General features: G+C 38.3%; 4 protein-coding genes and 2 non-coding genes across 6 annotated transcripts; 5 read left to right on the top strand and 1 right to left on the bottom strand.

The window, feature by feature from the left end:
- The first annotated feature begins 4,516 nt into the window (after positions 1 to 4,516).
- Positions 4,517 to 6,031, top strand: LOC145138181 (uncharacterized). Its single transcript, XM_079072307.1, has 3 exons — positions 4,517 to 4,813; positions 5,388 to 5,468; positions 5,585 to 6,031. Exons 1-3 carry the CDS (start codon positions 4,655 to 4,657, stop codon positions 5,894 to 5,896), a joined length of 552 nt encoding a protein of 183 aa, XP_078928433.1. The 5' UTR covers positions 4,517 to 4,654; the 3' UTR covers positions 5,897 to 6,031.
- A 2,513-nt stretch (positions 6,032 to 8,544) lies between these two features.
- Positions 8,545 to 10,423, top strand: LOC145140942 (uncharacterized). Its single transcript, XM_079074318.1, has 3 exons — positions 8,545 to 8,701; positions 8,934 to 9,872; positions 10,036 to 10,423. Exons 2-3 carry the CDS (start codon positions 9,406 to 9,408, stop codon positions 10,100 to 10,102), a joined length of 534 nt encoding a protein of 177 aa, XP_078930444.1. The 5' UTR covers positions 8,545 to 8,701; positions 8,934 to 9,405; the 3' UTR covers positions 10,103 to 10,423.
- An 862-nt stretch (positions 10,424 to 11,285) lies between these two features.
- Positions 11,286 to 12,312, top strand: LOC145135829 (light-harvesting complex-like protein OHP2, chloroplastic). The gene is made up of 2 exons (XM_079070039.1): positions 11,286 to 11,787; positions 12,094 to 12,312. Exons 1-2 carry the CDS (start codon positions 11,405 to 11,407, stop codon positions 12,206 to 12,208), a joined length of 498 nt encoding a protein of 165 aa, XP_078926165.1. The 5' UTR covers positions 11,286 to 11,404; the 3' UTR covers positions 12,209 to 12,312.
- Positions 12,313 to 22,498: 10,186 nt separating this feature from the next.
- LOC145137651 (amino acid permease 4-like) lies at positions 22,499 to 24,400 on the top strand. Its single transcript, XM_079071778.1, has 5 exons — positions 22,499 to 22,871; positions 22,965 to 23,058; positions 23,149 to 23,363; positions 23,459 to 23,598; positions 23,747 to 24,400. Exons 1-5 carry the CDS (start codon positions 22,520 to 22,522, stop codon positions 24,398 to 24,400), a joined length of 1,455 nt encoding a protein of 484 aa, XP_078927904.1. The 5' UTR covers positions 22,499 to 22,519.
- A 5,936-nt stretch (positions 24,401 to 30,336) lies between these two features.
- On the top strand, positions 30,337 to 30,533 carry LOC145141519 (U2 spliceosomal RNA). The gene has a single exon (XR_013722717.1). It is a non-coding gene; the product is annotated as a U2 spliceosomal RNA (small nuclear RNA).
- A 21,756-nt stretch (positions 30,534 to 52,289) lies between these two features.
- LOC145141609 (small nucleolar RNA R71) lies at positions 52,290 to 52,396 on the bottom strand. Its single transcript, XR_013722803.1, has one exon. It is a non-coding gene; the product is annotated as a small nucleolar RNA R71 (small nucleolar RNA).
- Positions 52,397 to 72,089: the final 19,693 nt, after the last annotated feature.

The raw sequence follows: 72,089 nt of genomic DNA on the forward strand, positions 1-72,089 counted from the left end.
ATCGATTTCAATCCAAAACAGAAAAAAGAAAAAGAAATTCGTTGTTCTTCTCTTCTTCTTCTTCTTCTTCGATTTTTGTTAAAATCAAACAAAAAAAACGGAAAGCAGCCCAAATGATTTTTGACCTGTTTCCGTTCATTTTCACTTGATCAGACGAGGATCGAACATTACCCAATCGATTATGCCTCCCGATCCCTGCTCCGTTCGTGAATCCTTCTCTTCCGATCAACAACAATACGGAGATCCTATTCCAAAAACAGAAAAGAGAAAAAGAAATCCATTGTTCTTCTCTTCTTCTTTGATTTTTGTTAAAATCAAACAAAAAAAACGGAGAACAACCCAAATGATTTCTGACCTGTTTCCGTTCATTGTCACTCAATCAGACGAGGATCGAACATTCCCCAGTCGATTATGCCTCCCGATCCCTGCTCCGTTCGTGAATCCTTCTCTTCCGATCAACAGCAATTCGGAGATCCTATTTCCCTTTCCTTTTTTTTGGATTCATCGATTCCAATCAGCCCCACCATTCTTTTCCCTTTTGGTGGTGGATCAATGATGTAGGGTGGAGGTGTACCTAGGTTTACAGAGATAGATTGAAACATCCCGAAAATACGGTCCAAAATTTTCGTTTTAAAAATCATTATTTAAACCATACAACATCCATCATCATAATAAAACAAAAACCATGTATCTCAAAAACATCAAGTCAAATATTGTATCAAATCATAGAAGTAATCATCAGAGTCTAAAACAATCCCAGGTTGAAACTGTGGTGTGTGTCATGCGATCATCCCGAGCCCTTCCCTTTGTTAGCTGAAGTACCTGAAACCAAAACTGAAAACTGTAAGCACGAAGCTTAGTGAGTTCCCCCAAGCTACCACATACCATACACATAATCACATATTGGGCCTAACCCACTGCATCGGGCTACGCCCCGCATCGGACCGAGGTCCGGCATAACTTGGGCCCCGCCCGACATCAGACCGAAGTCCGGTATACATATCATATCAACAAGTATATCATGAACACAAAAATAAACATAACATAAAAACTAACATTCCTCGGGCTTGCCCCGGCATCGGACCAAGGTCCGGAACACATAATTTATTCCATGAAAAATAAAACACAAACATAAAACATTATAGAAAACGAGACACACAAGTAGCAAACATTACATAAGACATTTCACATATAAGAGCCTTCTACATGAAATATTTTTTATTTTTAACTAAAGTCCATGCATCCTCATACTCGAAGTCACTTCCCTCGTGCTCCAAAATGTAATGATCTTTAACCATTTCTAAAAGATCTTCGTCGTTGTTTGGATAACAATACCTATTTTTAAGATGATGATACCATCGATTGAACCATGTGATTTTTTCCTTTAAATCCATCCACTTACCAACAATGTCTTCTTGTGTTCGGTGTTTTCCTTCTCCCAACGAGAGGTTAAACATAGCTGTTATGCGGGTCCATTCATCACCTTTAAAGCAATCAGGGTTAACCATGGTTGTTACATCCTCGTAAATGTTCATCCAACATCGTGTTACTACCATTACCTCTCTTATCGTCCATGGATGTGGAGTATTGGACGGAGCAGCTGCATAGGAAGAAGTTGTTTGATTGGAGGCTATTTTATAAATTTGTTTGTTAGTTTGTTTTAATTTTATAGGAGTACTTAAATAAGAAAAAAGACTGACAAACAATTAGGTAGATTCCCATAAGTACTGTTTGAAACTACATTATGCAGACTACAAAGCAGTAGTCAAAGTCTATAAAACCGTAGTCAAATAATTGTCAAAGAGTAGTCCAATTGCCAGATACCTTACACGGAGATACTGTTTGAAACGACAAATATACTATTGGAATAACAAAACCCGATAGTGTATACAAAACCCGATAGTGTATACACATAAGGTTAAAGTCTATAAATATTTTTTTTAATTAATTAAATATACCTTCAAAGGAATAACAAAACCCGATAGTGTATACACATAAGGTTTTGTTGGATGTTTGGACATATGATCCTCAAATTTTTTAAACATACCCGACAATTTAGGGTATGTTTTACTCCATAGATAACTCCCCCAACGATTCCTATATTTAGAAACAAAAATATTAGTTAAACGTATAAAAAATAGTATTTTATTAAAAATATTAAATTGACAAATACCTATTCCATCCATCCAGGTTCTCCACCACCCACAAAAATTCATTGGTGACTTCATAATTAGGCCCTTTTCCCAAAAAACCTTGATTCAGAATATATAACAAAATGGCACGGACACCGTCGTGAGCCAATATTTCATTGAACCGTTGATTCAAGATAAGGAGCTCTAAATCTTCTACAAGTAAACTAGTGTCCGTACGATATGGGAAGACTCTGGACCGAAATGTATTTTCACCGTATCCGTGTTTTTACATTGTTGAAAATTCGATCCTTGATCTAGGACACCGACCCATGTAAAGTCTGGACACAATATAAAACTCCTCGGGGCCAAATTATAATGTACATCTAGAATACCTAAAATGTAGACGCTCTGATGCGTCCGTTTCAACAGTAGGACGCAACATATGCAGTAACAACCCATGAATAAGAAGTTCGTCTCCAGACTGAGCTGGAAGCTCCAACAAGTAACCGAAGCTAGTTGTTGAAAAAATATCTCGCACTTGTCCGTTCAAGCCACTCAAAACTTCATGCAACTTATGACATGAAGCTTTGACAGATATGTTACACATCATCCTTTTGTTTGGAAGCTACAAAATTAAATAAACATTAAAGTTAAATAAGGTTTTATAAAATAAAACAATGTTAAAGAAGTAGACAAATCACACAATATAACACTTAATCATTCCTTTCATATATTATATTTACTTTGTATAAAATACCAAAGGAAATTAATTGACAACATTTTTTGTATTTTCTATACTAATAATATACCAAATATAGCATTGTACTTTGAAAATGGTGTGACAATAACATATTTTATAACAAACCTGAAACTCCCAAAACACAATGTTATTTTATCAATACATTATACTTCAAAGTATCTACACATTATAAACATATAAACTTCTTCAAATAGATAGTACATTGCTATTGTATGCTATAATCGAGACATAGAAAATAACATACTTTTTCACAAAATGCAAACATGGAATCATAACATATATACAATCGTTAAAATTCCGTAGGAACAATTTTTTTTTTGAAGAAAAATGAAAAAAAAAATATAAAACCGTAGGTTTTATGAAACCTACAGTTTCTTTCTTTTTTTTTTCAAAAAAAAAAATCACAGAATCGACAATATATACAAATGTTTATTGGTTAAATTTTTTTTTAATAAAAAACCGAAAAAAATAAAACCTACGGTTTCACAATTTTTTTAGTTTTATAAAAAATAAATCATGAAATAATACTATATATACAATTCCGATCATGTTGGATCAAATTATAAAAAAAAACCAAAAAAAATCCGTACGGTTCATACGAAACCGTAGGTGTACAAGCCGACACTGCACAATCTGTGCATTGGGCACTTGTACACCGTAGGTTTCGTATGAAACCTAAGGTTTTATTTTTTTTTTTTTCGATTTTTTTTCAAAAAAAACTTAACCCCATATACAAAACCTCATCCTAATCACGAACACGGTGAAATTTTGATGAAAAGTAGACAAACTTGGTTGTTCTTCGGGTGCTCCATTGAGAGAAAAAAGTAGGCAAACCAACAAACCAATAGTGAAAAATGACATAATATGAAAAATTAAACATTATATACTTTGGGTTAATGGGCCACGAAAAAGTAAAACGGACTGTGAAATAGTAGTCTATTACCACGAAAGAGTAGATTTCAAGTAAAACAGTAGTCAACGCCGGTTGAGCGTAGTCAACTGTATGTTGACTACTCTTTTGTGGGTTATTTTTGGCTAAGATGTATTTTTTGATAAGTAATTAACCATTATGGCTAGATTAGTAATTTCCCCAATTAAAATGAATTTAAATAACCATAAACTTTAGTAACCTAGTTGTACATGATCCTAATTAAGTGCTTGAAAAAATTCAAAAAATGCATTAACAACTAATAACATTTTGAATAAAACTAAATGATTAAAAACTTTAAAAAACAAAATTCACAATAGTGACACATAATTTCATATTCTTTAAAAAATGTCCACAGTTTAAAAACTTTAAAAAGCAAAATTCACAATAGTGACTACATAGTTACACATAATTTCATATTCTTTAAAAAATGTCCTCATGAAACATGGAAAAAATATGTTGCCAAGCTAGAACCAACTTGCACCGCCCTAATTTTTTCTGGGTCCTTCTACAATTTTCATTTTACCCCTTCACTTTTCGATATTTTCAAATTCACCCTTTCTTCCCCACCAGTTCCCAAACAAAGAACGCGTGAGACACACAAACAGGATACGTATAGATAGGTTAAGAAGGCCTGTCATCTATCTTCTCTTTCATCACCGATTCATAATTTATTCACAAGATACACAAAATCCATACGAAACGTCCATATTTCCGCTCTTGCACGATTGCTTCTCGTCGGAATCAGATTCGCTGAAATATACACGAAAGACTTGAACTAGGGTTTTGACAGGGAGGGAATTCGAAGGATTATTTTGGTTTTGAATAGTAATTATGGCAAAGAAGAGAAAATCTCTTGCGACGAGTCTAGACGAAGTCGATCGGACGATGTACTCGACGTTTTGCAGTGCCGCTAACTCTCTTTCTCAGCTTTACTCTCAGGCCCTTAGCCACCAGAAGCTTTCTTTCCTATCTGGCGAACGTCATGGATTGGTATATAATCTACGAATTCATTTCCAATTGTATGATGATATGTGCTTTGATCTTATTAAGTGACTTATTAAACCCTAGTTTTTCATTTCTCACTATGTGTTTTTGATGTGCTTTCTGATGCTTATACCAATCTATGTACATGTCCTGGATCTTCTCTTGAATGTGGTGAACAAATTGATTAGGGCAGGGCTGTTGTGGGGCGACCTTTTGCTAGGAAAAGTTTAAGTTCCTCTTTCTTCAATTTAATACTGTGTATTTAGTGAAGAAATGCACTGGGTATACCAAGTATTGTGTTGAAATAACCTAAGATTAGTACCCAAGAAGTTGTAAGAGAAAGCATAGGTATAACAGATCACAATACAAATGTGGTAACATAAAACCATAGGTGCCTATGGTTTTCACATTGTTCAACGCCTATGAAAGTTAAGCATAAATGTGCTCACATTTCTTGTTGATGTTTATTCAAGCAGATTCATTTTTCTATTTGAGTTTTTCCACTTGTTGTTATCAACTTATTATTAGGTTTTTCATTTACAAATTTGAAATATCTGTTTTTAATGGCTTGTTTGTGCAGGAAAAGCTGTATCAATGGATTTCCAAGCAACATGGGGAAGGATTGAGAGTGACCTCTGATGACATACTAGCCTATATCCAGGTTTCCATTTCATATTTAATACTAATACTATTCGTTCCATAACACTAAGTATATACAAGATTCTTATTAAATCTTTTTTCGTGCTAAGTCTAATGTATGTTGATGTTAATTTGCAGGCTGAGCTGGAATCATATGTGGAAGAACCATCAATGACTCCAAGAACCCTACAAACACAACAACAACAACAACAACAACACACACAATCTCCTTCTGCAAACCCATTTACAAATTCAAATTCTGGGTCATCTAGTGAGCAGCAACAACAACAACCAAGAAGCTACATATTCTCAAATGCTCTCTCAAGCCCTGTTCGTCGTAGCCTTCAAAACTATCACATATCTCAGGAAGGATATGCTAAGAATACCAACAATGAACATCACAATCCATCTTCTTCAATGGACATGCATCCAGACTCTTCTACTCAATAATACTAATAATAATAATAATATGTTTCCCCATTCTCCATTCTCCAAATCCCAAATTCAATTCAAAATGGAAGAGACTGGAGGGGAGGGAATTGCACAAGCCCAAATAGTGAGCAAGCTTGGGTTGGATTTCAGTTGCTGCATCAAGGTAAAGGTAAGGTAGGTCTACTATTATTATCATTACTATTACTATTACTATTACTATTACTATTACTATTACTATTACTTTTACTATTACTATTATGGTTATGGTGGGATTTCAAAGGAATATATTTATAGCATTGTCATGTTGCTAGTTGTGCACTGCGGATCATCTTTTCATGTTTTATGTAAAAAAGTGAACCATCAAATTCAAATGTTGCTTTTTTTTTAATTTCATTTTTTCCTAGTATGTAACTGTATCCTTAAATCTGTTTAATAGTCATGGGGTCCAAATCCAAGGCTTTTTTGAATGGTTTAGAAAACTAGAAGCATTGATTGAGTGGTTGAGATTGAAAGAAAATCAACAGAGAATGCTAGGTTTGACTTTTAAAAGTTTTCGTTGAAATTGGGTCTTAGGTTTTGAAAAATACATGAAGGATATGTTGTAAACAAGCGGGTAAAAAATGTGTCAAAACAAAGTTGTAGAAAAAATGTGTGAAAATTTTGTTTAAACAAAGTTGTGTGAAAATTTTGTTGAAACAAGTTGGAGGATTTGAAAAAGCCAAAATGGTTGGGGTAACATGAAAAACTTATAGCAGGTCAAGCTAAAAAAATAAATATAATCCTTATCATTACTAAGATTGTTTTACATATATAATATGGGTACGATGGTATCAAGCTTTTTAGATTTTCAAAGAGCCTATGGTGCCAAAGATCGATTTCAAGCTCAATGACTACGAAAATGGCTGATAGAGAGTCAATCCAATCTTCAAATATGTAGAAATATCTTACTATAATTTGAAAGAAATCAAAACTTTACAATATCTCTCAACTACAGAACACAACATGCCAAAATTGTTCGGCACACCATAACTTAACAAAATATAACATGATATCATAAAAATTTCAAGTAACAGAAGTCGGAAAACCTATAAACCATATATTTTCAAGAGTACTATGAAATGTACTTGATGGAGAGAGTTCATTGATAGTTTCAACGTGAGGATTATTGTCGTTCAATTGGCCTCGTGATTCTAGGGCAGTTGCCACTTATGACTAAGATCACCAACAACAATGCATGATTTACTAAAATAGTTGAATGGAGTTGAATGTTAGTGGACACTTAATGGATTAAATCCAAACATACTGGGATGATAACTGATAAGTTGTCATTTAGTTGATTTGAGGTTTAGTGACTATGAAACCTTTTAATGGGAAAAACAACTTTTTTAAAGATTCTATTGAAATTTGTAAAATTCAATGCACTACAGGAATTAATAGTAAAATAGTAAGATTGTATGAAAAATAATAGTAGAATAGTAAAATTGTATATATCAATTAAATAAAATTCAACTTACTAAAATTCAATTTAATAAAATTCAACTTAGTAAAATAGTAAAATTGTATATATGGTATAATAAAATTTAACTTAATAAAATTCAACTTAATAGTAAAATAGTAAAATTGTATGAAAAATAAAATACTAATGTATCAATTTATTAAACTTAATAAAGTTAACTGTCTTTTAGATGCTATTTATGATTAGCAGACAAACATAAAATTCATCTTTTTGATTAACATTCTAAGGGTTTGGCATGTATTGCCACATGCTTATTGTAAACGTTTTAAAAAAAGTTATGCATCTAAATATTAAAATTCCCATGCACATTTATTTAATTATATAAGAAATAAATACAAAAATTGTTGATGTCGACTACTATCACATTATATATATATATATATATATATATATATATATATATATATATATATATATATATATATATATAAGATTTGAGTTTTTTATAAGTAATAAATGGTATATTTTAGAAAAATAAAAAAAACCAATAAACTTGTTGAAATGTTAATTTGAAATAACTTTTAAAAAAGTTAGTTTATAAACCGACTTTACGAGCACAAAAATCATTGCAGCTGGTTATTGTTATATTTAATTATATTGTTAGTCAAATATATAATGTATCCATTTTGAGAACTCTATTTCTATATTAAGTTTCTTTGAAGAAAACAAAGATGTCTATTTGAAATTTTTATACTATTTTAAAGCCTATTATTTTTATTGTTTAATTTGTTGTGAAACTTTGATAGGTAAATGGGTTTGACCGATTATAAATATTGCCATTTCACATTTGTTGGCATATTTTTCTATTAATTTATTTTATTTTTAATATGTTATAGATTGATTATAAGTTTATAATTAAATAATATACCGCTTACTCAAAATATAATTTGACTAGTTGAATATTAACTTTGAAAGAATGTTTCTTTTACAAGTGTCTCCTAATCATTAACCGTAATTGATTATTTATTACAACATTTAGTTAAAGTTAAGGAGGAGGATACCCTTAAATAATAATTATTTTAATTTCTCTTAATTTAAATGTATGATACTTTTTTTTGTTAATATATCCCTTTTATGTATTATGACAAAAATTTACGTTTATTATTCAGTCAGTAAAAATTCACTGATCGACAGCTCTTCGTCCGTACATATATATACAGACACGAAAGAGGAGTGAATACAATAGCGCAGTTTTCTTTGTTTCAGAGGATTCTCCGGCAATCGGAGGCAAATGGAATATTATCCCCGACGAGAAGGCGCCGACATATGAGCTGAGTAAAATTTACTCCATTGCTACTCTCGGATCCGTGAGTCCTAATCTTCCGTCCACCCTATCTATAAATTCGTTTTCAGTTTTCCAAATCACGAGTTTCGTTGTACTTTTTCACTTTAAATCAATTAGGATCTTCGGTCTTCCTACGAATTAATGTATCTGATTTGAATTGTTCCTTTTGTTGATTACTTCTGTTGATCTGATTCCATGTTTTAGATCGCAATTTCATCGAATCTTCAGGATTTAATTTTTGATTTTTTCTCCAGAGGTTCATAACTTCATATCACGGAATTTGATCTTACTGCCATTTCGATTTCGAAGATCAAAAACCTCCTAATCTGCTTTTCACCATAGATTCATTGCTTTGACTGGTATTGACCTTTTGTAAAGCATTTCAAACAGCTTTGAAAAGAAACACCAACAATCATTCAGTTGAAAATTTTCAATCGAATCTGCTGTGTTGCCGGAGTTTTTTGACTTAACTTTCACAAGGATATAAGGATCTCGAAATTCGAATTTGATAAAGTTCAGTTTTCCTTTTCCGCTTCAAAACTTTGTTGACTTTCATCAAGTGGTTTGAGTTCTTTCATACTGGTATATAGAAACAGAAGTTCACATGATGAGGACAACTACTGATGCTACTGATAGTGAGTTGTTCTTCATTCTTTCAACTATAGTAATGGTTTGAACCTTCTTCTACAATTGATCTGGAAAGAGAAGAGGAAGAAGAAGAAGCTCATGAGAGTTTCCCCATTGAATCACTACCAGTTGGTGGACATAAAACCAGACCCTGACCTCCAACTGGCTTCAACAAAGAGCCATCTTGTCCATGGCTGCACCTCCTTTATTTGCTTTGGTCGTGCAGCCACAGGACCTGAGAGTAGTCCATCTCACCTGAAACTAGACCCTTCCCTCCACCCACAACCACAACCACAACCACAACCACAGGATGATCTTAAACATTCTCCTGAGTCTGAAAAGGTCACCAAAACTTGTACCACTGATCTTGATCTTGATAATTTTGAAAACAAAAATGGAGATGCTTTAAAGAGCAGCTTGAAGAGACCAAAAACGAGTGTTATTGCTTCTGTTGATGTTAATGGGGGTGAATGTAAGAACGAGTGTGGTGATACAGAAACAAGAAAAGTGCAATGGACAGATGTGTTTGGGGGAGAGCTATTTGAAATTCGTGAATTTGAGCCAAGGTACACAAATTTAGATTTTTATGTATATGTAAAATTCAAGTAATTACATTGTAGCAACAAATATGTGATCTTATGAGTGAATATTTTATGTTATAATTGCTTGATCTTCATATTGTTTTCTTTAATGTTCTTCTTTGATTCACATTTCTGCTCATTATTGTAGTGAACACGATGGCTCAGATGATGAATCTAACTGGAATGAAGGAACATGTACGTGCATGATAATGTAATTTGTACTCCACCACCACCACCACCACCACAATCAACAGCATCACCGCCAATACTGCCGCCACTCACATATCTACATCTGTCTATATATCATTACTTATGGAGTTCAGTTTTGTTTATTTAAGGGCTTTCCCTTTTGTTTATGTTCTTGTAGGCAGTTGTGTTCTTTGTTTGTTTCAAAATAATGTGCTGTTTGATTTCCATATTTTATTTTATTTTTGTGTTAATTTGAGAGTAGGTTTTTGTTTTCTATTAGTTTTTATGTAATGGGAATTTTGAGAAAGTTTAAATTTATGTAGCAGTTATGATGTTGTTGGTTACAAGTTCTGTTCCTAACATGTGTATGTTTGGTTTTGTGAGCTTTTAAATTTTAAGAAAAAACTCAGATTAAAGAAGAAGTAAAGTTCGGGGGTATGATGAGTTTAAAATTTTTATTCTAAACAAAAATCTAATAATCCAAAAGTTTCTTAAAAAATCTTTTGAAAGCTTTTAGATTTTAGATTTTATGTTATTTTATACATTTCCAAAAGCTTAAATGTATTTTATATTTTATGTTATTTTATAGCTTTCATCTTCTAGGTGCGAGCTAGTTTTGCCAAAAATACTCAATGTTTTAGTTTTCAAGACTTCAATTTGGTTTATTTATCGAACAAGTTTTTGGTTATTTATGATAAAAAGATATTGGTGGTCGAAAGTTAAAAATACTATTATATTTTATGTAAGACACCGAAAATACATTATCAAAATGACAAAAAATGATACATGCTCCTATTATGCATAGAAACCAAAAAGAATACGTTGTTATTATATGCATTTAATGTTTAGTTGAAGTTGCGATAAACACAGAAAAATGCTAACAAAAATTAACAAAACACAATGTTTTATGTGTTTCATACGATTAGAGTAATTGTGCTCATACACGAGTGAATTAGAGAGATTTAATTAGATTTATAGTATATAACTATCATACACATTTTCTGCTTTTAGTTAAAAATGTACAAAAAGATTTATTTATAAGAACAACATTCAACTTACAACGGTTTACATGCAATTTATAAATAAAAAATGATTCCACTATGATTGTTAAAAAATCATTTTTAAATATATATTCATGAGACTTTTTGGGTTTTTTTAGGATAATAGTTTATCTAAAAAAGAAAAGACTTGTCAAATGTCAATCTTAGAAAACTTGGCCACATCTTATCCGCAAAACACTAGTGATTCTAACAAGTACACCTTCCACAGCCCCCTTCCCTTTTCATGACCAAAAACAAAACCCTAAATTCATTCACAAGATTCAGAAAATGTCGGTAGCTTCAATCCAATGCATCAGAATATCGAATTCGTCATCAAACGCACATACTTTTAGATTCTCTACAACCAAGCCTACAATAGTTACTATACGCAGCGCTCAAGCCGATGGCCCTTTGCGAAGACCTTCCATTGCTACTCCGCCTGTAAGACCTTCCATTCCTCCGTCTCCATCTACGAATCCACCACCGCCTCCGTCAGCTCCGGCGAAGCCTTTGGCGGAAACAGCGGCGGTTGGTCAGAATGTAATAACGATGGAGTTTCAGAGGCAGAGGGCGAAAGAGCTTCAGGAGTATTTTAAGCAGAAGAAGCTTGAAGAGGCTAATCAAGGGCCTTTCTTCGGTTTTATTGCTAAAAATGAAATTTCAAATGGCAGGTTTGTTTCATCTCCTCTTAATTTTACCTCCAAATAAATAAAATAATGATTTTAATTTTATATGTTACAGTATGTTTTTATTATATATTATATGCTCAATGAGCTGACTATAAATTGTTTCTTTGTTACTTAATTTGAATAGAATGAGCAAATGACTTCATCTGGAGATTTATCGTTACCCATTCAGTTACATTATACACACCATTCATTTAGCCTATGCATACAGAACTTAATGATCTTGTATAGTAATTTAACAAAGATAATGATATTTTTAATGTTGGTTTTTAATTATTTTTGATGAATTAGATGGGCGATGTTTGGATTTGCTGTGGGGATGTTAACAGAATATGCAACTGGATCGGACTTTGTTGATCAAGTAAAGATACTACTATCCAACTTTGGCATTGTAGATTTGGAATGAAATATATACATGTTTATATTTTTGTTGTAATATATGTTAACTTTTTACATTATTGTTTCATTAAATTTTACAAGATTGAAACATTGATTTTTCTTGTAAGTAAATTGTGATGGAATGGAAGTCTATATAAAAATTTTCAATGTAAGAAAACAATTGGGTAAATGAAGCAACTATTAATCATATAAAAAAATACTTGTAATTTCTACATCATATATACCAACAAAATTCTATTCAAGGGTTGAGTTTGGATTAATTTGGATAAAAGGGTTTATGTCTGTTCTCCTTATCTGCTTAAGTATTTATTTATATTTAGATGCTTAAATAAGCTTAATCTTGTTGGACATTTCTCAATTGATTGGCCGATTAGATTCTATTTAATTATATTCCACTTTTCAACTTTTATTCACTAATAGATTTGTTTCTGATTGATATATATATTTTTTCCAAATTCTGTGAACTTTATAATATTTATATCTTAATAATAGATTACATTGGTTTCATGTTGGAGAATTAATATGAGCATGTTCAACAATGAGCTCTTAAACTTTTTTTAAAACTGAATATTTTATATTTTAAAAACTACTTCAACTAGCTTTTAGTTTACATATTTCAAAAACAGTTTTTCTTTTTGTCAAATATTTTTATATTAATAAAACCTACAATTAGTAGAGTAGTTTACATTAACCTATATATCAACATTTTTTAGTAGAGTAGTTTATGTTAGTGTATCCCACATCGGTGCGATACGGTCTTATAAGTGGTTATATATGTTGGAGTCTTCTATCTTTTACCAATGTTTTTTTTGGAGAGACTGGCTCATCGTTTCTTATACTGAATAAGTATGTATATCATGATTTAATATTACTATGGGAATCTATTTATATATATATATATATATATATATATATATATATATATATATATATATATATATATATGGAAAAGTTAAATAGAGAACCATAATTATTGGTTCTTCAAAGAACCAAATCTTTTTTTCAATTTCTAGATCTTATTCTTTATCGAAAAAAAAATCTAAAAATATCTAAATTCATATATTAACATTGTGAATTTGACGTAAAAATTTAAAAAAAACAAAAAATTCGAATTTGATATCATTGGAAAAAGGATAAAAAGTTATGAATTTCTGTATTTTTAGTTTTTTTTTTTTGATAAAAAATAAGTTGTAAAAGTTGAAAAAAAAAGATTGGTTACTTGGTTATATATATAACTCATAATAATAGGAAAATAACTTATAATCATCATTTTTTTTAACGGCGAGCAAGAAAATATATTAACAAAAAAAGAAAGATTTAAACAAGACGCTCAAGTCAAATTACAAGAAGTTTGAAATAGAAGACAAAGACCAATCCGGTCAATGTAAAGTACAAAATTTAGACCTAAGCTTTTAAGAATCATAATAATCATATGATGCAAATTTTAGACGTTTTTCCTTCTTAAGAGAGTCATGTAGCAATAATGACTATAAAGATGGTTAACTTTATCCGCTAATGTCATGTGTATGTTGGTTTAATGAATATGGTGTTCAATGAACACTGATATTAAATGAGAATATATATATATATATATATATATATATATTTGTGAACCATTTTATCATTTATATATATATCATTTATTTGTTAACCATTTTACCGTAATATATATATATATATATATATATATATATATATATATATATATATATATATATCATTTATTTGTTAACCATTTTACCGTAATATATATATATATATATATATATATATATATATATATATATATTACGGTAAAATGTTAACAAATAAATGATTTATTTAAAAAAAAATATGTTTTATTAACTTTTGTGAAGTTCAGAAGGATAAAATCTTCAACAAGATTGGAAGCAAATCCTCTAAATTGGCGGACAGTGTGTTCAATATCGTGTTTGGTTGGGTTAAACATAGAGAGAATTTTGGGTTTTGTAAATTGAAGGATTAGCTGATCTCATTTTATTATTTTGTAACTTTTTTTCTCCTCCTTTTTGCCTTCCCTTGCCTTGATACTTTATAGGAAATGACGTTATAAAACTTCGCCGTTTCAAAAAATAAACTTTTGTAAAGTTCGATATATTATGAAAAAGAAGTTGTAAAATTGTATGTAGTACAATGCATTTTGTATTCTCAATACCATTTAACTAAATTAAAAGGCTCAAGTCCTCTCCATACTAAATTAGATTTTTCGTTATGTTTTTTTTTGAACGGCGGGGGTATTATTAAAAACTAGCAAGGAGCTAGAAAACAAACATTACAAATGAGTGGAAGCTAAGGCTGGATTATGAAGCCAAGCAGTCCAAGCAATCTTAACTTTATTACACCTATTAGAAATCCAAAAGTACGATCTATCTATGACATTATCAAAAATAAGAGATTTCCTAGGTAAGGTTGAACCAAACAGTAAGGAATTTCGAAAATTCCAAAGACACCAAAAAGAAATCAAAACCATTGCATCAAACGCCTTCCGTTGTCCTCCTCGTAGTTAAATATGGTCCGCCCATGAAAGTAAAGTCTAAACAGAAATTTGGTTCGGGAGATGAACGTCCCACCAAATAGCAACACGGGTCCAAATATCACACAAGTCGCTACATCCAACGAAAAGATGTTCAATAGTTTCCACTCCATTATGACAAAATGGGGCATAAAATCGTATCCACCTCAATACCTCTGTAAGACAATCTCTCTCGCGTAGGAATGCTATGAAGGGACAATCTCTAGATAAAAACGTTTAGTTTAATGGGAACCCAATTATTCCATCTAGTTTCCATGCCGTCCACTGAAAGGAATCTGTTGTCGATTGAAGCAGGAGCCGAAGCAACTGAAAAAGTGTCTGAAGCGTCAAAGAGACACCCTAATCTGTCTGGACTAGAATTGAGATGAACACTCTGCATCAACAACATGAATTGGTCCCACTGAGATTGCTCAATTCCACCTCTAGGAAATCGGCGATAGTTCTCTTCGCCCCATCCAAGAGAAACACGATCTCTAACACACACCTGTTTGTAACTGTAAAAATCCTATGAAAAGCAACCGCAATAGGAACATTTCCTTTCCAAACATCATGCCAAAAAGAAGTAGCAGCCCCATTACCAACACGAATCGGAGTGAGGGAATGTAAGTCTAAGCCACGGTCACGGAGTTGAACTAACATCCGTATCAAACTATTCCAAGGCCCTGAACCAACCCTCAAGGGTTTCAAATCAACACAACCCCCATCAGAACCATAGATGACTTTAACAACCTGCACCCAAATGAGATCAGGATGGTGATAAAATCTCCACCGCCAACGGAAGATCATTGATCTATTAAACGAAAACAAACTCCCAACACCTAAGCCACCATTAGATTTAGGAGCCAAAACTTTAACCCACTTGACCCAGTGCATGCGTCTGTCATCCAAATCAGCACCCCAAAAGAATCTGGCTCGTAAGGACTCCAATAGGTCCTCCGTGACAGGAGTAGGGTAGACCGACATCAAGTAACTACCAATAGAGCCCAATACTGACTTGATTAAAGTCAATCTACCACCAAAAGAAAGGGTTTTATGTGACATCCCCTAATTTCTCGGCCAGAAAAGACCGATTTAATTTATGCTTTTAAATAAAGTCAGAGAAATTCTTTTAAAAGACGTTGCAGAATTGGTCCCCAAAACAAAACGTGATAAAAATTCATCAAAACCTTTCTTTAAGAAAGTATATATTTTCCTTTTATATCAAAACCTCGGGATGTCATGTTCCGATACATATCAAAAGCATAAACAAGACATTATAAGCCTTACAACAGTTATTTACAACTACTGGCCTATAATCCAAAAATCTCTCATCATCATCCGACTATGCTCGGGGTCCACTACTTGTAAGATAAAAAGCTGAGTGGGTCAGGCTTGGGAGCCTGGTGAGCATATAGGGTTATCAACCCACAATAAATAAATTTATTAATTTCATCAAACAACAATAACCCGATTACCCATTCCCGTTATCCTCACTTTACGTCCCTAAAACAACTATCACAAGGGACCTAGTCTAAGGATTTTCATCGGGGCGACAACACTGCTTAGGGGAGGGGGGGGGGGTTTCCCAGCAATTTATGTCAAATAAGGCAACCATGTGGGGGATGGAGTACAACAAATGAACATGCAAGCTCATTAACACCTACATGTTGCGAGCCTGCCAGCGTTCCACTGGACTGTCTAGAAAAGTCTATGGTCGTCATCCATACTCCGCTAGATGACTGGATCACAATAACATCGAGGCCTCTCATCATTTTATTTCATCACACATCAACTATCTACCCATGTTTTACCCAACATATTTGTAGATAAAAATACATATACAGTTTAATTTATTTAAAAATCTGTATAAATCATTCATTCATCATCCATCTCAAATAAATAAACAATATATAATCACATAGCACGTATTTTATATAAAATATTTCATATCTATGTGTAAGATGAAAGTGACTACACACTCACTTGATTTAATGATAATCGGGCAACACTTCGTTTCCTAAAACGATCGTTTCAAATAAAACCGGGAGTTTTATTGAGAAACCGGGCTCTACGAGGATTGGGCTTCAAAACCGAAAAGATAAATTTCTCGGGCTTCTCGGGCACTTCGGGGCGTGTTTCGGGTGTTTGGTATAATACCGGGGCTTTGGGGGAAGTTGGAATGAAAGAAATATGGGTTTAGGAGTGTAAAATGACAAATTTCCAAAATATACCCGGGAGGTCTCGCACCCTTCTATTTATAGGGGCGAGGCTTCTGATCCAAGGGCTGAGAAGACTCCACACGGCAGCAGATCCGAAGAGAAGGCAGGTGGCTCCCACGTGCGAGGGTCAGCTGTTGGCCTCTGATTGGACCGAGGTCTAGGTCCGAGGGTTGGGTCGTGGCGCTACGTGCGAAGCTCGGACACGTCAAGCAAGGGCACGCGTCGGACTCCTACTGGACCGCGCTTCGGATGCGAGGGCATGCGACACACCTCGCCAGATGGCTTCGGTGACTCAGCAATTTCGGACACGTGGCACATTATGAGCGAGGGTGACGTGGCCGAAGTCCCACCATGCGAAATTTCTCGGATTTGACATTTTTTCTCGATTTTTGTGCCAAAACTTCTAAAATCCATAACTTTCGCATACGGGCTCCGTTTTTGACGTTCTTTATATGCACGCGTAGGTAAAATTATGCTCTACAACTTTCGTTTAGACTTCGTCGGCTAATTTTGACTTTAATTTTTATATTATTATTTTTAACAGACCGGGACAGGAAATCCGTTAAAAATTGATAACTGCTTCATCCGACGTCCGTTTTCGTCTGTCTTTTTACCGTTGTACTGCTATTGACGAGACCTTCGATTCTCGTTTAGGTTGTGTCGGCTAAAAATCACTCGATCTAAACTTCGAGTTTTTAGCTGTCTACTGTTAAGCTGAAACTTAGAAAAATCATAACTTCCTCATACGAAGTCAGATTTGGACGTTCTTTTTATACATACTCTCGGTTTAACGAACACTACGACTTTTATTTAGATCACTAAGGCTAAAAAGTAGTTTATCAAAAACTCACTTTTTACGTCATTCGGCACCGTGCCGGTTTTGTCGCGAAACTTCGACAGGTCATAACTTCTTCGTTATAACTCGGATTTCGGCATTCTTTATATATCCATAACCCTTGTCACAACCACTACAACTTTCGTAATAGATATCGGCTTTATCTAATATTTATTTTCGACGCTCATTTTTATTCTTAATTAATTAAATCCTAGTAATTAAGCATAAAACACATAATATTCACATAATTCCTTTTCATTTCTTCAAAATGAGTTTCAAAGGTTAACCTAGACTATTATGTCAATATTAATGTCTGGCCTAGAAACACGCGCGTTACATTTTAGCCTTCCAACCCACTAATCTATTTCGAAATCTATCAATAATGGAAGACCAAGCAATGACCCTAGACATGTTTTCGCCCACTGAAATGCCAAGATGCATGAAAGGAAGGGAATCCAAAGTACATCCCATCTGATTAGCAGTAGCCGCAACTTGGGAATAATCAACCCCCATGCCAATTAATTTGCTTTTATGCAAATTAATTTTGAGACCCGAAGCCAAGAAAAAACATCGCAGAATATGAACAATATGGGACACATTTTCCAAAGACCAAGGAGAAAGCAACACTACATCATCAGCATACATAAGGTGTGAGATAGTAATGCCACCAATAGAAATCTCCATGAAAATATTAGCCTCTTGGGCTCTAGCGAGAGCAACATGTAACCCTTCCATAGCAAGAATAAAGAGAAAAGGAGAGAGTGGATCTCCATGTCTCAACCCTCTTTGTATCTGGAATTCCTGCGTTAGGGATCCGTTAACAAGGACAGAAGCCCTAGCAGATGAGAGTAACTCCATAATCCAACGACACCAAGTCGAACCAAATCCCATAATCTCCATAATTTCATGAAGATAATCCCATGAGAGGGAATCAAAGGCTTTTACGAAATCCACTTTAAAGACCATAAGAGGATTTTTAGAGGCCTTACACCAAGCTACCACCTCATTCAGAAGAAAAGGCCCATCTAAAATCTGGCTGCCTTTGATGAAAGCAGGCTGCTCCAAGCTCACAACCGAACCAATAACATCCGCTAACCTATTAGCTAAAAGTTTACCAATGATTTTGTATTGGCTACTGATTAAACTAATAGGTCTGAAATCTCTAACAGTCTTCGGATCACGGACTTTTGGGATAACAATAAAGAAAGAAGCGTTACATCCTTTAGGAATAGACGAATGAGAGAAAAATGCATGACAAAAGCAACCACATCTTCTTCTATAAGATCCCAATAACGCTTGATAAACCCAAATGAAAAACCATCCGGTCCTGGAGTTTTAGAAGAACCACAATCCCAAACAGCTTTCTTGATTTCCTCACGGGTGAATGGGGCTTGAATAAACTGAACTTGAGAATCTGATAAAGTAGAGAAGTTATCAGCAGCAGTAAGAGGCCAGATTCCTCTTTGTTTGGAAAAAAGAGACTGGTAGAACGCTCGAAATTCGTCTTTGACTAAAATAAGGTCATCAATCCACACCCCGTCTCTAAACACACCTCGAATGGTCAATTGACGCCTTTTTCTGTTAATAGTACCATGGAAATAACCAGAGTTCTCATCTCCTTCAATACCCCACCGAATCTTAGCTTTTTGAGCTATATCCGCCTGATTCTTATGATCGATGTCAGAAATATCCTTTTGAACTGTGATTCTTTGTTCCCGAAGAGTAGCTGACCCATCATCAATCATAAGTTGAGCATCAATCGACTCAAGAAGATCCTGCAATTCTTTTCTCTTTAAATTCGGGGGCTGTTTGGCAGGATCTGAATTTTTAAGATCTGAATTTTTAAGAGGTCTGAATTTCTAAGAGGATCCGAATGTTTAAGATCTGAACTATTAATATGTTGTTTGGTTGGAACCTATGAATTGCTATGCTGAATGATAAAAATGATTATTTTACCCTTCTATTTAAAAATAATAATAAATACCAAATAAAACTATCCAAATTTTGAGAAATCCACATTTACATATAATCATTTTACCAACATTTAAACCACTCTATATTATCACAACTTTAAAATACAAATTCAACAAACATGTCAACAATAAAAACATCATATTACAACAAGAAACCAAAAAGCAAATTCATATTATTAAAATTAATTCCCAAGTAATACAAATGGAGTTATTACAGCCACATCTTCACCATTAACACCCGACATCCCATTACCCTCTTCATCACACACGCAACCATCATCCCTGCCTCACACAATTGTTATCATACACCATCACCGAGCACACGCTCAATACCTTCATCATTAATAAATGAAAAAACTATTATAGGGATATTAATATGGGATACATGTTGACAATACAAAATATCATTTGAGAGTTAACCAATTTACATTCAATATTATACAATGTTATGCCACTGTTGGATTTTTTGGAAACATTTGCCAATATTCATAATTCATATGCATAACTCATAAAAGAATTCCTTTTCAAATATTACTCACAGTGATAAAGTCTGATAAGCTCAAACTTGGGTAATCTTATCTAAACTGAAATATGAATTCAAAAAAGACAAGTTTTTGCAATTTCTTCATTCCAACAACTAACAAAAACATAAGGGCAAATCTATCCCAATTGATAGCTACAACCAAATTAACTCAAAAAGAAGTAGTCCCAGGTTATCCAAACAAAACAAATGAAGAGATCAAAGAAAAGAGTTAAGGGGGGAACACAACAGTTTGCAAACCACATATGAATTCAGAAAAAAAAACATATGAATTCAGAAAAAAAAACATAAGAAAATCACGAATTCAACATCAGATTGCAAACCACACATGAATTCAGAAATAAAGGAAAAGAAAAAAAAACAAATTTTCTATAAAAACAGGAAAAAAACGAGTTTCAGGGGGAACACAACAGATGGAGCGGAGGTGCTTGTGTGCATAGATGAGAAGAGAGAATCGGAGGAGGCGTGAGTTTGAGGAGAAAAAAAACCGATTCATTGACCAATTCATTCATAAAAACAGAAAAAAAAAACCGAATTTCGGGGGGAAAGAAGGAAGAAGAACGAACCTGGATTGTCGGAGTTGAAGGAGGCGCTGTTGCAGGCGTCGAAGGAGAAGGCGGCGGCGTCGGAGGCGGCAGTGTTGGGGTACGACAGCGTCGTCACAGGCGATCGATTATTGGAGATCGGTGAGGGAGAAGAAGCGGCTGAGAAGGAGGAAAGGGGGCAAGAAAGAGAGTACGTGTTTTGGGGTAAGGGCATAGCGGGTCTTTTATTTTTTCAGATAGAGTTCCAAATCTGATTTGGTAAGTGCTAAAATTCAGATTCAGACCAAAATTTAAGAGGTAAACAAACGGTCTGAATCTTAAAAATTCAGACCTACCCCTTATTAAGAGGTATTAAGATGCAAACAAACAGGCCCTCAGCCCATTTCGATTATTAGCATTCCAAATACGAATATTAGCTTTAAGGTTTTGCAATTTTTTCTTAAAGATAATCCAAGGATTATCATGAAGCACCCTCGCAGGAATTTGAGCCCAGGAATTACGAACCACGTCGTCTAAACCGTCCATATCGAACCAGGAGTGGAAAAAACGAAACGTAGTGGGACCAAAATTAATATTATGTTCCAAGAGTAGAATCGGGCGGTGATCTGGAACATTTTTTTTCTAGAGATTTTTCGTTATGTTACTGGTCCTATTAAAATAAAATAAAAAACCATAAAAATTAGATTAATAATTATTAGAGCAGTAAAAAAAGTTTCATCTCAAAACTTAGTAAATTTACAAATCGAAAAAGATTTGAAATGAAAAAACTCTAACAACGATATTTTTTTACTTTAGCAAACTATTAATACACATAACAAACATGAGTGTTGTGTCAAAACAATAAACATGTTGAGAGAGTTTGATCTTAAACCGACCCATTTAATTAACGTGTCGTGTCGAGGGACTGTGTAGTTTAGGATAACATAAAAACTAAAAATAGAGTCTTGACCTAGATGGCTAAATCGATTTCACATTACAAACAACTAAACCCTTTTTTTTTTTGTTTTTACGTATGGTTTGGTTTTAGATCTTTCTTGTTTATTTAAAAAAATTCAAAAACTTACATATGAATAAACGGGTCATTGTCGAGTTGAAATTTTCAACACTAACATTACCCTTTTAATTTTCGTGTTATGTGATGTCAACTCGTTTAATTAAACATGTTGAAATATCTTATCCAAACTCGTTACTTCATGACGAGTTAGTATCGGATTTCATAACATGTTATTTTTTGTCACTTCTAATAATCTAAGAGATTCTCTTATGTCAATTTTTACCAACTTTATCATTTTTTCTTTTATGAAACCTAACTTCACACATATAAGTTTATAAATGTGCTATTAATTAAGGATTTGAATTTAATAAAATAAAACTAATATTCGTCAATTCCATAAAAAGGTACTCACTAAATTTCAAGTTCAAGTATTTTGGTAATTTATGCTCTCCGTTTGGCATGTAGCTTGCATTGTCTCTCACGTCCCCAACACCAGAGACTACATATACCCCTCCTTCCCTCCTCTCAACTTCATCACCAGAATCTCAAAACAGATTCAGATTCACAACAAAAAGCAACTCAAAGTCAAAATACACACTTTCATTCCACATTTTATCCATAAAAAATCCAAACGCTTAATTCTCTGTGAATCTTCTTCATTATTTCATACTAGAAATCAAAATGAAAATGGATGAAAAAACCGCATCAAACTACCAACAAGGCTTTGAAGTCTCCGGCGACTTCGCCTCCGAGGACCCCTCCAAATTCTTAGACGACGACGGCCGTCCCAAAAGGACAGGGACTCTTGTAAGTGCCAGTGCACATATCATCACGGCGGTGATAGGCTCCGGCGTGCTGGCATTGGCATGGGCGACGGCGCAGCTGGGTTGGGTCGCAGGACCCACCGTCCTCTTTCTCTTTTCCTTCGTAACTTACTACTGCTCTTGTCTTCTCGCATCGTGTTATCGCACCGGCGACCCCGTCACCGGAAAACGAAACTATACATACAGTGAAGCTGTCAGAGCGAATCTTGGTATTCTACTATTTTACTTTCACTAATCGATTAAAACCAGTTAATTACTGCTTCAGAACCAGATTCTGAATACAAATTTGGGATTTCTTTCAGGTGGGTTTAAGTTTAAAATTTGTGGGTTCATTCAGTATTTCAATCTTACCGGAACTACAATCGGATACACCATTGCAGCTTCCATCAGCATGATGTGAGTGGATGCATGAACTATATATATAACCATATTTTCATTAACCTTTGAAAAATGTTAATCTTTTTGTTGAATGATTTATGAAAAAAGGGCGATAAAAAGATCAAGTTGTTTCCATGAGAAAGGCCATGATAGTTCATGTGGAATAAATGGGACTCCATTTATGGTATTGTTTGGAGCTGTGGAAATCCTTCTCTCTCAAATCCCAAACTTCCACGAGATTTCATGGCTGTCCATGGTGGCCGCCGTCATGTCCTTCACTTACTCCGCCATTGGTCTTGGCCTCGGAATCGCCAAATTCGCCGGTATGTTACGTTCTTTTATATTTTATTTTATTTTTCACTTTATATATATAAAATAATGAATTTGATATTTATGCATTTTAATGTTTAACCACCAGATAATGGAAAAATCAAGGGAAGTCTAGGTGGTATAAGTGTTGGGGAAGTGACTCAAACACAAAAAATATGGAGGAGTTTCCAAGCATTTGGAGCTATTGCTTTTGCATATTCTTATTCGACTGTTCTTATTGAAATTCAGGTGATTAATATATGAACAATTATATATAATAAACCGTATAATTTTATATCTAAACTAATATAGATATAAAATTTTGTATATTGGAGTGTTACATCCGCTAGAAAAGAAAATTTAGGACTTTACATATCTAACGGTGTCTGATAAACAGGATACAATCAAATCCCCACCAGCGGAACAAAAAACAATGAAGAGGGCGGCTTTAATAAGTGTAATAACAACAACGATTTTTTATATGCTTTGTGGATGCTTCGGGTATGCAGCTTTTGGAGACCATGCCCCGGGAAACCTTCTAACCGGGTTCGGTTTCTATGACCCGTTTTGGCTCGTTGACATTGCAAATGTAGCCATCATAGTTCATCTTGTTGGTGCCTACCAAGTTTTTGCACAACCCATATTTGCATTTGTTGAAAAAACCGCTAGGGAATACTTTCCCGAAAGTGAATTCATCACAAAGGATATACACATTCCAATTCCGGGATCCAAACCCTACAAACTCAACTTATTTCGGTTGATATGGAGGAGCATGTTTGTGTGTATGACCACCATTGTTGCTATGTTGATGCCGTTTTTTGAAGATGTTGTTGGGATTCTTGGAGCTTGTGGGTTTTGGCCACTAACGGTTTATTTTCCAATTGAAATGTATATTACTCAAAAGAAGATACCTAAATGGAGTAGTAAATGGATTGCTCTCCAAACGTTGAGTGTTGTTTGCCTAACTATTTCGGTTTGTGCGGCTGCGGGTTCCATTGTTGGAGTGATTAATGATCTCAAGGTCTATAAACCCTTCAAGACCATGCATTGATTGAGATTTCGAATTGGTATATGCATCAATGGATAAACAAGAAAAGGTTGGACGAGTAAAGAGATGGTTTTTATTTGGCGAAAAATAATAAGATTCTTGAGAAAAAGAGAGATAAATGATGATTCTAATTTTTGTTGTTCCGAAGACAATCCTAATAAACACAAAGGGGTTTGTCATTTTAATTTGTACTTTTCGAATTTTGTTAACATGTAATAATGTATCTATGTATTGGAATCAAATAAGTCGGGTGTATATTTGTTTTAGTCCTTTGATATTTGTTGTTTTTATTATTTTTATAATCGTTATGGTTGTACTGTTTTGAAATAATAGTAAAACAGATTAATCTAATCATAATTACCATTTTATAAATTTAATCAAAAGTTAAGGATCGACCAAAATACCCATTATTTTAGCCAGAGGGTGACCAACGAAATCTTGCGAAGATTTTTTTTTGAATAAATTACACGAATGGTCCCCATGGTTTGGGATAATTTGCACGCTTGGTCCCTAACTTATTTTTTTAACTCGGAAGGTCTCTATTGTTTGTTTTTGTTACGCGCTTGGTCCATACTATTTGTTTTTGTTACGTGTTTGGTGCTTGTCTTACCTAAAAAGACTATTATTTAAATAGAAAAAAATGATAGGGTATGTAAGGTAGGGTGAGGGGTGGGGTTGAGAGGTGTGCTTATTTAAATAAATTAAAAAACTCAAGGGAAAAATAGTCTTTTTATGCAAGACAGGGACCAAGCACGTAACAAAAACAAATAGTAGGGACCTTCCGAGTTAAAAAAATAAGTAAGGGACCAAACGTGCAAATTACCCTAAACCATAAGGACCATTCATGTAATTTACTCATTTTTTTTGTCACTTGTCACGACTCTCATTCAATTTGTCAAATGTCATTTTGTAGTTATTTTGAATTAATTTTTTTTCCCACATTTCATTTTATGAGTTTTTCTATTTTAATAAATTTCATATAATATTTTAATGTAATAATTGCAATGAATGTAGTAATAAATGTATATCAATTTCATTAATCATCTTACCTTTTAATTTCAAAATTTTCAAAATTAACACTCATTATTTTTTTTATTTAAATTGTTTGTTTAAATTTAAAAAATAAAAAAACATTTCCATTATAATAATTCATTATTTTTCTTATTTTCTTATAAATTCAAAGTTTACAAATATTTTGACATTTATATTTTACTTTTTTTTAAATTAACTTATTTAATACATGAGTCTCACAACTAGTTTTCTAATAAAATAATATTTTCCGGCTAAAACAACATCGTAAGGCGAGCTTGTCACGTCATTTTTTTGTCTTCCACCTAACTAGCATTTTTTTTAGAATTTTATAAAAAGTGGTAGCACCCCTAACATGTTTAAAAAAAAGTTTTTTTTAAAAAAAAATAGAGTCGAAATGTAATTAAATGATAGTGAAAGTCCAACAACCAATCCCAAGCTTTTACACATTTCTCTCTCTTCTCACTGCCTCTTAGCGAGCTTGTCTTGACGACTTGCTTAACGAATCTTAAGGGTTGTGTATCAAATCTTAGTGAGGGTTTTGGAGAGAGCGGTGGCAAGGCCACTCCCTATAGCGTCATATGTAGGCACTTGCAAAAATGTTTGTATAGGCTGCAGAAATCTTTTAATAGACCGAGTTTATATACGAGCCTCTTGTGGAGTTGTGGCCCTCTACTTAAAATAATATATATATATATATATATATATATATATATATATATATATATATTCGTATTCTTTTACTTTAAATCTACTCTAATAAATAAAAATATATTTTGCCAAATGTCACACTCTCATTCATTTTGCCACATGTCATTACATGGTTATTTTAAATTAAATTTTTTCCACATATCATCTTATGGGATCTTTTTTCCATTTTATTAAACTGAATAGTATTTAAATGTAATAGATATAATAAATATAATAATAAATGCATATCAGTTTCATCGATGCAACTTTTCTTCTAATTTTAAAATTCCTAAATTAAAACTCAATTATTTCATTTGTTTATTTATTTAAATTATTTGTTTACATTTAAAATAGAAATGGTTTTAATTTCAATAATTCAATATTTTTGTCATATTCTTACAAGATTTAAACTTTCTAAATTTTTAAACCATAATATATAACATTTTTTTAGTAAACACGTGTAGTCCACAGGTCTTACAACTAGGTTATATACATCATAATGAACTCAGAAGTACGAAAAACTCTATGAAGAAAATGGCATAAAATGACGACGATCATCCTGACACACAACACATGTTTATATTGTTGTCTTCGAAAAAACCTATTTTTTTTTAGATTTGCACAGATAAGAAATACGAAAATCTAGGGGATGTCAAATCGGACAATCGTGACGTGTTTTTTTGTCTGACACCACATGACACGACACGGTTTTATATAACATGAACACGACACGACACGATGTCATGTTTATTTTCATTAACACAAAAACGAGTCAATTAAAACACGATAAACATGACACAACACGACAAGCATAAAATAATACAATTATTAGTTTATATAATTCATAAGACCACTCGGTGCGCGTAATGCCCACAATCGTTTTTGTGACGTGGCATCGAAAAAACGACGTTACCATGCCCGAACACCCCCTTCTCGTTTTCGGTCGTTATCATCATTTTCGTTGCCTCATGTTGCTCCCATAAAGAATTGTAACGCCCTTTTATCGAGTAAGATCAAATAGCGAAGGATTACACCACAATCTAATCGCACAACAAAAGGTTGATGTGCAATGTAAGCACTTGTAGTTTCTTCGTAAGCAAGCGAGTAAGATAAAATAGCGAAGGATTACACCATATTTTCAATGTTTTTTTTGTTGTGTAATCTTATTTTTATTTTTTAAATTTTATGGTTAATTTAGGATTTAATTAAATTGCATGTTTCATTTTTTTGAAATAATCTAACGTGAATAGAAAACAAATTGAAAAAATAAAAATAAATAAACTGAAAAAAGAAAAAAAAACGAAAAAAAATTGATGACATTGAAAGTTAAGGGTGTTATTGTATGTTGACAATTTCATCATTTGATCTTATAACACTATATTGACATGACATGTGATGTGAAAACTTTTAGGTGTGATAATACCCCTTAATTAGTTGTGCACACCCCACTAGTCTAATCAATCACATATAACACGACAAGCACGAAAACACGAAAAATACATGCTAAATCGTGTCAATTTTGTGTTAAATTTTAAACACGAACAAGACACGACACGAAGTCGTGTTTTTTACACTTGACACGAACACAAATTCAAATTTCGATTTCGTTTCGTATTGTGTATTTTTGTCGTGCCGTGTCATAATCGGGCATGAGAGTATACGACTGAACTTGGTGAACAAATTTTGATGTTGAGAGAGAGATGAAATTTGCTTACTAAATGGATTCAAATTTGACGGTTGGCATCAAGATATAAATAATAAAATCAACCATGTAGTGAATCTCGTGTGACGCTGCTTGGTGAGTTTGATTGTCTTATCTTTGACGATATTTTTCTTTCCAAATACTAATAAGGACGCTGTAAGAATGTGATCACTTTACATTCCCTATTAATGATTTTTAGGCCAGAAGAATAGAGACAAAGTTACAGCTAGGTGACTTTCACTAACTGGAAATTTATAAAATTGGTATACCTATGAAGATTATTAGTTAATTTGTTATTGAACTTCTTATTTATAAAATCTAAGTTAATTATTTATGTAACATATATGTATGGGGACGTCTTTGGGGACACACACTTACATCGAGATGCACAAATGTTTTAGGAACATACATAAGCATGCAAATCGGCTTCAAAATAACGACCTCCCTCTACCATTTAAGTACATTGTCTCTATTTTTCTGTTCCCATTCAAGGTATGATTTAAATAATATAAATACAAATTTTTGATTTTTGAATTAAAAAAAATTTATTTATAAATTTTGTTAGATATGGATTTGAAAATTATTTCATGTGTGTCAGCATTCAGCAAGGATATACAACCCTTTTGTCGTGTACATTAATATTGTGTATACATGGTTGGAAGGTGATTAAGGAGATGAAAATCGAGAGTAGGGGTGGTTGAAAATGACATAATTTATGAATGTGTAACAATAAAATCTACCTCTATTTAAGGTTATTTGGTGTTTCACTCCATCGTAGACATATTTAAAATTAGGTGTTATATTATGAATAGATTAGATTTGTTGGTTAAAAAAAAGTAGAAAATTAGGTATTTAACATGAACTTAAGTAACAATAGTATGATGTGTTTCTATACGATTTGCCTTTTATCAAAAAATACAATTCTATTACTCACGATAAATAACTAAACTCGAAAGTCACCTATGAAAAGTAATACTTACATACCAAAAATAGAATATATATATATATATATATATATATATATATATATATATATATATTATAAGTCACAATCTTTCTACTAATGTTCTTAAGCATATCGATAGACATTACCTAATAAAGGCTGAGTGTAACGATTTGAAAGAACCGACACATGTAATTCCTACCGAATATGATTGTTGTCTGTCGAGATCAACTATGATGAAATAAATTGATGTCTTGTATGTTTAAATCATAAAAGAAGTCACATTTCATATCATGGAATGATTCATAGTCGTGAACCTCATAAACATGTAGAAATTAGCGGTTGTATTAATACTACACAACGATTAGAACCCATGCCCGCATGTTTATAAATAAAACAAAATCACGCTTTCCTAGGTTATGTAATCCGTCATCATAAACCTATGCTTTTGCAGTTGGTCCGTATCCATTTATTTATTTTTCAAACGAGACTTCAATTTAATGAATCTTTTATTGAACCCTAAAATGGAGTTCACATTATTCTTTGCCTTTGGTTTCATAAAAAAAAAGAATGAAGCATCAATAGATGTTCTTCTCTAGGAGGGTTGAACTGTGAAGTAAAGAAAAAAGATGTCACGTACACAAGAACACATGTTAACTATTAACCAACAATTGGAAAATAAATGCTCACCCGATGCATGTTTATATATCCTTAATGTTTTTATGTTTTTACTTCACAAAACAACTATGAGTATTTTTGTTGATTTATGACATTTTTTCTTTTTCACTAGCAATTATATCGATAAAAAAAATACTATACACTTATAATCTATTACTACTAGATGGGTGACTATTGTACTTTATTCAGACACAGTGAAACCTTGTATGATCTTAGTTTCTATTTATTCATTTAAGGGGCACATATGTAATTTGCTTATTCTTGTAGCATTGCTTCTTAAAGTTTTCATATTATTTATTCAAGTGATAAAACTTATTACGCATATTTAAGATTATAAGTTTAAGCTGTAACCTTACATACTCTAGTACATTATGAAAAATTTGCTAATAACTATCTCAAATATATGGTTTCCTAGCGGAAAAGAAAACTCATCATCATTATCACATGATGGATTAATAAGGTAACATCCTAACAAGGGTTTATAATATATCTAGTCCTATAAACTCCTCTAACATAAATCATTAATAATAATTAATTTATCAACAATATCTCTAGAGGTCGTACAAGAACTAGGTGTAGTCTTTGGATAATGGGTCTAAACATATAATTTTCTTTTAGTATGTGTAAAACAATTTGAATCTAGTTTGATAGTAGAAAAGTGTTTGTCCATTTTTATCTTCTTTTAAATAATCGATCTATTGACTATAATTATAAAAAATATATCGTTCCCATTAAAAAAAAATCTAATGTTATGTGGTAACTTTTGTTGTGAAGGAAGAGTAGGTAAAAAGAAAGAATGGTATGTAGTGAAAGTTTTGGCATCCCACATCGGGTAGATGAAGGAAACAGGCAAGAGGAGGAGGTGTATAAAAGGAGAAGCCTAGAATTGGAAGAAGCATACCTTTCTCGGCCTTTTGGCTAAGATCAAGTGTAGTATCTGTTCTTATCAGTTTAATATCTGATATGTGGGCCATCGGCTCACTCGATATTAATCTTATTTTTTATGGGAGAAGGCCCAATTCAGTAGCTTGCTACTGGGGTTCTTCACGAGTCGCCTTGGTCTTACACTACTGCCAAGGCCTGGCTCATCCCTCCAATAACGAGTTAAATGTTTGTTTTTTGAAGTAGCTGCTTTTTAGAAGAGTTTTAATGTTTTTATTCTTAAATAAAACTAGCTTAACTGAAAAACATCACATGGATACCAAAAACTTACCATTTCAAATCTTAATATCACTTCTATTTCTTATGTATTTAAGAAATTTAGAATTAAATGGGAATAAAAAATATATTGTTAGATAAAAACAAAAAGGACAAACTATTACACCAATCATCCCTTATATATTTGTTAAAACATGCCTTTAATATTTATTTTCAAAAATTAATTCGGATCGTGTTTCGTTTGTTTAAAACTTGTATGTTTCATCCATGATATGCAATTTTGTTGCGATTTTAGTCCATGCCAGATTTGAAATGACCATAATGCCTTTTATGTATTTTTTTTTCAATTGATATAATGTTATTATTATTATTATTAATTAAAAAAAAAATATGGCTGCACCCTCAACCCCGTCTCCTTAACTGCCATGAAACGGATCTTCTTCCTCATACCCATCAGCGACCATGAACCTCCTTCTCCGATGACTCTTAGCTCCGGTGACTCAATTCTGTTACCACCTAATTGTTTTTAGGAAAAAAAAAACAGATCGATTTGAGAAAAGCAAACCAAAACACATCGATTTCATACAACGGAAGCAAATCGATTTCAAAACCAAGAAAATCAACTACCCAGCTGCAAAGCAAAATCGAGAGAGATAGAGAGGGTGCGAGGGAAATAGAGAGGGACATAAAGTTTAGATTCAAAATCTACATCTTGTTTCTCCAACAACGAACAAGAACTGATAGGAAAGATTGAGAGATGATGAGTTTATTGGATGAATTTTACGACCAACAATGACAGTGGGCAGGTTTTTGGGAAAGGTGGAAGGCAGCAATGGGTGTGATGCATTTCTACGACACCACTACCCAAAAGTTTTTAGAGAGACGATCTTTATCGAACAGATCGTCGGACTGCAGATCCACAGAGCTACAATCCATTTTGGGTTTGGTGAGACAATTTTCAAAGTTTTTCTAATGACTTTTCCGACCACCACCTGTCATCGCTCCATCGTAGAAGCTTGGAGAGTAGTGTAGATCCACTACCCTCTCGCCGTAAAAACGAGAGGCGACTTAGTGTTGAGTGGAGATATGAAATGGTGGTGGTGATTGTGGTGTTGTTGATGATTCCACCGGCGATGGTGGTGTTGTTAATGATTCCATGTAAAGTTCCTTCTTGAGTTCTAGGGTTTGATAGAGGCGATCGGGGGAGGAGGAAGATTGATTGGTCCGATTTTGGTTTGTCGCTTTGGGGTGAAGGTGAACGTGGGGTTGATGTAACATCCCAAAAATACAACCCAAAAATTTTTGTTTGAAAACTTTACTAAACCATAATATCAATTAATAAAAGATAAAAATCTGAATCTTGTATCTCAAAATGTCATAATAAATTTATCAAATCGAAACTAGTGTCAAGATCATATCAAAATATCAGAGTCTAACTCCCATGCTAAAACTGTGGTGTGTGCCATGCCATCATCCCGAGCCCTTCCCTTTGCTAGCTGAAGTACCTGAAACCAAAACTGAAACTGTAAGCACGAAGCTTAGTGAGCTCCCCCAAACTACCACATACCATACAATAACATATAAAGCACATACTGGGCCTCGCCCACTGCATCGGACCGAAGTCCGGAACTGACTAGGGCCTTGCTCACTACATCAGACCGAAGTCCGGAACTGACTAGGGCCTTGCCCACTGCATCGGACAGGAGTCCGGAACTACTAGGGCCTTGCCCACTGCATCAGACCGAAGTCCGGAACTAACTAGGGCCTTGCCCACTGCATCGGACCGAAGTCCGGAACTGCATCGGACCGAAGTCCGGAACTGACTGAACATAGCATAACATAATCATAGCATATAATATGAACACATATACTGCATACTGCATCGGACCATAGTCCGGAACACATAACACATACCATGCCTGTATCACAAAGACACCAAGCATACTGAACTACTGCATCAGACTGAAGTCCGGAACTACTGCTAACTAAACGGGCCGGCATTGTGGCCATAGACCCGTTCCTACTGGAAGGAAAAACTCACCTCGTAAGGCTAGCTGCTGAAATACTGCTCGGGAACTGTCTGACTGTTGTTCCGGTAACTCCCCGACTATAATTCCTAAAAGACACTTAATCAGACACTGATAACTAATCTTAGGGTAAAATGACTATTTTACCCCTTGACCAAAGTCAACAATCCGTTGACCTGACTTGCCGAGTTGGGCCGCCAACTCGCCGAGTCCCTATCTTTCCTTCTACTCCCTTTCTCGACTCTACTCGTCGATTTTAGCGAAGACTCGACGAGTTCTCCTTCTATAACAACATCGAGTCAACCTTTATCTGAATCGCCGAGTTGTATGAACAACTCGTCGAGTTCACCTTCAACATAAGAACACGTCCAGTCTGTGACTCGCCGAGTTGTATGAACAACTCGTCGAGTCTGTTCTTACGGGTAAGGAGATTTCCTTGGACTCGCTGAGTCAGGGCGTAGACTCGCCGAGTCCCTCTAGACTCAGATCCATGACTTAACTCACTGAGTCTTTACTCCACTCACTAACGGACTCGCTACTACTGAACAGGGAATCAAAGACTCGCGACCTGACTCGCCGAGTCCTTTGCATGCAGTTTCTATTCAGCCAATTCTAATCAGTTTCAGTGCATCCAATTCATAGATCTAGGTTTCTGGGACAATCTGAACACGTAAAGTTGCTAACTTTACGTGTATCTATGATGCAATGAAGCAATAACACTCAAACTTGGCTATAATGGGGGTTACTTGTCTAGAACAAGGCCATGGCTGCCAAAAGGTGGCCTTCTTGAGCTCCTGGAACTCAAGAGAGGCTAGATCCGAGATATGGCTTGATTACAAAGCTTCATCACTAGGGATTTGGGGTTTTTGGGCTCAAAACCATCAATTTGGGGACAAACTAGATCTAGCAATACAATAACCAAGATGAAAGCTTTATTACCAGAAAGGATGGCCAAAGAGGAGTATAATCTGGATCTACTTCTTCTTCCTTGAGTTCTTCTACCTTCTCCTTCTTCTTCTTGCTCAACAATGCACCAAGATTCCTTCACAAGGGCAAAAATTACTCACATACACTTCAAGGAGGCTAGGGTTTCGGGAATAAGTCTCTGAGAGGTGAAGGAGGCTGGTTTGGGGCTATAAGGACGTTTAAGGGTACAAACCCTAAGAATTAGGGTTTCATCCAGACTGGAAGACTTGCCGAGTCGGGAATGGACTCGTCGAGTCGCCCCACTAAGTCCACGTGCTTTCCCGCTTCTACTCGATGAGTCGGGGCTACTGACTCGTCGAGTAACCCTAAGAAAGGAAATTCAATATTTAAATTACATACCAGGAATGGGGCGTTACAATTCTCCCCCACTTATCTTAGAATTCGTCCTCGAAGTCTGCTGTCTCTGTAAATAACTCTGGGTAGTGCTCCCTCATCTCTTCCTCGGGCTCCCATGTCCACTTCGAACCCTTGCGATGCTGCCACTGCACCTTCACCAACTCTACTCTCTTGTTCCTCAGCTCTTTCACCTTGCGATCTAGAATCGCCATTGGTCTCTCGATATAGTTCAGGCTGTCATCAACCTGAATGTCCTCCAGGGGTACCACTGCTGAATCATCCACTAAGCACTTCCGCAACTGAGAAACATGGAACGTGCTGTGGATCTGGCTGAGCTCTGCTGGAAGGTCTAACCGATAAACAACCCGACCCACCCAGGCGAAAACCCTAAACTGACCAATGAATCTGGGGCCCAGCTTGCCCCTCTTCCGAAATCTGATAACACCCTTCCAGGGTGACACTTTCAGGAGGACCATATCGCCCACCTGAAAATCCAAGTCTGAACGCCGCTTGTCGGCGTAACTCTTCTGCCGTCTCTGAGCAGTTTGGAGTCTGCTTCAGACTTGTTGAATCTGCTCCGTAGTCTTGAGTACCACCTCTGTACTCCCCATGACTCGCTGACCAACCTCACCCCAACAAATTGGGGTCCTACATTTCCTCCCGTAGAACATCTCGAAGGGAGGCTGGTCTATAATGGAGTGATAGCTGTTGTTATACGAAAATTCCGCTAACGGAAGATACGTATCCCAACTGCCACCGAAATCTAACACACATGCCCGAAGCATGTCCTTGAGAGTCTGGATCGTCCTCTCGCTCTGTCCGTCCGTCTGAGGGTGGAAAGCGGTGCTGAAAGGGAGACGAGTACCCATCTCGTCGTGAAACCGCTTCCAAAACCTGGAAGTAAAACGGACGTCTCTGTTTGATACCACTGAGACAGGCACTCCATGACGTGCCACCACCTCTCGCACATAAATCTCAGCCAGTTTTTCGGCTGAGATGCTCTCCTGGATCGGTATGAAATGCGCACTCTTGGTCAACCGATCCACGATGACCCAAATCGAATCTACCCCACGTGCGGTCCTGGGAAGCTTAGTAATGAAATCCATGGTGATATCCTCCCATTTCCACACGGGAATGTCCAGCGGCTGCATCTTGTCGTGGGGCCTCTGGTGCTCTGCCTTGACCTTCCTGCAGGTCATGCATCTCTCCACATACCAAGCTACGTCCCGCTTCATGCAGGGCCACCAATAATCGAGTCGAAAATCTCTATACATCTTCGTCGCCCTTGGGTGGATGGAGAACCGAGACTTGTGGGCCTCATCCATCAACACCTGCCGTACTCCTCCCCAGTATGGCACCCAAACCCTCCCATGAAGGGTCAACAATCCTCGACTGTCATAATCGAAAGAAGGTACTCGGCCCATGATCCTCTCGCACTTCTGTCTTTCCTCTTTTAGGCCCTCAACCCGTGCCTCTCTAATCTGATCCAATAATGGAGTAATCACTGTCATCCTCAGACATATATCTCTGATCGGGGCCGTCATCGCCTTACGGCTCAGGGCGTCGGCCACTACGTTGGCCTTGCCCGGATGATAAAGGATCTCACAATCATAGTCCTTAACCACATCTAACCACCGACGCTGCCTCATGTATATATTCGACTGATCCATAAGGTACCTCAGACTCTTGTGATCCGTGTAAATGGTACAACGGACCCCATAGAGGTAATGCCTCCAAATCTTGAGGGCGAACACCACTGCCCCCAGCTCTAAATCGTGCGTCAGATAGTTAGCCTCGTGAGGCTTCAACTGTCTAGAGACATACACTATCACATGCCCTCGCTGCATCAACACTGCTCCCATACCTGTGATCGAAGCATCACAGTAGACTACAAAGTCATCCACTCCCTCTGGCAGGGTAAGAATCGGTGCCTCGCACAATCTCTGCCTGAGGGTCTCAAATGCTGCCTGCTGCTCAGGCCCCCAACGAAATGCCACCGACTTCCTGGCCAGTCGAGTGAGCGGAACTACTATCTTGGAGAAATCCTGGATGAATCTCCTGTAGTACCCTGCCAAACCTAGGAAGCTCCGAATCTCAGATGGAGACCTCGGGACCTCCCACTGCATCACGACCTCTATCTTGGCCGGATCTACTAGTATACCCTTCTGGTTGACGAGGTGTCCAAGGAACTGAACCTCGCGCAACTAGAACTCACACTTGGAGAACTTTGCGAAAAGTTTCTCCCTCCTCAGTGTCTCTAGCACCTCTCTCAGGTGCTCCTCGTGCTGCTCCTGAGTCTTGGAGTAAACCAAGATGTCGTTAATAAACACTATCACAGACCGATCCAGCATCGGCCTGCATACGCGGTTCATGAGATCCATGAACGCGGCTGGTGCGTTGGTGAGCCCAAATGGCATCACCACGAACTCATAATGACCATAGCGGGTTCTATAAGCGGTCTTCTGCACGTCCTCACCTCTGACCCGCATCTGATGATAACCGGAGCGCAAATCAATCTTGGAGAACCAAGATGCTCCCTGGAGCCGATCAAACAAGTCATCTATCCTCGGAAGTGGGTAACGGTTCTTCACCGTCACCTTGTTCAACTCCCGGTAATCTATACACATACGGTGTGACCCGTCCTTCTTCTTCACAAACAGGATCGGGACTCCCCATGGTGAACTGCTCGGTCTGATAAACCCCTTGTCTAGCAGCTCTTGCAGCTGCGTAGACAACTCCTGCATCTCGGGAGGAGCCAATCGGTATGGTGCCTTGGCTATTGGAGCCGCACCAGGAACCAGGTCAATCCTGAACTCAACCTGTCTCTCAAGAGGTATCCCATGAAAATCCTCTGGAAATACATCCGGGTACTTGCGTACTACTGGTACATCGTCAACTGTCGCCTTGCCCTTCTCCCGGGCATCTAAAACATAGGCGACGTACCCCGCACAACCCTGCTGAAAGTAGCGTCTCGCTCTCGCTGCTGAACACATAATCGGTCCGCGCTGTGGCCTCTCGCCCTGAATCACTAACTCTCCCCCACTAGGAGTGCGAACCCTCACTAACTGCAGTTCACAATCAATCACTGCCCCATTGGGGCTCAACCAATCCATACCCACTATGACCTTATTCCCTCGCAGGGGAATAGGAACCAGATCTACTAAAAACTCATCATCAAATAACCGCAGCGAACACCCCCTATGTACCCTCGCGACCCTGACGGTCCTGTCATCAGCTATCTCAACCTCAAGTGGACGGTCCAGCTCCCCCGGAGCTCTGCTAAACCGCTTGCTAAGCGCAAACGAGACAAACGATCGGGTGGCCCCCGCATCAAACAATACTGTAGCTGAAATGTCGTTCAGTAAGAACGACCCTGAATACAACACATAACCATGAGAAATAATCAATATTAAATACAGAGATAAGAGGAAAATACATACCCGTCACCACATCAGGAGTCGCCCGCGCCTCCTCTGCTGTCATCTGGAAAGCTCTATTCTTCACCACTGGCGCCTCAGCCCGACCCTGACGGCCGTCTGTAATCCTCAAAGTAGCAGGGGCAGGTGCTGCCACCTTCCCTGCTGCTGCTAAACTCGGGCACTGGGACTTTTTATGTCCCCTCTAATTGCAATGGAAGCAAATCAGATCAGCTGCTGTGGTGGTGGTGGCTGTACAATCCCTACTCATATGCCCGGTCCGACCGCACTTGTAGCAGCCGGAGATCCCTGCCTTGCACGCCCATCGTGCAATCTCCCACACTTGCCACACCTACTGTGGCTCTGCTGTCCTCTGGATCTGTGATCCGATACCTTGGGCTTTTCGCCTGAACTCCCTGTGCCAGATGCCGCCTCTAGCTTCCTCTTCTTCTCCATCTCCAAATCTATCTCTCTCTCTCTCACGAGCCCTCGCAATCATGTCATGTAGCATTTTACAGCTGGACCGCCTCACAAACTGTCTGATATCACTCCTCAAAATCTCATGATAACGAGCCTTCTTCATCTCCTCATCAGCCGCATACTGAGGAACGAGAAGAGCCCTCTCCTTGAACTTGGCGGTAATCTCCGCCACAGTCTCAGTCGTCTGAGTAAGATCCTGAAACTCCCTCGCTAACTGTTGCACCTCGATAACCGGTGCAAACTCGGCTCTTAACCTGGTAGTGAAATCGGTCCAGGTCATCGCATTGAGAGCTGCGTCATCTCCCATGACATGTCCGATCTCCTCCCACTAATCTCGTGCCCTGTCCTTCAGGAGACAGGATGCTAGTCTGACCTTGTCCCCATCGGGACATCTGCTGGTGCAGAATGGATTGGCGACATCTGCCAACCACCTGGTACTCGTAATGGGATCCCGCGCCCCATGGTAGTCAGGAGCTCCACATGCTCTGAACTCCCTGAAAGTGAGGGTGCGTGACCCCATCATGGCCGCCACCTCAGCACGGAATGTGCTCAACTTCTCGTCCATCAGCTCCAAAATACCCTCCTTGATCGAACCGAAGATCATAGGAGTCTGCTTGAGTATGATGCGAGTAACCTCTAAGGAGAGAAACTCCCTAGTCTGCTCATCCAAATGCTCGGCCCCCGAGCCTGATTCCGATCCCTCACCGGCACCTGAATTGCCGACTGCTGGTCTAGGGCGTAAAACCACCATTCTGAAATCACATAATGACAATGTCAGGGATACATATATATCTCGAGGGATCGCTACTACTACAAGTTTCCTGGTCTCATCTCAGCCTTCCTTGATTTGAGTACAGATCCTATGCTTTCAGTAGTACGAGCCCATACTACCTTCCACATCTATCCGTACTTTCCTCAAGAACTGCCTTGACTCCACCAAGTCCCTTTTACTACCACTGCTCTCTGCTACACTCATCCTAGGCTTGCCCTAGGGTAATCACCAACCCACTCTCCACTATCAGCTGCACAAGAAGTCCCGGCTACCTCCCCCTAACTAGCTCGTGAATACTATTACATATCACTAAGACTAGATAATTATTCGAATGAGAGATCCTACCCTACAACGGTTGGACTCAGACAAGAGCTGCGCAATAGAGCTAGACCTAACCTTCTGAAATTATTTAATCCTCACAATATGTAACGTAACATATTCATTTACTAGTTAGTGAAAGATAACTAAGACTCCTAAAAGCACAAAGCAATCAACATTCGAGCATCGAGTACACATAATCAAGCATCTACTACTCTGGCTATCATACTGACTAATCTGTACAAGCATGCAGTTCTCACAAAGCTGAACACATATAAAAGGCACATAAGGCATCCTTCCTAGATCCTTAGTCCTAATCTAGCATGCTGTTCTAATAAAGCTGATAATCATAACATAGCATAAACTTGTATGGATAATTTGGGAGTACTTACTTGAGCTCGGCTGATTGCATGCACCACACCCATTTTCTCTTTTCAAAGTTCTTTTCTTTCTAAAAATTCTTTTTGCTTTTCTAAAACTTCTTTCTTTTGAAAACTTTATACCACTTCCCTGCTACTAGAAGGAAAAACTCACCTCGTAAGGCTGGCTGCTGAAATACTGCTCGGGAACTGTCTGATTGCTGTTCCGGTAACTCCCCTGCTACAATTCCCAAAAGACACTTAATCAGACACTGATAACTAATCTTAGGGTAAAATGACTATTTTACCCCCTGGCCAAAGTCAACAATCCGTTGACCTGACTTGCCGAGTTGGGCCGCCAACTCGTCGAGTCCCTATCTTTCCTTCTACTCCCTTTCTCGACTCTACTCGTCGAGTTTAGCGAAGACTCGACGAGTTCTCCTTCTATAACAACATCGAGTCAACCTTTATCTGACTCGCTGAGTTGTATGAACAACTCGTCGAGTTCACCTTCAACATAAGAACACGTCCAGTCTGTGACTCGCCGAGTTGTATGAACAACTCGTCGAGTCTGTTCTTACGGGTAAGGAGATTTCCTTGGACTCGCTGAGTCAGGGCGTAGACTCGCCGAGTCCCTCTAGACTCAGATCCATGACTTAACTCACTGAGTCTTTACTCCACTCACTAACGGACTCGCTACTACTGAACAGGGAATCAAAGACCGCGACCTGACTCGCCGAGTCCTTTGCATGCAGTTTCTATTCAGCCAATTCTAATCAGTTTCAGTGCATCCAATTCATAGATCTGGGTTTCTGGGACAATCTGAACACGTAAAGTTGCTAACTTTACGTGTATCTATGATGCAATGAAGCAATAACACTCAAACTTGGCTATAATGGGGGTTACTTGTCTAGAACAAGGCCATGGCTGCCAAAAGGTGGCCTTCTTGAGCTCCTGGAACTCAAGAGAGGCTAGATCCGAGATATGGCTTGATTATAAAGCTTCATCACTAGGGATTTGGGGTTTTTGAGCTCAAAACCATCAATTTGGGGACAAACTAGATCTAGCAATACAATAACCAAGATGAAAGCTTTATTACCAGAAAGGATGGCCAAAGAGGAGTATAATCTGGATCTACTTCTTCTTCCTTGAGTTCTTCTACCTTCTCCTTCTTCTTCTTGCTCAACAATGCACCAAGATTCCTTCACAAGGGCAAAAATCACTCACATACACTTCAAGGAGGCTAGGATTTCGGGAATAAGTCTCTGAGAGGTGAAGGAGGCTGGTTTGGGGCTATAAGGACGTTTAAATAGGGTACAAACCCTAAGAATTAGGGTTTCATCCAGACTGTCAGACTCGCCGAGTCGGGAATGGACTCGTCGAGTCGCCCCACTAAGTCCACATGCATTCCCGCTTCTACTCGACGAGTCGGGGCTACTGACTCGTCGAGTAACCCTAAGAAAAGAAATTCAATATTTAAATTACATACCAGGAATGGGGCGTCACAATTGATGGTGCTTCATCGACGTCAAGAGTGGCTGAGAATGGGGGGACAAAGGTAGAGGAAGATGTAGGAGGGGGAAGCGGGGAGGGTGGGTTCCTGTATGTATATTTATTGTTTTTTTCTTTTTTTTTTAATATAAAAATAATAAACAAATAAAAAAAAATTATAAAAAAATAAGGTCAAAATGGTCTTTTTATGTCCAAAGGGACGAAACGTGCAAGTTTTAAACAAACGAAAGTTGATTCGAGTTAATTTTTATAAATAGGGACTAAACGTGCATTTTCGCACATATAAGAGGGAAGATTGGTGTAATTTACCCAAACAAAAAAGTTACATTAATTTCGAAAATTAAAAATTACATAATAAAAGTTAAAAGTTAAATATTATAAATCGTCATCGTTGTGGTCGCTTTTTCATATGGTATATGATAGTCCATAAAAAATCTGACGAAGATTGGAGTGCGTTTTTTTGTTATGTATATCTAAAACTCTCGCAACGTATTGGGGACTAGAAGGTATAAAATTTTCATGCGGATGAAACGCATCGTTCAAACTATACATAAAAGGGGTACGCCATTTTTCTTATATATATATATATATATATATATATATATATATATATATATATATATATATATATATATATATATATATATATATATATATATATATATATATAAACATATACTACCGCGGTTCCCCTTTCTGGATCTCATGCTCGTGTCAGGTGTTTTATTATGTGTCATTTTTTCTTTTAAAGACTCCAAAGTTTGTTCCACATCTCGCCTTACCAATTTTTGAAACTTGAACCATTTTTGTTTTTCATCTTGCAGATATATGTATGCTTTGATAAGTGTCGATCAACAAGATAATACTTATCTTTGTATTGAATTCTATTCACAACAAACGGGAAGTCGTGTGCTTTTCCAAGCAGAATATTAGTGACTCATTAATGTGACATCCTTTAATTTTCAGAACCAATTAAAACTATTTCTTTATGCTTTAAAAATTATTTATTAATATTTGTGGAAGATCCCAGTACAAAAGATCATTTTGATTACAAATGTTTGTTATCAAAATGTTAAAACTCTAAAGATGTCATAATCAATACAGATACATAAGTTACAACGTAAAGACCTGATGGTCCTGAATACTGTTGCAGATTGTATCTTAATCACTCAACATCCTAATCAAGTTCCAATAGCTTAAGTCTTGATACCTATGATGCATATAAACTGAGTGGGTCAGGTTGGCGAAACCTGGTGAGATACATAGGGATTTCAATCCCACAATATTGATATGATAATATTCCTTAATTTTCAGTCTCGCAAAACCAACTGTTACCATACTAAATCCATATAGGCTTACATTCATACATATCTATTCTTATCGATCCTCATAGATCATAGTCCAAGATCATCAGGGAGAATTATCTCTCCGATGAACCATTTAAGGTAAGGGTTTGACTACACAACTAGGGGCTCCCTTGGGCGGTGTAAGTCTTAAGGCACCCAAGCCTTCAGAGTAGTTTGATGAATAGGATATTACGTTTAATCTATATATGTAGGTTATGAGTCTACACTAACAACGTAATTCACAAGACCGTCTAGAATCATCAAGTGTGGTCACCTACTTTGAGGGTGACCAGACATACCGCTAATAGTTTTCTGATCGGGACCCACCATTTCTGGTCATCCCGTGCGGAGCTACCGTACATCGACACCTGATAGTGTCATGGAACAGAACTTTACTCTCCGTTCCTAGGTTACACACATTCTCCTAATGAGACTACCTAATATCAACTTAATTGAACTAGGTATCTTCCATAAGTCTAAGTTTATCCCTAGAGTAGATTATAATGCATGTAACCAACTTTTAATACCAACTCTATTCTTGGGTGACAATAACCTATCTTAGTGTATATCTATTCCATAAGAGTATTAGGTATTATTTATCATTTATATTCTCAATAATTCTACTTTTAATATAATTATATAATATTATCCGTAAATCGCAACATAAAATAGAACCATATCTAGTTCGCATTTAGCATGTTATGTGTGTGTGTGTCTATATATGTATATGTATATATATATATATATATATATATATATATATATATATATATATATATATCCTAACATATAATCCAAGCAATAAACACATAATTCACATACGACTTCCAGCAGATATTTAATATTTTAACTGATACTTATATTAAATCATGTTCATGAAAGAGACTATGCACTTACCTGACTTAGGTGGGTGACTGGTGATATGGGCATAGTTTCGCCTAACACCTTAGATATTCCTTGACGTGACCTAAGTAATATTGATAAATAGTTTTAGTCTAATGATCTTGGAGACTAATAATAGTCTAGATCCTCACTAATCTTATGAAACATCCTAAAAATACTAGCCAAAAATTTCGTTTTCAAAATCATTTAGCAAACATAAATATCATCGCCATAGTATAAAATCATGAAACATGTATCTCAAAATCTCATAAAAACTGTTATCATATCACAATCTCATATAAAATATTAGAGTAAACTCCCAGTCTAAGAAAAACTGTGGTGTGTGTTATGCCATCATCCCGAGCTCTTCCCCTTGCTAGCTGAAGTACCTGAAACCAAAACTGAAACTGTAAGCACGAAGCTTAGTGAGCTCCCCCAAACTACCACATACCATACAATAACACATATCACATATATTAGGCCTTGCCCACTGCATCGGGCCCCGCCGGACATCAGACCGAAGTCCGGCATAAATTGGGCCCCGCCCACTGCATCGGGCCCCGCCCGGCATCAGACTGAAGTCCGGCATAAATTGGGCCCCGCCCACTGCATCGGGCCCCGCCCAGCATCGGACCGAAGTCCGAAATAAACTGAACATAACATAAGCATACACATATAACATAATCACATATACTGCATCGGGCTTACCCGACATCGGACCGAAGTCCGGAACATATAACACATAACATAAACATGCATGAATCACAAAGACATCAAGCATACATAGCTACTTCTCGGGACCACCCCGGCATCGGACCGAAGTCCGAAACTACTATCATCTAAACGGAATGGCATTGTGGCCATAGACCCGTTCCTACTGGAAGGAAACTCACCTCACAACTGACTGCTCAATAACTTGTGCAAAGGTGACACCGTCGCCTGCTCCAACTACTCCCCGGCTATATAGACCAAATAAACATTTAGTCAAAAACTGATGGCTCTCTATGGGTAAAATGATTATTTTACCCCTTTGATCTAATTTGGGCCATGGCTTAGGCCCACTCCTTTCTAGTCCTCACTAGGGCCTATTAAGTCCCGAAATGACCCAATTTTCTAAATTGGGTCCAACTTTTCAAATGGGCTTTCCTTCCAAGCCCAAACCAATTATTGGGCCCTTAACTAGCTTCTGAAGGTCCATCCCAGCCCAACTACTGCTATGTACAAAGCTAAGCGCAAACCGAGGCCCAATAACTTAAAACCCACTGACTGAGCGTACGCTGAGCGTACCCATCTGTACGCTGCGCATAGTGCTTGAATGGCTTGTACACTGCGCGTACTGGCGTGTATGCCCAACGTACTCTCCTGTTAAGCCATACTTTCCAAAACGACTTAATCCCTTAAGACAGAACGTCCAACTTACAGATTTGAGTCTCATGCTTCGTCCTAGTCCTTAAAGTTGGTCACTTGGTGACTTGCAATCCACCAAATGTGCCCAACACTAAAATGACAATGAACTTCCAAAGAAAAAGGCTAGATCTCTTGCATGGCTTCATAGAAGCCTCAAAGCTTGCAACTTTACTGCTAAAGGGACTCATTGAGCTTCAAGGGTGGCAACCCTAAGCTCAAAATCGAAGTTGCATCATCAAGATCCAATCTTTAGACCTAAAAAAGTCCAAATCTTCCAAAACCCTAGATCTAGACTTTGAGGAGGAAAGTTAGGAGATTTATACCTCCTCTTGATGCCAAATGATGAGCTTAATCCAGATCTCTGAGCTCAAGGTACTCAAGGGCTTCTTCTCCAACCTCTCATTCTCTTCTTCAAAGCTTTTCTTCACCAAAATAAGTTCAAAAAGGTCAAACACACACAACAATGGAGTAAGAGGCGTATTAGGGTTTGCTGAGGGTGAGGGGGCTGGTATGAAGGCCAGGGGGTGGCTATAACGGGGTATTTATATGCCTTAAACCCTAAAAATTAGGGTTTGGTATCTGCTCACATACACTGTGCGTACGTGCGCGCGCCCCCCGTATCTGATGCATGCCTAAACGCCCCGCGTACGCCAAGGCTACGCCTAACGTACGACTTATGGGGGGCCCAATTCCTTGGCCCCTTTGCTTAAGTCCAGTTCAATAGTCCTTTTATCTATATTTGACCCAACTATCATTTTAGAAAATAATTAATAATTAATACCTCAAAAGTCGGTCGTTACAATTCACCCCCACTTGAATTAGACTTCGTCCTCGAAGTCTGCTGTTGCTGCTTCCGGGAATAACTCCCGGGTAGTGCTCCCTCATCTCATCCTCGAACTCCCAAGTCCACTATGAACCCTTTCTGTGCTGCCACTGTACCTTCACTAACTCTACCCTCTTGTTCCTTAGCTCATTCGTCTTGCGATCTAAAATCGCCACGGGTCTCTCGATGTAGTTCAGGCTATCGTCAACCTGAATGTCCTCCAGGGGTACCACTGCTGAATCATCCACTAAAAACTTCCGCAACTGAGAAACATGGAACGTGATGTGGATGTGGTTGAGCTCTGCTGGAAGATCTATCTGATAGGCGACCCGGATCACCCGGGCCAAAACCCTAAATGGACCAATAAACCTGGGGCCCACCTTGCCCCGCTTCCGAAACCTGATAACACCCTTCCAGGGTGACACCTTCAGGAGGACCATATCGCCCACCTGAAAATCCAAGTCCGAACGCTGCTTGTCGGCGTAATTCTTCTGCCGACTCTGAGCAGTCTGAAGCCAGCTCCGGACTTGCTGAATCCGCTCTGTGTTCTTGAGTACTACCTCCGTACTCCCCATGACTCTCTGACCGACCTCACCCCAACAGATTGGGGTCCTACACTTCCTCCCGTAGAGCATTTCGAAGGGAGGTTGGTCTATAATGGAGTGATAGTTGTTGTTATACGAAAATTCCGCTAACGGAAGATACGTATCCCAATTGCCACCGAAGTCTAGCACACATGCTCGAAGTATGTCCTCGAGAGTCTGAATCGTCCTCTCGCTCTGTCCGTCCGTATGAGGGTGGAAAGCGGTGCTGAAATGGAGACAAGTACTCATCTCGTCGTGAAACCGCTTCCAAAACCTGGAAGTAAACCGGACATCTCGGTCTGACACCACCTAGACAGGCACTCCATGACGTGCCACTACCTCTCGCACATAAATCTCGACCAACTTCTCGGCCGAGAAACTCTCCTGGATCGGTATAAAATGGGCGCTCTTGGTCAAACGATCCACGATGACCCATATCGAATCAACCCCACGTGCGGTCCTGGGAAGCTTAGTAATGAAGTCCATCGTGATATCCTCCCATTTCCACACGGGAATGTCTAACGGCTGCATCTTGCCGTGAGGCCTCTGGTGCTCTGCCTTAACCTTCCTACAGGTCAGGCACCTCTCCACGTACCAAGCTACGTCCCGCTTCATGCAGGGCCACCAATAATCGGGTCGAAGATCCCTGTACATCTTCGTCGCCCCTGGATGGATGGAGAACCGAGACTTGTGGGCCTCATCCATCAACACCTGCCGTACTCCTCCCCAGTACGGTACCCAGACCCTCCCATGTAGGGTCAACAATCCTCGACTATCGTAATCAAACGAAGCCACTCGACCAACTATCCTCTCGCACTTCTGACGCTCCTACTTCAGGCCCTCAACCTTCGCCTCCCTAATCTTCTAACCTCAGGCAGATATCTCGAATCGGAGCCGCTACCGCCTTGCGGCCCATCTCTGACCCGCATCTGGTGATATCCGGACCGTAGATCAATCTTGGAAAACCAAGATGCTCCTTGAAGTTGTTCGAACAAATCGTCTATCATTGGGAGTGGGTATCGGTTCTTCACCGTTACCTTATTCAGCTCCCGGTAATCGATGCACATACGATGCGACCCGTCCTTCTTCTTCAAAAACAAGATCGAGGCTCCCCATGGTGAACTGCTCGGCCTGATAAAACCCTTGTCTAGCAGCTCCTGCAGCTACGTAGACAACTCCTGCATCTCGGGAGGAGCCAATCGATATGGTGCCTTGACTATCGGAGCCGCACCAGGAACCAGGTCAATCCGGAACTCAACCTGTCTCTCCGGAGGTATCCCAGGAAAATCCTCCGGGAATACGTCCGGGTACTCTCGCACTACTGGTACATCATCAATTGTTTCCTTACCCTTATCCCGGGTATCCATGATGTAAGCAACATATCCCGCGCAACCCTGCTGAAAGTAACGTCTGGCTCTCGCTGCTGAACAGAGAATCGGTTCGCACTGTGGTCTCTCACTCTGAATCACTAAATCTCCCCCACTAGGAGTGCGAACCCTCACTAGCTTCAGCTCGCAATCAATCATCGCCCCAGTGGGGCTTAACCAATCCATACCCACCATAACCTTATTCCCTCGCAGGGGAATAGGGACCAAGTCCACTGAAAACTGCTCATCAAATAATTGAAGTGTACATCCTCTATGAACTCTCGCGACCCTGACGGTCCTATCATCTGCTATCTCAACGTCAAGTGGACGATCCAGCTCCCACGGAGCTCTGCTAAATCGCTTGCTAAGTGCAAGCAACACAAACGATCGGCTAGCCCCCGAATCAAACAATACCATAGCTGAAATGCCGTTCACTCGGAACGACCCTATAAACAACACATAAACATGAGTAATAATCAAAAGTAATAAAGAGAAGATGGAGAAAAGTACATACCAGCAACCACATCAGGAGTCGCTCGTGCCTCCTCTGCTGTCAGCTGAAAGGCTCTGCTCTTCACCACTGACGCCTCAGCACGACCCTGGCGGCCGTTGGTAATCCTCAAAGTAGCAGGGGCGGGTGCCGACACCTTCCCTGCTGCTGCTAAACTCGGACACTGGGACCTCTTGTGGCCCCTCTGATTGCACTGAAAGCAAATCAGGTCGGATGCGGTGGTGGTAGTGGCAGTAGCTGCACAATCCCTACTCATATGCCCTGTCTGACCGCACTTGAAGCAGTCGGAACTCCCCGCCTTGCACACACCATCGTGCAACCTGCCACACTTGCCACACCGACTGTGGCTCTGCTGTCCCCTAGACCTATGATCAGACACCTTGGCTTCTTGCCCGAACCTGATGCGCCAGACGCCACCTCTGGTTTCCTCTTCCTTTCCATATCTAGGTCAATATCCCTCTCACGAGCCCTCACAATCATGTCCTCCAGTGTCTTGCAGCTAGAGCGACTCACAAACTGGAGGATATCACTCCGCAACATCTCATGATATCGGGCCTTCTTCATCTCCTCGTCCGCCACATACTGCGGAACGAGGAGGGCCCTCTCCCCAAACTTGGCGGTAATCTCCGCCACAGTCTCTGTCGTCTGCTGGAGGTCCTGAAACTCCCTAGAAAGTTGTTGCACCTCAATGACAGATGCAAAATCGGCCCTAAACCTAGTCGTGAAATCACTCCAGGTCATCGCATCCAACACAGTGTCGTCTCCAATGGCTCTCCCGACCTCCTCCCACCAATCTCGTGCCCTGTCCTTCAGAAGACAGGATGCTAGTCTGACCTTGTCCCCCTCGGGACATTTGCTGGTGCGGAACGCGTTGGCGACATCTGCCAACCATCTGGTACTCGCAATGGGGTCCCGAGCCCCATGGTAGTCGGGAGCTCCACAAGCTCTGAACTCCCTGAAAGTCAATGTGCACGATCCCATCATGGCCGCTATCTCAGTACGAAACACGCTTAGCTTCTCATCCAAAAGCTCTAAGATACCCTCCTTGACTGACCCAAAAATCACAGGAGTCTGGTCTAGTATGTTGCGTGTGACCTCCGAGGAGATAAACTCCCTGTCTTCTCATCTAACTGCCCGACTCCAGAGCCTGAGCCCGATCCCTCTCCTGCACCTGAGCTACCCACTGCTGGTCTAGAGCAAAACCACCATTCTGAAACACATCATAACAAACATCAGAATACTAATATAACTGGAGGGATCACATACACTACAAGTTCCCTGGTCTTATCTCAGCCTTCCTTGATTCGAGTACGGATCCTCTGCTTTCAGTAGTACGAGCCCATACTACCTTCCACATCTATCCGTACTTTCCTCAAGAACTGCCTCGGCTCCACCAAGTCCATTCTACTACTACTGCTGATCTCATACGAAACTCTTCCTAGGCTTGCCCTAGGGTAATCACCAACCCACTCTCCGCCATCAGCTGCATAAGAAGTCCCTGCTTTCTTTCCCTAACTAGCCCGCGAATACTATTACATATTACTCAGACTAGATAATTCTTTGAACGAGAGATCCTACTCTACAACGGTTGGACTCAGACAAGAGCTATGAAATAGAGCTAGACTTAACCTTCTGAAATTATTTAGTCATTGAAATATGCAACGTAACATATTCGTTTACTAGTTAGTAAAAGATAACTAAGTCTCATAAAAGCATAAAGCAAGCAGCATTCGAGCATTGAGTACACATAATCAAGCATCTACTACTCTGGCTATCATACTGACTAATTTGTACAAGCATGCCGTTCTCACAAAGCTGAACACATATAAAAGGCACATAAGGCATCCTTCCTAGATCCTTAGTCCTAATCTAGCATGCTGTTCTAATAAAGCTGATAATCATAACATAGCATAAACTTGTATGGGTAAATTGGGAGTACTTACTTGAGCTCGGATGATTGCATGCACTACACCCTTTTCTTTTTCAAAGTTCTTTTCTATTTTCAAAATCCTTTTTGTAAAAATGATTTTCTTTTGAAAATTTCATACCATTTCCTTAGTTTGAGTTCAGACACACCCGAAAGTTTGCCCGAATCCCTCAAACCAAGGCTCTGATACCAACTTGAAACATCCTAAAAATACTAGCCAAAAATTTCGTTTTCAAAATCATTTAGCAAACATAAATATCATCGCCATAGTATAAAATCATGAAACATGTATCTTGATATGTGCATATTTAGCTATATATTTAGTATAGATTTATTGGCTAATTATTTGCAATTTATGGACAAAAGGTGCTTAATTGTGTTTAAATTGTATTTTCAGTCCAAGAGATATGCTCGGAAGCAAAAGGACGCAGGAGATGCATCCGGAAGCTCGGGAATTCAAGGAAGAAGAAAAAGAGCCAAAATCCTGAACGTCTACTCGACGAGTAGGCACGAATGTTCGCGACGTAAAACACAAAGTCCTTACCGTACACAGATTCTTCGAGGGGACTCGGCGAGTCGGTTTGCTACTCGACGAGTAGCCTCTGTTTTATGAAAACTATAAATAGAGGTGAATTCCGAGTCCAAAACTCTCTCTGGCTTTTTGGAAGATTACTTGGCGACTAAGGAGACTGCTGGAGACCTGAGAAACGTGAGAAGAACCCTAATCCTCAATTCTAAGAAGATTAAGGCAATATAAGTTTACTTTTCCACTTTATCTTTGAATAGAACCATGTTTAGATTGATTGAATTCGTTTTTAGGTTTTTATCTGCTGTAATTATGAACTAATTTCGTTAGTTTCTGTTTAGGGTAGATAAGTTTGCTCCTATGGATTAATTTATGTTTGGATTGATTGTTATTTGGTGAATTTTTGTTAAATTAAGCTTGTTAAAGACCCTTATGCATTAACCACAACTATTTTCTGTTACTTGCTAAGTAATTAAGCTGCATGGACATCTCTTAATTGCTTATCTCATGTGATTTATCTGAACACATTGTTATGTGCCTAGGAATAGTGAATGTGAAACTAGGATTAACTAGAGAATGGGTAAATTAATGTGTGAGCTTGTTTGATAAACCATTAACAAGGGGTTAATTGAATTACTAATTTAATTAGCTAATTACAAGTCTTATTTAATCCGAATAATTAAACTAGGAAATTCATTAGTTTAGTCACTTGATCACTGCTTAAATTAATTTGTTTCCTAAGGATTGGTAATAGCGGATGTGAATCTAATTACTTTAGTTGGTAACCAATAACAATTAGTCCATTGCATTGCCATAAAGTTAATCATAGGAGTAAATGAATCGAACCTAAACAGAAACCCTTTTGATTATTGAATTTAGTTGATTTTTACTTGCTTTTAGCTGTTAGTTAAGTTTTAGTTGAGTTTCTAGTCTTGCAAAACTAGAGAAAACCCTTCCATTTTACTAAGTGTTTTAGATAATTCTAGTAGTTAGATTAATTTCTGTTCCCTGAGTTCGATACCCTGCTTGCTAATTTATACCACCAATTGACAGGTCCACTACCTTTTGTGTATCAAATTCATAACTAAAAGTAGGATAAAACCAGTGCATTTTTATACACATCAAGTTTTTGGCGCCGTTGCCGGGGAACGGTTCAAAAATTAATTCTAATTTCTAGTGTTATCGATCCTTTGTGTGAGATTTATATTGCACAAAGTTACTATTTTAGTAATTTAGTTATTAGGATAAGTTTTTAGTTTTTCTGTTTTTAGAGTTTTTGTTTAATTTTTGTTCTGTTTTAGCCTTTAACTTGTCGAGTGCAGTCGAAGCTACTCGACGAGTCCATCGCTGAATACATAGTTTCATTTTTATTTTATTTTTGTTCTTTTTACGCGTGTTTCTTGCTTTGGTTGCAGGTATTACATGACCCGATGATCCAACACACCTTTGGTTCCTCCATTTGAAGACCCGGAATCCGCACTTAGGAAAAACAAGGATAAATTACTTGAAGACACTAACCCGCCAAAGAAATCATCGTTCAAGGACCTCAAATCAGTCTTTGGAAAGAAAAAGAACAAGAAAGCGGGTGAGTCTAGCAGTCAAAAGAGCGAAGGAAGCAACCTTGGAAATCTTGGAGACGATACATTCCACAAAGAAACTGAATTAGAGTACGAGTACAATTCAGAATACGAAGAAGGAAGCGACATAGAGGGTGAACTGGCTGCCAACATGGCTAACATCGATGAAGTTCCCATGGGTGAATGGAAGAAAAGGATGCGTGACGACACCGGCCCGGGACTTGTGCAACCCGCAATTCCCGCAACTGCCACCTTTGAACTTAAGGGCCACATACTTGCTCAACTTAAAGAAATCCCATTCTACGGGAAGGATCATGAAGACACATACAAGTACCTAGACGAGGTCAACGATATAGCCGATTACTTTAATGTCCCCAATGTGGCTCGCAAAACTGTTTTGCTTCGTATGCTACCAGTCACATTCAAGGGCGCCGCGAAAGATTGGCTGAAATCACTCCCTCCAGGATCCATCACTACTTGGGCTAAAATGAAAGAAGAATTTATAGACCAATTTTGCCCTCCCTCAAAGATAGCCAAATTGAAGAAAGCCATTGCAAATTTTGAACAACAAGCTGGAGAGTCACTTTATGAAGCATGGGAAAGATACAAGGGTTTACTGAGAAATTGCCCACATCACGATGTAAACAACCAACAAGAAGTCTCCATTTTCTATGATGGAGTAAATGTGACAACCAGGCAACTCCTTGATTCGCAAGGACCACTCACAAAGAAAGCACCCCCAGTGATAAAGGATCTAATTGAAGAATTCTCTAAGCACTCTAGAGCATATCACAACCCAAGGAATGACTTAACTCGTGGGGCGGTGAATTCTATTACCGATGACATGGCGGAAATGATGGCAAAATTGGAAAGCATGGACCGAAGAATGACTAAGATGGACCAATCCATCCATGCCATTAGAGTGGGATGTGAAAATTGTAGAGGGTCCCACCTTACTAAAGATTGCGACCTTGATGAAAACGGGAACCGGAAAGTGCAAGTGTGCTATTCAAGTGGTGATAGGTATGATGACAATTGGCGAAAACCCAAGAAAGAATGGCTACCATATGAAGAGTATAAAAAGACAAGGGAGGAAAAATATAAGCAAAAAGATAGAGGCTTTTATCAAAAGGAGGAACTGGTGTATGAAAAGAAATCAGATTTGGAAGATATGCTTACAAGATTCGTAGCCGCGTCCGAGAAAAGACATAGTGATACCGATGCTGCAATCAAAGATCAACAAAATATGTTGAGAGAACACCAAATTATGATGAAAGATCAACAAGCTCTGCTTAGAAATCAGCAAGCATCCATTCTCAACATAGAAAAGCAGCTGGGCCAACTTGCACAACAAGTGAACGAGAGACAACCGGGTGGACTTCCTAGTAATACCGAAAGTAATCCAAAAGGTGCACATATAAATATCGTGGCGACTAGGAGTGGGAAGATTATAACTCCTCTGGCCCCTATTCAGCAAGAAGATCCTAACCTGGTGCAAGAGGAAGAAGCAGAAAATGAAGAATCACAAATTCCCGATCCGACTCGCCAAGTCGACCTTACGGACTCGACGAGTTCCCCACCTGAACAGAACATAAACCCTCCTGTGAAGCCATATCAGCCTCTACTGCCGTATCCAGCCCGAGCTAGACAAGTAAAGAATGAAGCTGACTACCAGAAGTTTCTGGAACACATAAAGGCTCTTCAAATTAATATGCCATTCATAGAGGCGGTTCCACAAATGCCCAAATACGCAAAATTTCTCAAGGAGCTTCTAACGAATAGAAAAAAGATGGAAGAAGTGAAGAAAGTGGTCCTAAATGAGAACTGTTCAGCTGCCATGTTGAATAAGCTACCTAAGAAGAAGGGTGATCCAGGAAGCTTAACCTTGCCTTGTCAATTCGGGAACTTAGCTACCATTTATGCATTAGCAGATTCGGGGGAAAGTGTAAATCTCATGCCGTACTCATTCTTCAAGAAGTTAGATCTTCCGGAGCCAAGGCTCATTCGGATGGCAATTCACCTAGAAAATAAAATGGTCACATTCCCAAGGGGAATATGTGAAGATATATTGGTGAAGGTTGATAAGTTCGTTTTCCCCGCGGACTTCATAGTATTAAACATGGAAGCAGACCCTCAAGTCCTAATCATACTTGGAAGACCTTTCCTAAACACCGCAAGTGCCATAGTTGACATGCGAGATTCTAAACTTACTCTTCGGGTGGGAGACGAATCAGTCACTTTTGGGGTTGACCAAGCCATGAAGCATTCAAGGAATAAAGATGACACAACATTTTCGGTTGATATGTTGGAAGAGTTAATGGAGGAATGGAATGAAGATGAGCCAAACAAGTCCACCGTCATCCTTGAAGAAGAATTTGATGCTGAAAGAGACCTGCTGGAAATAGAGAGATTGCTCGAGGAAGCTGAGTATAATGATCTGATCAGAAGTACAGAATACCCGACTCGCCGAGTAGCCTCGATCGACTCGACGAGTCCATTCGAAGAAGCCCGATCAGTCGCGAATTTTACCTAGGACTCGACGAGTCCCCTCACTGGACTCGACGTGTTAAGCATTCAGAACATGAAAGTTGAGCTTAAAGCACTACCAGATCACTTGGAGTACGCTTTTCTTGAAGATGGCCAACCAAAACCTGTAATTATAGCCGTTGATTTGGCCAAACATGAGAAAGAAAGTCTTGTGGGTGTACTAAGGAAGAGGCAAGGTGCTATAGCATGGCAAATAACTGACAAAAAAGGAATTAGCCCAGCTTATTGTTCTCACAAGATTAACTTAGAAGATGGAGCTAAAGCTGTAGTACAACGCCAAAGAAGACTAAACCCGAACATGCAAGAAGTTGTGAAAAAGGAGGTGGTTAAACTACTAGATGCCGAAATCATTTACTCAATCTCTGATAGCCCATGGGTGAGTCCGGTGCAAGTGGTACCAAAGAAAGGAGGAATGACGGTGGTGACCAATGAAAATAACGAGTTAATTCCAACAAGAACAGTAACCGGGTGGCGTGTTTGCATTGACTACAGAAAATTAAATGATGCCACATGCAAGGATCACTTTCCATTGCCATTTATAGATCAAATGCTCGAAAGGCTCTCCGATCATCTATATTATTGTTTTCTCGATGGCTTTTCGGGATATTTTCAAATTCCAATCGACCCACAAGACCAAGAGAAGACCACTTTTACGTGCCCGAGTGGAACATTTGCATATAGACGCATGCCTTTTAGGTTATGCAAAGCACCGACTACTTTCCAAAGGTGCATGATGGTCATTTTCCACGATATGATTGAGAAGTTTATGGAGGTTTTTATGGATGATTTCTCGGTGTTTGGGTAATCTTTTGACGATTGCTTATCTAATTTGGACTTGATGCTAGCTAGATGTGAGAAGACAAACCTTGTCCTTAATTGGGAAAAGTGCCATTTCATGGTGAAGGAAGGAATTGTATTGGATCACAAAGTTTCAAAGAATAGGATAGAAGTGGATAGAGCAAAAGTGGACACAATAGCTAAGTTACCCCCTCCAACAAACGTAAAAGGGGTAAGGATGTTTCTTGGCCATGCGAGATTTTATCGTCGCTTCATTAAAGACTTCTCAAAGATCACTAGGCCCTTGAATCAACTACTTTTGAAGGATGCTCCATTCAATTTCTCTAGAGAATGTCATGAAGCATTTCGTTTGTTGAAGGAAAGATTGACCACTACTCCTATCATGATAGCACCAAATTGGGACCTTCCTTTCGAGCTAATGTGTGATGCTAGTGATTATGCTGTGGGAGCTGTTTTAGGGCAAAGGGTTGATAAACATTTTCAACCTATCTACTATGCAAGCAAGACTTTAAACCCAACTCAAGAGAACTACACTACTACCGAGAAGGAGTTGCTAACAGTGGTATATGCATTTGAAAAGTTCAGGCCATACTTAGTCTTATCCAAGACGATAGTTTTTACCGACCATTCTGCCCTTAAGTATCTTTTTGCTAAACAAGATACTAAGCCCCGATTGATACGTTGGGTCTTACTTTTACAAGAGTTTGATATTGAAATAAAAGACAAAAAGGGAATGGAAAACGTAGCTGCCGACCATTTGTCAAGACTAGAGAACCCGCTTTTGGAGGAGTTGGAAGAAGACAAAATTGGAGATGATTTTCCCGATGAGTATCTTTTAGTAATAGCAGGGGAGGTACCATGGTTTGCAGATATAGCTAATTACTTAGCTACTGAATATATTCCAAAAGATTTAACTCGCCTACAAAAGAAGAAATTCTTTTCAAAAATCAAATACTACTTTTGGGACGAGCCATACCTTTTCCGAAGCTGCGCGGACGGAATGATACGAAGATGTGTATTCGGGAAAGAAAGTCGGGAAATCTTGGAACACTGCCATAGCGGGCCCGCCGGGGGACATCATGGAGCGCATTACACGACCAAGAAGATTTTTGATATTGGGTTTTATTGGCCTACAATTTTCAAAGATGCGGCTCAATATGTCAAAGAATGCGATTCGTGCCAACGAGCGGGGAACATATCATCCCGAAATGAAATGCTCCAACATAGTATTCAAGTATGTGAGGTATTTGATGTGTGGGGGATTGACTTTATGGGACCTTTTCCCAATGTCAAAAGGGAACAAATACATATTGGTGGCAGTTGACTGCGTATCGAAATGGGCGGAGGCACAAGCATTACCAACTAATGATGCTCGAGTGGTGGTGCGTTTTCTTAAGAAGTTATTCTCAAGGTTTGGCGTCCCTAAAGCTCTCATTAGTGACCGAGGCACTCACTTTGCGAATGATCAATTAGCCAAAGTGTTGAAAAGATATGGGGTACATCATAGGTTCTCGACATCTTATCATCCACAAACGAGTAGCCAAACTGAAGTGACGAATCGAGCGTTGAAAAGGATTTTGGAGAGAACGGTTGGAGGAAATCAGAAGGAGTGGTCGGATAAACTTGATGATGCACTTTGGGCCTTTCGAACGGCTTTCAAAACACCTATTGGTACTATACCATATAGGCTAGTTTATGGAAAGAATTGTCACTTACCGATTGAAATAGAGCATAAAGCTTTTTGGGCCTTAAAGATGTGCAATTTTGAGTTGACTGAACTTCGAACCAACCGGTTAATGCAAATGAATGCCCTTTAAGAGCTTAGAAATGAGGCCTACACTAGTTCTTTGATATACAAAGAGAAGACCAAGAATTGGCATGACAAAAGATTAAAGGGTAATAAGGACTTTCATGAAGGACAAAAGGTGTTACTTTTCAATTCAAGGTTAAAACTTTTTCCGGGCAAGCTAAGGACACGATGGGATGGTCCATTTGTAGTGAAGCAAGTTTTTCCACATGGATCTATTGAGCTTATATCAAAAGATGGAATCCCTTTCAAGGTTAATGGTCATCGAGTGAAGAGATATGAAGAAGGAATCCCAAAAGATGAAGGACTTGAGGAAGGACTGCTTCTGGGAGGAACTACAGAAACTTAAAGCGGGACGGAGTCCAGCTAATGACTCCTTAAAAAGAAGCGATTCCGGGAGGCAACCCGAGTTTAGAGTTTGCTTTCTTTTACTTTTCTCTTTCCTTTTGTGTTTGTTTCTTTTAGGATTTACTTTTATCAATCTTCTTCTATGATCAAAATGATTGCTTGAGGGCAAGCAATGTTCATGTGTGGGGTTGGTGGCATATAATTTAAAAACTCTAATTTTTTAAAACAGAACGAAAAACTCGTCGAGTCCATATATCTGCTCGGCGAGTCCATTTGGAAATTCCCGAGAAAACGCGGATTCGCGTATCTGCTCGACGAGTAGGAACTTCTACTCGGCGAGTCCATATTGCAGATGCCGAGTATTTTGACATTTTTAATTTTTTTGGTATTTTGTTTGTGGTGTTATTGGTTTTATTTTGCAGATAATATGTCTAGGCGTGGACAAAGTTCAAGGGGAGGCGGTTATGGGGACATCCCATGGCTGAATTTTCCTCAAATAACCTCCAAATCTTCACTTGCTCGCGCAAAGAACAAACTTGAAACAATAAAACGAAAGGAGATTTATGTCCCCAACGCAATCGACTGGCATTGGATGGGTCAAACCGGGTTGGAGGAAGAGTTGACTCCTTATTTGGTCAAGTCTTTCGAAAATGATGGGATGTCAATAGTTTGTGACGGTTGGAGCCGATTGTTCAAGATTCAAGAGCCAGTTTACCAAGAACTGTGCTGTGAGTTCTTGGACCAAGGAGAGGCAAGAATGTTGACAATGATTCCTTCTCCTCCTTTTAGCACCACTTTATTCAGGAGGGCAGGGATCATTGATGATTATGGTGGGGGACACATTGGGATCCCGAATGCTGATGAGGTATTGATGCCGGAGGAACCGGGAAGGAGGGTAAGGCCAAGAAGGGAGCACGTCTGTGAAGACCCACCGATCATTCCGGTGGAAGAAGAGTTACCCATGGACTGGTACAACATGGAGGTAAGAAGGTACCAGGACGACCTTGGAAGAAGCATGAACTACAACAACGAATCATTTGTTTATTTATTTGAACAAATGAATATCGCACCAAGGCCCGGACCCGGATTTCCCTATGTGCCAAGTTGGGAGGAGAGAGTGCAAGCAAGAAGGAATCAAGCTGGTGGAAGTGGAACTGGAGGAAACGAAGAGGAGGATGAAGATTGATGTTATGTTTTGTTTTTAATTTGGATGTTTGAAAACTATTTTTTTTTGTTTTGTGGGTTTTGAACTTTTAGGACGTTAAAGTAGGAGTTTGTTTTTTTATCACTTGTGTTTGCTCTTATTTTTTCAGATTGAAGCTAGGATGCATGCAAGAGTCTCAAATATCAAGGCTAGAGTAAGCGTCGGGTCTAGATGAGAATGTGCAAGTTTTGAGTTTAAGGTCGAGTCCGTTATCAAAGAGGGTTTAAGAGTGTTATTTATTGAAGAAAAATGAAGGAGAGACACTAAATTGCCATACCCAATCACATCAGAAACGGACTAAAAAAAAACAGAAGATTTATTTATCACTCAGCGTTGTACTCGCCGAGTGCATAAGTTGGGCTCGGCGACCCCTCTTGCGATACCACGACTTTTCTGCTAAAATCCCTTCTGCTCGCCGAGCAGCCGTAGTTACTCGGCGAGTCACTCAATATTCCACTACCAAAACTTGGATTTTGACCACATATGATACGGGCTTTGCTCATATTCTTTGAAGATTAATTCCTAAAGATTTTTGAGACTATTTTCCTGTATATTTGGAGCTGTACCACACGAGATTTGACACCCAAGACATGGATGAGCTGTTCCCATGTCTAAAGCCAATTGAAGATGGAGCTTTCAATGAAGAAAATCAACCTCGCAACTACTATCCCAGGGGAGTTTGTTCTAATTCTCTCTTTACTTTTATGTTCGTTTTCATGCATAACATGCAATGGGGACATTGCATGAATTAAGTGTGGGGTAGGGGGTTGGTTACATTAGTGAACTTAGAATCTTAATTTTAGGCATAATTTTAAAAAAATTTGCATAAAATTACTAGGATTAATTTAGAAAATTTTGGCTAAAACAATTAGGATTACATGCTACTGTTATGTTTGATGATTGCATGAAGACCCAAATGTTTAGTTGAGCCAATATACGTTCTAGTGCATTTGTGGCCTCTTTTATTCTAGTGAAATCATGTGACAAAAACACAACCTCGCTTAGTTTGAGGATCGCAATATGTTTAGCATCGTGTACTTGAAATGTATCCAGGAAAACTAATATCTTTAACCAATAAATGTTGAAGTTGAGCGCCCCTGCTTAAGCATGTAGGTTTTGAGTGAAAAAAAAGTGAGTTACATGTGAAAAAAAGAGAGAATTACAAGAAAAGTTGTGAGAATTTTGGAGCAGTTAAAGTAAAGATCAAAAGATCAAAATTTCGAAGATTCAAAAACTTGAAGATACCAGAAATCCAAAAGGTGGTGAATTCAAAGAAATCAAGATCAAAATATCAAAGAAGTGAAGCATTCCAAAAGAGCTCCATAGTGGTATCAAAAAGTTGTAATTTTCTAGATTATGTATGCTTTGGTCGCTTGACCAAAAATACATTGAGGTTAGAAAGTTTTCCGCGGATGGATTCGGAGGGATGCATAAAATGAGCATTGTTCAAAAGAAGTGGGCGAGTGTTTATGAGGATTGTGAGTATTTAGAATTGAGGGTGGTCCTTAGGAAAAACATTAGACACAAATGCATGCGTTGCGGTCTTGGCATAATGGCTGGGTTTAATTGGGATTGTCTTATGTAGTATTAGTATGTTAACATTCAACAATTTTGCTTGGGGGCAAGCAAAAGTCAAGTGTGGGGTATTTTGATATGTGCATATTTAGCTATATATTTAGTATAGATTTATTGGCTAATTATTTTCAATTTATGGACAAAAGGTGCTTAATTGTGTTTAAATTGTATTTTCAGTCCAAGAGATATGCTCGGAAGCAAAAGGACGCAGGAGATGCATTCGGAAGCTTGGGAATTGAAGAAAGAAGAAAAAGAGCCAAAATCGTAAAGTACTCGGCGAGTAGGGACGTCTACTCAACGAGTAGGCACGAATGTTCACGAAGTAAAACACAAAGTCCTTACCGTACACAGATTCTTCGAGGGGACTCGGCGAGTCGGTTTGCTACTCGACGAGTAGCCTCTGTTTTATGAAAACTATAAATAGAGGTGAATTCCGAGTCCAAAACTCTCTCTGGCTTTTTGGAAGATTACTTGGCGACTAAAGAGACTGCTGGAGACCTGAGAAACGTGAGAAGAACCCTAATCCTCAATTCTAAGATGATTAAGGCAATATAAGTTTACTTTTCCACTTTATCTTTGAATAAAACCATGTTTGGATTGATTGAATTCGTTTTTAGGTTTTTATCTGCTGTAATTATGAACTAATTTCGTTAGTTTCTGTTTAGGGTAGATAAGTTTGCTCCTATGGATTAATTTATGTTTGGATTGATTGTTATTTGGTGAATTTTTTTAAAATTAAGCTTGTTAAAGACCCTTATGCATTAACCACAACTATTTTCTGTTACTTGCTAAGTAATTAAGCTGCATGAACATCTCTTAATTGCTTATCTCATGTGATTTATGTGAACACATTGTTATGTGCCTAGGAATAGTGAATGTGAAACTAGGATTAACTAGAGAATGGGTAAATTAATGTGTGAGCCTGTTTGATAAACCATCAACAAGGGGTTAATTGAATTACTAATTTAATGTAACGACCCAATTTTACCAAGAAAAATTTTCATTTTTAGTTCACCAAAACCAATCTCATAAACCATAAAATCCCAAAACATTTGTTTTCAAATCAACATTCATTACATCATTGTTTTTCCTTTTTAAAACATCAGAGGGTCCCATACACATCAAAAGAGAGATAGAGTGCACGCCACGTCATCACGCCTTACCCTTGCCCTTAGGCTCAGAAGTACCTGAAACAAATCAACAACCTGTAAGCGAAATGCTTAGTGAGTTTCCCAGAGCATACCACACACATTCACATACACATATCCTGATAGCTAAATAAGCTATAAACATGCCACAGAAACTATGCAATATGATTCATCAAGAATTCCATGGGCTACTCCACATGGTCTTTACCTAGGACTGCCATGGGCTACCCCACATGACCTTACATCCAATGCCATAGGCTACCCCACATGGTCTTTACCTAGGACTGCCATGGGCTACCCCACATGGTCTTATATCCAATGCCACGGGCTCCCCCCGGGGTCTTCCATACCAACATAATATCACATAACATATCAATCCATAAATGAATAACACACACATAACATGATCACATAATGGGCCGGCCTTGGTACTGTAGACCCATAGGTATGGTGAGAAGACTCACCTCCGTCCGATGAATACAAATACTGCCCTCCCAATAATCCGCAACCTCCCAAGCTGAATAATAAAAATAATATATAATGAATAATAAGACCTTAATTTACCCAAGGAAAGGCCCAACCTTCAAACTCTACCCCCAAGGCCCAATTACCCTTTTCTTGCAAATGGGACCCAAAATTCAAGTCCAATATCCTTAATGGGCCCCTTGTCCCAATAAGGCCCAATAAGGCCCAACCAATAAGTCCTCGGCCCAAACAGATGAAAAGGCCTCAATCTTACAGAATTCAATCAAGCTCAACAGCCAATTGAGGCCCAAAGGCCCAAAACAGCTTAGGGCCCAACTGAGCTGCGTACGCCCAACATACCTCCCTGATACGCGCAGCGTACTGAAGATTTAGCGACTACGCGCTGCGTACAGACAGTTACGCCCAACGTACAACCGTATTAAGCACTTTTCCCATTAAGTGCTTAATGCTCGAATCCCTCACGTCCAAAAGCTAGATCTAAGTTTGAAAAGGTGTCCTAAGGCATAAACTTCGCAACTTTATGCCCTTGCATGTCTCATACACACCCAACCACTCCATTAAGACCTTTTCAAGATCTTTTACCCAAGCATGAGGTCAAATCTCTCATCAAGCTTCCATTTTTATACTTCTAAATGACTAGGGGGCCTCAGATCTGACTTTCATATCAAAAGGGAAGGCTTAACTCCACAAAAGATGTCCAAAGTTCATAAAAGGGACAAACAACCAAAACCCTAGCTAGATCTATAGATTAGAAAGGAAAGATGCAAGCTTTTTACCTCCAGAAGCTTTGCAAGATGCTTTTGGTGCAGGATCTTGAAGCACCTTCTTGATCCAAGCTTGCTTGACCACCCCTTCTTTAGAATTTTGGATGTTACATTTAATTAGCTAACTACAAGTCTTATTTAATCCGAATAATTAAACTAGGAAATTCATTAGTTTAGTCACTTGATCACTGCTTAAATTAATTTGTTTCCTAAGGATTGGTAATAGCGGATGTGAATCTAATCACTTTAGTCGGTAACCAATAACAATTAATCCATTGCATTGCCATAAAATTAACCATAGGAGTAAATGAATCGAACCTAAACAAAAACCCTTTTGATTATTGAATTTAGTTGATTTTTACTTGCTTTTAGCTGTTAGTTAAGTTTCAGTTAAGTTTCTAGTCTTGCAAACTAGAGAAAACCCTTCCATTTTACTAAGTGTTTTAGATAATTCTAGTAGTTAGATTAATTTCTATTCCCTGAGTTCGATACCCTGCTTGCTAATTTATACCACCAATTCACAGGTCCACAGCCTTTTGTGTATCAAATTCATAACTAAAAGTAGGATAAAACCAGTGCATTTTTATACACATCATATCTCAAAATCTCATAAAAACTGTTATCATATCACAATCTCATATAAAATATCCGAGTAAACTCCCAGGCTAAGAAAAACTATGGTGTGTGTCATGCCATCATCCCGAGCTCTTCCCCTTGCTAGCTGAAGTACCTGAAACCAAAACTGAAATTGTAAGCACGAAGCTTAGTGAGCTCCCCCAAACTACCACATACCATACAATAACACATATCACAGATATTGGGCATTGCCCTCTGCATCGGGCCCCGCCCGACATCGGACTGAAGTCCGACATAAGTTGGGCCCCGCCCACTGCATCGGGCCCCGCCCGGCATCAGACCGAAGTCCAGAATAAACTGAACATAACATAAGCATAAACATATAACATAATCACATATACTGCATCGGGCTTACCCGGCATCGGACCGAAGTCTGGAACATATAACACATAACATAAACATGCATGAATCACAAAGACATCAAGCATACATAGCTACTTCTCGGGACCTCCCCGGCATCGGACTGAAGTCCGAAACTACTATCATCTAAACGGGCCGGCATTGTGGCCGTAGACCCGTTCCTACTGGAAGGAAACTCACCTCACAACTGACTGCTGAATAACTCGTGCAAAGGTGACACCGTCGACTGCTCCAACTACTCCCCGGCTATAATGACCAAATAAACATTTAGTCAAAAACCGATGGCTCTCTATGGGTAAAATGACTATTTTACCCCTTTGATCTAATTTAGGCCATGACTTAGGCCCACTCCTTTCTAGTCCTTACTAGGGCCCATTAAGTCCCCAAATGACCCAATTTTCTAAATTGGGCCCAACTTTTAAAATGGGCTTTCCTTCCAAGCCCAAACCAATTATTGGGCCCTTAACTGGCTTCTGAAGGTCCATCCCAGCCCAACTACTGCTATGTACAAAGCTAAGCGTAAACCGAGGCCCAATAACTTAAAACCCACTGACTGAGCGTACACTGAGCGTACCCATCTGTACGCTGCGCGTACTGCTTGAATGGCTTGTACGCTGCGCGTACTGGCGTGTACGCCCATCGTACTCTCCTGTTAAGCCATACTTTCCAAAACGACTTAATCCCTTAAGACAGAACGTCCAACTTACAGATCTGAGTCTCATGCTTCGTCCTAGTCCTTAAAGTTGGTCACTTGGTGACTTGCAATCCACCAAATGAGCCCAACATTAAAATGACAATGAACTTCCAAAGAAAAAGGCTAGATCTCTTGCATGGCTTCATAGAAGCCTCAAAGCTTGCAACTTTACTGCTAAAGGGACTCATTGAGCTTCAAGGGTGGCAACCCTAAGCTCAAAATCGAAGTTGCATGATCAAGATCCAATCTTTAGACCTAAAAAGGTCCAAATCTTCCAAAACCCTAGATCTAGACTTTGAGGAGGAAAGTTAGGAGATTTATACCTCCTCTTGATGCCAAATGATGAGCTTAATCCAGATCTCTGAGCTCAAGGTACTCAAGGGCTTCTTCTCCAACCTCTCATTCTCTTCTTTAAAGCTTTTCTTCACCAAAATGAGTTCAAAAAGGTCAAACACACACAACAATGGAGTAAGAGGCGTATTAGGGTTTGCTAAGGGTGAGGGGGCTGGTAGGAAGGCTAGGGGGTGGCTATAATGGGGTATTTATATAGCTTAAACCCTAAAAATTAGGGTTTGGTATCTGCTCACGTACGCTGCGCGTACTCCTGGTATGCTGCGCGTACGTGCGCGCGCCCCCCGTATCCAATGCGTGCCTGAACGCCCCGCGTACGCCAAGTCTACGCCCAGCGTACGTCTTATGGACGACCCAATTCCTTGGCCCCTTTGCTTAAGTCCAATTCAATAGTCCATTTATCTATATTTGACCCAACTATCATTTTAAAAAATAATTAATAATTAATACCTCAAAAGTCGGTCGTTACATCCTAATGTCTACATCAATATCTATCAAGTAAGGATCAGCCATATACGACAGTTGGGAGGTAGGATCATTTTGACATAATAACTTTTATAAAATCCAACAACCAAGCCTACGAGACCATTCTAGACACTTCTCCCGTAAGTAGATCAATCAGTATAACGACATGAAATTATTGATAAATCTTATTTATAAGTTCATAATAACGACTTATGACTATAAATATATACTTTACACTGAAAACATTAGAGTGTAGTTTAACTTACAAAGGTTCTTCCTGAAAAAAGTTAAGAAATTGCATTAACAGAGCTTCTACTCGGTAGCTACTACTACTTCAGGGATCGCAGAGCTTCGATGAAGGCTAAAACTAAGAGAAAATGAGCTAGAACTGAAAGAAATCGAGAGAGAATGATAAAAGGGGTGTGGAGGAATGAATGAACATAATGTAACTATTTATATGCATTTTTGGGGTGCACGACATGCAAAAGGGGTGCACCGTGCACGTCACGCATTTTATGGTGATGTCTCCCCAACCACTTTATGCCACGTGACAAGCTCTTCATGATCCGCGTTTTCAAATTCTAGAAGAGCGCGTCGCGCACCGCATGGGGCGCAAAATGCAGATTTATAAATTTCGTAACTTTTTCATACGAGCTCCGTGTTTTACTTCTATTTTTCCACTCATAGCTCTCAACGAGTACTACAACTTTCCTTTAGGCTCGATCGGCTAATTTTGACTTTATTTTTAACCATTATTTTTATATGATTTACTAATTTTGCAAAAGTCATAACTCTCTCGTACGAACTCCGATTTTGGTGTTCATTTTACCAAAATTCCAATATTAAAGAGTACCACGACTTTCATTTTGGCGACTTTACCCAAAATTAACCATTCTCTTCATAAATTTTGACGTTAATAATTTTTAATTACACGATTGATTTTTATATCTTATAAAATTCATATCTCCTACATATGAACTCGGATATCTACGAAATTTTTATTTTCGGAATCACATCGATGTATACTTTCAATATATATATATATATATATATATATATATATATATATATATATATATATATATATAGTTTGACAAACTTATTTTTACGATTTACTGACGATTCGGTTGATTTTTTCCTATTTTTCTTAATACGAAACTTATATTATATTTTAAATGCTTAGCCCGATTTTGCGGGCGTTACAATTAAGAACATTTATGTCATTGTTGTGAATATTTATTAATTTTCTAAGTATTTTAAAATAGATTAGAAAGTATTCCAATAAAACCTATATATATATATATATATATATATATATATATATATATATATATATATTTGCTCATAAATTTTAAATCACAGCTTAGCAATTTATTTTTGTATAAAGTTGATTAATACTTAAACAAATTCGTCTTTTGAAAACCGAATTGTAAAAACCAATCAAATTTTGTTGGTTCTAATTGGATTTAAGTTTAATTTGTACTACTCGGATCCATGTTTTGAAAACCAAAATCAATTTGGATTTACTTAATTGGATCGGATCGGATCGAACCGATCTGTGACATCCCCAATTTCACGGCCAGAAAAGACCGATTTCGTTTATGCTTTTTAAAATAAAATCAGTGTAATCCTTTTTAAAAGATGTTACAGAATTTGTTCCCAGAAAAACATGATAAATATGTTATCAAATCATTTCCGAAGAAATGTATTTTATTCACTTAAACCATTGGGATGTCATTGTCAATACAAAAACATAAGCATAAACAAAACTTACATTCATTTACACTAGTGATCTACTTCTCTTTTAATCTCTCAGTGTAAAGCAACTTCGTATCGATACCTGTGATACAATTAAACTGAGTGGGTCAGGCTTGGGAGCCCGGTGAGCATATAGGGTTTTCACCCCACAATAAATAAATTTATTATGCTTAAACATCAAACAATCAACCCAATTACCCAATCCTCATTATCTTATTTATTTCTTAAGGATTTACCCTAAGAATCAACTATCACTCATTCCTAAGGATTCATCCTAAGGAATAGGCACGAAGTCCATCGCTGCCCAAGGTTTATACTACAAGCACTAACAACGTCGGTCCCCACATACTGATCCTATACAGTGATCTTACTAGATCTAGTCTAAAGGATCGATATGAACAACCAACTAACGAAACTGCTTCGGAAATCCCCTAGCAGCAAACAAGGATCGATAAAGACATCAAATGAATGGAATAAGTTTAACCACGAACCTTTGTTCGTAAAAGAAAGAACCACAAGACAATTAAGTCAGGGGTAATTATCAATGCCTAGGCTGTGGTCTGAATATCGTGAGGTATATAACCCCCAGACGCGCCCTATCCGGCAATGGAAACGCTGACTAATGCCTAGGCTGTGGTCTGAACCCCCAGACTCACCCCTATCCGGCATCGAGAATGGAAACACTGACTAATGCCTAGGCTGTGGTCTGAACCCCCAGACTCACCCCTATCCGGCATCGAAAATGGAAACACTGACTAATGCCTAGGCTGTGGTCTGAACCCCCAGACTCACCCATATCCGGCCTCGAGAATGGAAACACTGACTAATGCCTAGGCTGTGGTCTGAACCCCCAGACTCACCCCTATCCGGCATCGAAAATGGGAACACTGACTAATGCCTAGGCTGTGGTCTGAACCCCCAGACTCACCCCTATCCGGCATTGAAAATGGAAACACTGACTAATGCCTAGGCTGTGGTTTAAACCCCCAGACTCACCCCTATCCGGCATCGAGAATGGAAACATTGACTAATGCCTAGGCTATGGTCTGAACCCCCACACTCACCCCTATCCGACATCGAGAATGGAAACACTGACTCATGAAGCTCGTCCGATCACTTCATAGAAGAAACAAAGACTCCAAAGCTCTTCAAAATAAAGTTATAGGGAAAATACTAATAAAGTACTCCCGTACACTCCCGTACCCCGACACGTAATAGTGTCAAAAAGAAGAACTAACGGATGAACACATAGTTGAAAAACACCTAATGAACATATAGTTCGAGAACACCTTATGAACATATAGTTCAAACATACCTACCGATTACAAGTCTGCTAACGTTCCACTGGACTATCTAAAATAGTATGTGGTCGTTGTCTATACTCTACTAGATGACTAGATCATCTTAAACATCGATACCTCTCATCACTTTTTATTTCATCACACATCATCTAATTCATCTACCCATGTTTTACCCAACATATTTTGTAGATAAAAATATATATACAGTTTAAAACTTGTATAAAACATCTATTCAACACTCACCTTAATTAAACAATTAATATAATTACACATAGCACGTATTTTAAAGAAAATATTTCATATATATGTGTAAGGTGAAAGTGACTATACACTCACCTGATTTAATGAAAATCGGGCAACAATTTGTTTTCTAAAACGATCGTTTCAAATAAAACCGGAAGTTTTATTCAGAAACCGGGCTCTGCGAGGGTCGGGCTTCAAAACCGAAAAGATAAATTTTCCGGGCTTCTCGGGAACTTCGTGGCGTATTCCGGGCTTTAAAAATGATACCGGGGCTTCGGGGAAAGTCAAAATAATAAAAAAGATGGAAAATGGGTGAAAAGTGACAAATTTTGGATTTCTACCCGGGAGATCTCGCAGCCACCACTATATATAGCAGCGAGCGTTGGATCCGAAGCAAGGAGGGAGAGGCAGGTGTCTGCGAGGCTCGGACCAGCAGGCTGCTTCGGCGAGGCTCGGATGCGAGGAGGCTACGTGCCGGCTTCGGATTGGGTCAGCACCTCGGACACGGGGCAACAGCAGCGATGCGCGTCAGAAGTTCATTGGACCGCACCCTCAGTCGAATCAGCATGCGACACGCGAGTCGGGCACGAGGCAAGCATGCGAGGATCACGTGACCAACACCATTCCTTGCGAATTTTTTCGAAAATTGTGCCCATTCTTGTAAAATCCATAACTTTCTCATACGGGCTCCGTTTTTGACGGTCTTTATATGCACGCGTAGGGAAAATTATGCTCTACAACTTTCGTTTAGACTTCGTCGGCTAATTTTGACTTTAATTTTTATATTATTATTTTTAACAGACCGGGACAGGTAATCCGTTAAAAATTCATAACTTCTTCATCCGACGTCCGTTTTCGTCTGTCTTTTTACCGTTGTACTACTATTTACGAGACCTTCGATTCTCGTTTAGGTTGTGTCGGCTAAAAATCACTCGATCTAAAATTCGAGTTTTTAGCTGTCTACTGCTAAGCTGAAACTTCGAAAAATCATAACTTCCTAATACAAAGTCAGATTTGGGCGTTCTTTTTATACATACTCTCGGTTTAACGAACACTACGACTTTCGTTTAGATCACCAAGGCTAAAAAATAGTTTATCAAAAACTCACTTTTTACTAGGGGTGGAATTGGTACGGTACCAAGTTTTTTTCCTTCAAACCGTGTACCGTACCAATTATAATTGGCATAAAGTTATACCTACCAATACCGTACCAATGATACTTGGTACCAATTTAGTTGGTTACCAACAAATTTGGTTAGTACATATTGGTATTGGTAAATACCAAAATATTTAAATAATATCTATATTGAGTTTAAGACTATAATCTATATAAGACTTCACATTATAATCATCACTTAATGGTTAGAAAGTTTTCCAAATATGAACATGAGTTGAAGTTGTGGTCGTCGCTTGTTTTACTAATCATTTTACTGTCATGTACCTTCCTTAACCTTGTGTTAGTAATTTCTTTTACTATAATGTTTCGTTCAAAAAAGAATCAATATCAATAGAATTATATTACTAACTCCGACTATTACTTGTTAGTTGTTACTCCTATTTAAAACTTGAAAATGTAATAATATATATATATATATATATATATATATATATATTGGTTGGCATGGTACAACCGTGGTATTCAAAATTTTGTACCGTTACCGTACCAAGACTACTTAATAGGCATGGTATTACCAGCCAAACATATTGGTTACCAAACATGTTGACTACCGATTTTATTGGTTCGGTTGGTAACATGTTGGTTGGTTCTCCGTGGTACATATTTGCCAGCCCTACTTTTTACGACATTCGGCATCGTGCCGGTTTTGTCGTGAAACTTCGACAGGTCATAACTTCTTCGTTATAACTCGGATTTCGGTATTCTTTATATATCCGTAATCCTTGTCACGCCCACTACAAGTTTCTTAATAGATATCGGCTTTATCTAATATTTATTTTTGACGCTCATTTTTAATCTTAGTTAATTAAACCCTAATAATTAAGCATAAAACACATAATATTCACATAATTCCTTTTCATTTCTTCTAAATAAGTTACAAAGGTTAACCTAGACCATTATGTCAATATTAATGCCTAGCCTAGAAACACGGGCGTTACAACTCTCTCCCCCTTAGAATGATTCCGTCCCCGGAATCACACATCAGCAAACAAATACGGGTAGCGACTCATCATGTAATTCTCCGTTTTTTTTCTCAGGTGAGATTTGGCCCATTCGTATGTTTCCAACGCACAAGCACTAAATCGACCATTTTGTGTCCCAACTTCTTAGTCTTACGGTCAACGATTGCCTCAGGTTCTTCAATCAACCTCTTGTTTTCATCCAACCTTAATTCAGAAATGGGAATTATGTCGGGCACATCTCCCGTGAACTTCCTCAAATAACACACATGAAGGGTATTATGAATACCCTCTAGTTCTTCCGGTAATTCTAGCTTGTAAGCTTGATTCCCGATCCTCTGAAGAACTTTAAATGGTTCAATAAACCTTGGACTCAACTTTCCCCTTCTACCAAATCTTATAAGTCCCTTCCACGACGAGACTTTAAGTAAAACTGAATCTCCAACTTCGAATGATATCAGTTGCCTTTTATTGTCAGCATAGCTCTCTTGAGCAGCTAACATCTTTTCCCTAATCACTTTCAACTTTTCAGCAGTCTGATGGACTATTTCAGGTCCCACAAACTGCTTTTCCCCAGCTTCCAGTCAACATGACGGCGTTCGACACTTTTCTCCATACAAAGCGTGATAAGGTGCCATCTAGATGTTCGAGTGGAAACTATCATTATAGGAAAATTCTACTAGAGGTAAGTGTTTACCCCAGTTACCCTGGGAATTCCTGGGTACATGCTCTCAGCATATCCTCCAATGTTTGAATTGTTCGTTCGCTCTTACCATCGGTTTGTGGATGGTAAGCTGTATTCAAACACAACTTGGTACCCAATTCCGCTTATAGACTCCTCCAAAACCTTGAGGTAAAACGGCTGTCACGATCGGATACAATCGTTAACGGAATACCGTGAAGCCTCACAATTTCCTTCACGTAAGAATTTGCAATTTTATCCATAGACCGTTTCTCGTTGGCTGCTATGAAATGCGCACTCTTAGTGAAGCGATCAACGACCACCCAAATCATGTCGTGACCGTTCCTTGTTCTGGGCAGTTTAGTCACAAAATCCATGTGATACCTTCCCATTTACCCATGGGTACAGGTAAAGGTTCTAAACTCCCATACGGTTTCTGATGTTGTGCCTTAACCCTAGCACATGTTATACACTCGGCCACATACTTTAGCAACATCGAGCTTCATCGTCGGCTACCAGTAATAGGGTTTTAGATCCCTATACATTTTTATACTGCCGGGATGAATCGAGTACATGGTCTTGTGAGCTTCTTCCATCAGAAGATCTCTTACTCCTCCCATCTTAGGTACCCAAATCCTACCTTTGAATACCTTCAGTCCTTGACCGTTTGTATCAAACACCAACGTTTTGCCCAAACGTTCTTCCTTTCAGTCATTTTTCTCTAAAGCTTCCTCTTGAGCTTTCTTTATACTTTTCACCATGGTCGAGACAACTTCAATCCTCAACGCTCTTGGCCGTTTCTTTTCAAGGTTTACCTTCCGACTGAGAGCATCAGCAACAACATTTGCTTTACCAGGGTGGTAAAGTATCTCACAGTCGTAGTCCTTGAGTAACTCTAGCCAGCGCCGTTGCCTCATGTTCAATTCCTTCTGATTAAAGAGATATTGAAGACTCTTATGATCAGTGAAAAGTTTGCATTTAGTACCATAAGGATAGTGCCTCCCTATCTTTAAGGCGAATACTACCACTGCC

Source organism: Lactuca virosa, chromosome 9 (assembly GCF_052849685.1).
Source record: "Lactuca virosa cultivar CGN04683 chromosome 9, Lactuca_virosa_CGN04683_v6, whole genome shotgun sequence".
Taxonomy (NCBI): Eukaryota; Viridiplantae; Streptophyta; class Magnoliopsida; order Asterales; family Asteraceae; genus Lactuca; species Lactuca virosa.

Excerpts from the sequence above, each read along its gene's own strand:
- LOC145135829 (XM_079070039.1), top strand. The coding sequence starts at position 11,405 with ATGTCGGTAGCTTCAATCCAATGCATCAGAATATCGAATTCGTCATCA. Across the intron at positions 11,788-12,093 it reads AATGAAATTTCAAATGGCAG|ATGGGCGATGTTTGGATTTG; the intron begins GTTTGTTTCATC and ends TTGATGAATTAG.
- LOC145140942 (XM_079074318.1), top strand. The coding sequence starts at position 9,406 with ATGAGAGTTTCCCCATTGAATCACTACCAGTTGGTGGACATAAAACCA. Across the intron at positions 9,873-10,035 it reads ATTCGTGAATTTGAGCCAAG|TGAACACGATGGCTCAGATG; the intron begins GTACACAAATTT and ends TCATTATTGTAG.
- LOC145137651 (XM_079071778.1), top strand. The coding sequence starts at position 22,520 with ATGAAAATGGATGAAAAAACCGCATCAAACTACCAACAAGGCTTTGAA. Across the intron at positions 22,872-22,964 it reads AGCTGTCAGAGCGAATCTTG|GTGGGTTTAAGTTTAAAATT; the intron begins GTATTCTACTAT and ends GATTTCTTTCAG. Across the intron at positions 23,599-23,746 it reads CTGTTCTTATTGAAATTCAG|GATACAATCAAATCCCCACC; the intron begins GTGATTAATATA and ends TCTGATAAACAG.
- LOC145138181 (XM_079072307.1), top strand. The coding sequence starts at position 4,655 with ATGGCAAAGAAGAGAAAATCTCTTGCGACGAGTCTAGACGAAGTCGAT. Across the intron at positions 4,814-5,387 it reads CTGGCGAACGTCATGGATTG|GAAAAGCTGTATCAATGGAT; the intron begins GTATATAATCTA and ends TTGTTTGTGCAG. Across the intron at positions 5,469-5,584 it reads ACATACTAGCCTATATCCAG|GCTGAGCTGGAATCATATGT; the intron begins GTTTCCATTTCA and ends GTTAATTTGCAG.